The 63,748-nt window shown below is 33.6% G+C and overlaps 5 protein-coding genes, 1 non-coding gene and 1 pseudogene across 8 annotated transcripts in view; 4 read left to right on the forward strand and 3 right to left on the reverse strand.

The window, feature by feature from the left end:
* Nucleotides 1-26,741: 26,741 nt before the first annotated feature.
* LOC133834395 (syntaxin-81-like) lies at nucleotides 26,742-32,572 on the forward strand. Of its 2 annotated transcripts, XM_062263994.1 has the most exons (8): nucleotides 26,742-26,968; nucleotides 28,986-29,090; nucleotides 29,196-29,279; nucleotides 29,372-29,476; nucleotides 29,923-30,066; nucleotides 30,303-30,548; nucleotides 30,644-30,775; nucleotides 31,905-32,572. In XM_062263994.1, exons 2-8 carry the CDS (start codon nucleotides 29,013-29,015, stop codon nucleotides 32,046-32,048), a joined length of 933 nt encoding a protein of 310 aa, XP_062119978.1. In that variant the 5' UTR covers nucleotides 26,742-26,968; nucleotides 28,986-29,012; the 3' UTR covers nucleotides 32,049-32,572. The 2 variants fall into 2 exon arrangements, with proteins under 2 accessions (XP_062119978.1, XP_062119979.1); XM_062263995.1 differs by lacking the exon at nucleotides 26,742-26,968 and having other exon boundaries at nucleotides 28,882-29,090.
* Nucleotides 32,573-36,881: 4,309 nt separating this feature from the next.
* LOC133778831 (uncharacterized) lies at nucleotides 36,882-48,656 on the reverse strand (annotated as a pseudogene).
* On the forward strand, nucleotides 44,402-44,508 carry LOC133780899 (small nucleolar RNA R71). The gene has a single exon (XR_009869706.1). It is a non-coding gene; the product is annotated as a small nucleolar RNA R71 (small nucleolar RNA).
* A 536-nt stretch (nucleotides 48,657-49,192) lies between the features above and the next one.
* LOC133778833 (glutathione S-transferase T3-like) lies at nucleotides 49,193-49,945 on the reverse strand. The gene has a single exon (XM_062218852.1). The coding sequence runs from the start codon at nucleotides 49,943-49,945 to the stop codon at nucleotides 49,193-49,195; it is 753 nt and encodes a 250-aa protein (XP_062074836.1).
* Nucleotides 49,946-51,517: 1,572 nt separating this feature from the next.
* On the reverse strand, nucleotides 51,518-52,860 carry LOC133834397 (large ribosomal subunit protein P1-like). The gene is made up of 3 exons (XM_062263998.1): nucleotides 52,639-52,860; nucleotides 52,237-52,446; nucleotides 51,518-51,781 (listed from the first exon to the last, which is right to left on the reverse strand). The coding sequence occupies exons 1-3, from the start codon at nucleotides 52,702-52,704 to the stop codon at nucleotides 51,728-51,730; spliced, it is 330 nt and encodes a 109-aa protein (XP_062119982.1). The 5' UTR covers nucleotides 52,705-52,860; the 3' UTR covers nucleotides 51,518-51,727.
* A 173-nt stretch (nucleotides 52,861-53,033) lies between these two features.
* On the forward strand, nucleotides 53,034-56,968 carry LOC133834396 (serine/arginine-rich splicing factor SR34A). 2 transcript variants are annotated; one of them, XM_062263997.1, is made up of 14 exons: nucleotides 53,034-53,216; nucleotides 53,934-54,203; nucleotides 54,353-54,475; nucleotides 54,637-54,702; nucleotides 54,791-54,865; nucleotides 54,941-55,094; nucleotides 55,231-55,277; nucleotides 55,367-55,424; nucleotides 55,615-55,664; nucleotides 55,760-55,816; nucleotides 56,072-56,151; nucleotides 56,249-56,317; nucleotides 56,416-56,488; nucleotides 56,617-56,968. In XM_062263997.1, exons 3-14 carry the CDS (start codon nucleotides 54,389-54,391, stop codon nucleotides 56,635-56,637), a joined length of 837 nt encoding a protein of 278 aa, XP_062119981.1. In that variant the 5' UTR covers nucleotides 53,034-53,216; nucleotides 53,934-54,203; nucleotides 54,353-54,388; the 3' UTR covers nucleotides 56,638-56,968. The 2 variants fall into 2 exon arrangements, with proteins under 2 accessions (XP_062119981.1, XP_062119980.1); XM_062263996.1 differs by lacking the exon at nucleotides 53,934-54,203.
* A 6,651-nt stretch (nucleotides 56,969-63,619) lies between these two features.
* Nucleotides 63,620-63,748, forward strand: part of LOC133834398 (uncharacterized) — a 6,169-nt gene continuing 6,040 nt past the window's right edge. The window contains exon 1 of the mRNA XM_062263999.1: nucleotides 63,620-63,748. This exon is cut by the window's right edge and continues 120 nt beyond it. The gene's annotated coding sequence lies outside the window, so the exon portion shown is untranslated.

Genomic DNA, 63,748 nt, shown 5'->3' on the forward strand with positions numbered 1-63,748 from the left:
GTATGATTTTATTATTTTTAAATAATTATTATTGTAAAATATATAAAAAATAACATATTTAATTTGTTTAATTATTTATTATTTTTAAATAATTATCATTATAAAATATCTAAAAATATCATATTTTAATTTTTTTAATTATTTATTTTATTTTATTTAAGTTTAAGTATTTACAAACTACCTTTAAATATAAGAATATTCTGATAAATATAAGAATATTTCGTTAAAGTTAATATTAAAAAAATAAAAAACTGTTAAAATCAATAATTTCCGTTATCTAAATACTTATTATATAGAAGAAATATTAATATAAATTCAAATATTATAAAATATTATTATGATAATATATAATCCTAATTTTTTATGAATTATATTTATACAATACTAGATATTTAATATAAATTTAAATATTTTAAATATTAAATCTAAGTATTGTGTGTATATTATATTATGTACATATAATACATAATCTTAACTTTTACTTGCACCGTTAGTACCCGCCGTTAATTTTATCGTTAGACGGCAATGACAGATACTAACAATACAAGTAAAAATTAAATTTGAATACTTTTGTCGTAAAAAAATAACTTGGGTACTTAAGAGCAACATTTTAAAAGATCAAGAAAATATGATCGTCTTTGTCATGTCTTCTAATTGTCCATCTCGTTGCAGAAATTAAGGTGGTTGAGAAAGATGAAACAAATTTACCAAAGAAGAAGAAGATAAAGAGGACGAAAAGAAAAAAAACTTAATTTTATGATTTATTTTTAAAAAATATATATTTATTTTATAAGAGGATTCTATGGTAGGGGCTTCAAAAATAATTGCTGATACATATTGTAGTTATTTAGAGTATCCTGCAAATTTTCATACAATTTCGAATAATTTACCATATTGAAAACTAGATTCAAATATATTTTACACACACATAAAAGAATTAGTCACGAGTGCAACAACATGTTGAATTAATTTTTGACACAATAAAATATTTAGAATTTTCTACAAAATTTACAAGAAGTTCTAAATAACAGAACACACAAAAAAAACCTCACTATAGTAGAATTCTTTTTAAAATCCCTATTATAAAAATTTCCTATTTTATATTATAAAAAAAATATTTTTTATTAATTAAATTTTAAAAAATTTAATATTTGAAAATTTTAATATTTTTTATTTTCTTACTTTTTTTTTTTTTTTAAATTTGTAAGGTTTTGATTATTATTTTTAAGATCTTTTTTAATAAAAAATGCATAATTTAGTAGATGGAATTGACGGAATTACTAATTGTTTTACGTATTATTCCGTTACTACATACTAAGTCGTTATTCCGTTAAGTCGTTATTCCGTTAATCACATCATTCAATTAGTGACATAAGACAAAATTTAAGAGCAATCCTAAGAATTTCTAATATCGCAAATTATTACGAAAAATTCTATTTATTATATATCTTTTAAGGAAGAAACCAATTTGGACTATCCAGAGTTGTTTTATGATCATAAAACAGTACCCTCATAATATTCTGCTGTTATGTTTTCTAAAATATTCATTTTTTTTATAAATATTAAGAATTTAAAAATATATACGTATAGTTTAAAATAATTTAAGAAAAAGTTTATATTTTTATAGACCTGAAAAAACACAAGTTCAAAAATATATAAACTTTTTTTATAAAACCACTAAAATCCAAATTTTCTACCTTTTTTTTTTTAGATTTTTAAAAATAATTAGTTTTTCTTTTATATATTTGTTGACAATTACCTCAAAGCAAATTTAATTAAACTACTCAGTTTGGTTGATGATACGTAACAAATTCCTACTAATTAATTAATTTTTCTTTTATATATTTGTTCGCCACTCATGTAATTTAAGTAACTTTCGAATTATTATTATAAGTTAAAAATAAATAAGTTTTTTTGATGACGTGATAAAAAATTGTGGGTATATTATTACGAGAAGTTGCTTGATTATAAATATTTAGGATATTAATTTTTAAAACCAAATAAAGAAAAATAATTTAATTGAAAAATATAATTATATGTAGTAATTTTTTTTTTCAACCGATATATGTTTATTAATTTTATTCATGTCAGACTCATAAATAATGGTTGTACATTTAGTTCTCGAGTAATAAAAATTGAGAATAAAACGACGTGTCTTTCGAAAGTTATAATGTCGTTTTCCAAGACTTTCTGGCTATTCAACTTCCCAATTTTCGTTTAAAAAAAAATTTAAAAAAAACAGTTTCTTTAAAGAACAAGAATTATAAAATATAGATCATTTACCGAAAAAATAATTCTTAATTACAGCAATTTTCTCCACTCAAATATACAGTAAAAAAATGCAAACAGAAAATATATATATATAAATATATTGTTATATATATATACAATGGAATTGAAATGGATCAGTAAGGGAGAATAGTTTCGAAACAATGAATACCATCGATCTCCGGCGCAAACCTCGGCACTCTCTTCGTATGGTCCCGGCGAGTCGTCGTAACATTCGCCGGCGGTGTACTCGAGCTCTCAGAACGCCGATCTTCGTTTTTGATACTCGTTTCTCTCTCGTTCTTCACGGCAGAAGAAGATGAAGAGAATCCTTTGGCGGTAGAGGCATCGCCCAAGAGAACGTCGAAGTAGCTGAACATAGACATCATCATAATTGATTATTGGAATTGAAGGAAAATTTTCTGATTGGGAAGTAGGAAAATTTTCTGATTGGGAAGTAGGAAAATTTTGGTAGTTTTTTTTTGGGTTGCGGATCGAATATGAAGGAATGAGGTATTTAAAGGGTGGAGAGGATTTGGGGGAAAGAGAGAAAGATCTGGAAGGTGATGAGGTGGAGCTAGATTGTACCAGACGAAAGTACTGCTGTGCTGACGTGGATGGCTTATTCGTGAGCCGTCGGCAAATGGATGAGTGTTAAAAGACGCACTCGCCGCGTAAGATAGCGAAGCTTCGAACTGGTTCTGCCACGTGTTGAGTTTGTACCTTGTTAGTTGTTACAGCTTCTCAAGATTCAAGTCTTGTTTTATCACAATTATTGGGACCCTTTTCTTCTTAAAACAATGTATATTGAAGATAAGGGGAATTGCTCGGGGTGTGGTGTCCAACGTAGGTGATAATATGATTAATTGATTATTAGGTGTTACTTATTTAAGGATTATAAAGTTTCACTAACTAAATTTAATAAGTATTACAAAATATCATTAATTGATCATGAAGTATTATTTACCGTAGTATTAAATAGCTTAATATATTAAATAACAATTCTCGAATAAAAAAGTAAGTAAATGTTAAGAATGTTTTCATGATAATAAATAATAATAAAGTTTTTTTTTTTTTTGAGAAAAGATATGTGCATTATCAATAAATTATCTAAATAACTAATAATAAAAATAGTAAGTGCATAGATCATCGAAAAGTTTTTATATTTAAAGAAAAATTATTTGTTGTTTAAAAATGTATAAAATTTTGATAAATTCATTTTTTATATAATTTTTTTAAATTGAATTAATAAGAATCTTAATATTTTTATATATAAATTCATTTTAAATTAAATAAAATAAATCATTCAAAAAAATTAATATTCTTTCATCTTTACAAATTTCACATTTGATTTTTAAATTCTCGACCATTGTGTTCAATCTTATCACCATTTTTTTTTCTTATTGTGATTATATTTTAACTTAAACATGATCAAGAACGAATTGAATTGATGACTCACGATAATCTATCATTTTGGTCAAAATTTTAATATATATTGTAATTTGGCTACTAAATGGTTACCTAAATAAGTAATTTGGTTTAAATATATATTGGAGAGAAAAATTTTGGTCGGACCCACTAATTTTTTTTCCCATCTTGTTTTTTTCCCAACCAAATAAATAAATTTCCTTCTTCCATCCACTTTTCTCTTTTAACTTTTATTTCCTTCCCCTTTTCTCTTATGCCAAACATAGAGTTAACGTCTCTGAGGTTGTGCAAGTGATGTAGCTATTCCAAGACATGACGACCAACAGACTAGTGTTGCTTGTTGAATTTATGAGAAAAAAGATCTTTAGGTATATCTAAAACTTGAATGCTCAAAAATGGTGAAAACAGTGAAGAAACCCCAAGACTTAGGTTAATACATGATGTAAAATGATTTTAGTCGTGCATTTCAAAAAGATAAGTACTCGAGTACCATCCAACGATGCTAATAAGTGAGGTATATGGAGTGGAGTATGTGGCTAGGTGTCTGACATGTCAACAGGTCAAGGTTGAGCATCAGAGGCCGGCAAGGTTATTGCAGCCTCTGGATATCCCAGAGTGGAAGTGGGAGGACATCACGATGGATTTCGTGGTGGGCTTACCTATGATTATTGGTCAGCATGATTCTATTTGGGTTATAGTGGATCGCTATGCCAAGTCAGCTCACTTCTTGCCAGTAAGAACTACACATACAGTTGATCAGTATACAGATCTCTATGTGAGAGAGATCGTGCGCCTCTATGGAGTGCCGAGGTCGATTGTGTCAGATCGAGACCCCACTTTTACTTCCAAGTTCTGGGGAAGTTTATAGAAGGCCATGGGAACTCAGTTGAAGTTCAGTACTGCTTATCATCCTCAGACAGATGGGCGATCTGAGATGACGATCTAGATATTAGAAGACATGGTGCGAGCATGTGTGCTGGACTTTGGTGAATCTTGGAGTAAGTATCTATCTTTGATAGAGTTTTCCTACAACAACAGATATCAGTCAACCATTGGAGTTACACCTTCTAAGATGTTGTATGGTAGGAAGTGCAGATCTCCCATTCATTGGGATGAGACAAGTGAAAGGAGATACTTAGGTCCTAAGGCAGTTCAAAGGACCAGTGAAGCCATTGAGAAGATTAAAGCTCGGATGCTCGCTTCTCAGAGCATACAAAAGAGCTATGCAGATCCCAGGCGTAGGAACGTGGAGTTTGTTGGGGTTTTATGCCCTAATTAAAACTCAAATTCTTTGTAATCTCATTTTATTATCAATAAAAGAATAGAAATCATTTTTTGACTTGGTCAATCACTTTGCTCACATGTTTTATTTTCATGATTATTTGTTTAATATAAACTTCTATTAAATCCCGAGCATATAGCTAATCTTATTTATAGTGACGTAATCACAGTGGAATATAAATATGATTATATGTTCAAAAATAAGTCAGTCCTAAGATTAGTCAGTGCACCGGATTTACACTGACCTGCCAATCTACGATATGATCTACTTACACATTACAGTGTTATGTTCTTTCTAGAACATTAGCAAAGTAGATAAGATCGGATGTATTTGTTACATCGGACAGGACCGATATTGACAGTTGATAAGATAAGTAAGCATACCGTTATTATCTATTCTAGTCATATCATATAGTTGACCATAGGTCAATTCAATCTCAATTCTGAGTGGTTAGTATTCTAACTGATTGTATTATTTGAGTTCTTTGACTTGTTCGTTACCAGCTTACCCTACGGACTAGCCCATACTTACATCTTGGGAACTCGGTAGTATAATTGAGTGGGAGTGTTAATCATAGATATGAACATCTATAGCTTCTGATGAAGAAGTGAAACGATGGTTTCCTTTTAGTTTGGTTCAAGGTGATAAATGATAGAGATCTCATTTCAGTAATTAAATTAGTTTACTGAAATATCATTTACAAGGAACTAAGTGTTTTAAGGATAAAATACAATGAGGGGTAAAACGGTATTTTAGTCTTATCTCATTGTAGACCGTCTATAGAGGATTGAGTGAAAATTATGGTTGTAACAATGGATAATTAATAGCGTATCTATATTTGTTATAGAGCGTTCTATGAATTCAAGAGTGCAATTCCAAGTCTATAGTGGAGTCACGATGAATTAATAAGTTAGTAAATTTATTTGTTAGATTTATAATAACTTATTGGAGCTTGATTTCATAGGTCCATGGTCCCCATTGTAACTTGGATAAAATCATCTAGATAGTCTCAATTAATTGATTTAATTATCAATTAGAATTATCAAAGTTGACCAGGTCAATTTTGGATAGTTTCACAGAGTTGTGTAATTTTGAGAAGAAAAGAGAAATTATGACAGATTTATTAATTAAGATAAATTGGTATCTAAATTAATAAATAAATTTAAATCAAGATTAAAATTATAAATAATTAATTTGATAAATGATTTAAATAATTATTTAATTAATTAAATCAATAGAAAATAATACAGGCCTTGATTTTAAGTCCAATAGGCTTATAATCAAATGGGAAATTTCACGGGCCTATAGCCCATGATAATTTCGACCTAGGGCTTCAAAATAGCTATTATTTTATTGATTTTTTAATTAAATTAAATGGCCTAATCGAGTCTATAAAAGGAGTGCTTAGAGAGAAGATTTCAAAGACGACAGATAAGTCACAAGTCAGATTTTCTGATAGTTTTATATTCTCTCTAAACACAAGTCCTTTTCAAAGCCACTTTGTTATTTTCTCTTCTTCTCTCTATATCTATCTCATGTGTTGAGAATTGCCCACACTAGTCTAGGTGGTTCTAAGGATACATTGGAAGATCGTGAAGAAAATAGAAGATCGGTTCAGTTTCTTGATAATACTCTGCGACAAAAAGGATACAAGAGTTAGAGAAATTGAATGAAGGACTCTTAATTCCGCTGCGTATACTGTAAGTATTATATTATTTTTTTCTCTTTGAATTCAATTTTAGAAACATGTTTTAGGCTATCTTGTATTAATTTGTTTAATATTAGATATACATGAAAATAAATAAAGATCCTGTATAAGATAATCTAACAGAGTTCTAGGTCGAAGACTATGTCTTCCTTAGAGTCTCGACATGGAAAGGGGTGAGAAGGTTTGTGATGAAGGGAAAGTTGAGCCCTAGGTTTGTAGGTCCATTTGAGATCCTGGAGAGGATTGGTCAGGTGGCTTACAGACTAGCCTTGCCTCCGGCGTTGTCAGCTGAGCATAACGTATTTCATGTTTCAGCTCTTCGGAGGTATATATCTGATGTGACTCATGCGAGGCAGATCTGGAGCTTGAGGCAGATCTTTCCTTTGAAAAACAGCCAGTCCAAATACTTGATAGAAATGACAAGGTCCTCAGGAATAAGATGATACCTTTGGTTAAGGTATTGTGGAGGAACAGCAAAGTCGAGGAGGCGACCTGGGAGCTAGAGTCAGATATGCAAAGTCAATATCCCGAGCTGTTCAGGTAAATTTCGATGTCGAAATTTTTGTAAGGAGGGGATAGTTATAATGCCCAAAATTCCTAATGCGGTTTAATGGCTAGATTAGTAGGCTGGGAGGGCCATAATTGTTTTATTGTGTCATTAAATGATTATATGTGTTGACGCAGTTCTTCGCCAACAGATAATTAAGAAATGAAGAGAAAGGGATTAGTGCTAAATGTGAACCGAAACAAATATAAGATCTTAGAAAAGGAAAGAGGTGACACAAGACACGTTTTTTGAGTGGTTCAAAGGTTAAAATCCTTCTACTCCACTAGTCAGTATTATTGCTCTATACTGGATATTTGATTACAGGGCCTTTTTTACAATAGAGAATCCAACCCTTTTCAACTCCCAGGGTCTCCATATTTATAGGAGAAGGCACCTAGAAGTTGGTAAGAAGGTCATCCCGTGACCTTCTTACCTATCATATCAACTCTGTGACATTCATGATTAATTCCTAAACCTGACACATAAGTGTGGTAAAATCAATTGGTAAGGAGATAATGGGCCGCACGGCCCAACTCAATCGTGGGTGTCTGAACACGCACGTTCCTGCTACGTGTCCGAGAAGTCAGGGATATATCAGACACGTGATGTCTGATATATGCACGTTTACCTTTCGTGACTGACTTTATAAAGGGTCAGAGCCTTCACCCCTAGCTCGTACTACGGGCTGGATGCCTGACTCGACCTTCGGTCTTCAGAGCCCGGACTCTGTCATTAAGCAACCAGAGGCGACTCCTTAGATTACCTCGAGCTAAGGAGGTACAAATTTATGACGGCAGCTCCGATTTCGGATACCCATGAGGTAATCATGATTAGGCCACAACTCAGCTTGCTAATCAGCCCGTGGAAAAATCAGGGCGTACAATATGCATGTCTATGTGAATTATATTATAATATGATGTTAAATGCGTGCATGTGGGTCCACATTTGATTGTAAGGGCATTTTGGTAATTTGGCCCGTTGAGGGCATATTTGTATATTTTGGTGCATGTTTGTGATTAATTGTTGAGGCCACATTATAATGTGGATTTGTTCGAGATATTCGACATGAGACGATATTTGAATATTAACTGTCGGTTTGGTCATAATAGGTTTAAGCTCGGGGCTCGGGGTGTTTCGGTGAATAGAGCGTTGCCGGGAGTTAAAGGGTAACGGGATATGAATTATTGGTATTTGAGAATATCGAGAATAGCGGGAGTTGGAGGGTGTTAATTATGATTAATGAAATAGGTTGAAAATGACGATTTTACCCTTGGGAGCCTTTATAAACTTTTAAATGACCTATGGGAAAAATAGTCATTTCACCCCTAAGATATATATCTGCTTTTGGATTGTAGAAACCTGTAGAAAACAGAACCAAAAACAGAGCTACTTCACCCTTCCTCACGTTCATCATTTTTCCTCTTTCTCCTTTGGAGTTTTTGAGCCCAAATTGAAGGAACAAGCTAGGAAATCAAAGTTTGGAGTTTATAAACTTAATTCATCCATTGAAGAGGACCCAAAACCAACTTGAGGTAAGAAATCATCCATGAATTTTAAGCTATACTCTATTTTTCTTTTAGTTTTTAGTTTATAGATTTTGATGTGGATAGTTGGGAATTAGTGGAGGTTTTTGAGTGAGATTGCTTGGGTTTTGATGAGGATGTGATGTAGATGAAGTTTGGGGGTTGAATTGGATGTTTTGGTAATGTTTGGGATTGGTTTGTTTCAAGGGAAATCGCAAGGAGGGAAAACCAGGAATTTCTCTGGTCTGAAGCTGGCGCCCCAGCGCTATGTAGGGCAGGGGTTTGGGCCTCTCTGCCTTGGGTCAGTGCCCCAGCGCCATTTGGCAGCGCCCCAGCGCTAGGCCAACTTCAACAAGTCTCGTTTTTAGGGCTCGGGATGGTTTTTAAGGCTCGGGGGTTGGTTCCTTTACCCCATTTGAGTAGATTGAGAGTCCCAATAGTGTGGCATTGATCCCGGGAGTGTGGTTTTAGATTGTGAACCTCTTATTGATTTACTTTATTAATGGATTCCAATTGGTTATGACTAGGTGACCGCTAAGGAACTAAAAGGTCGATCGTTCTCAAGGGTCGTTCTTATATTATTTCTCGCTCGAACCCGAGGTAAGAAAACTGCACCTTGTGTATATGACATGCGTGGTTGTTATAGAGGCATGTTGGTTGTTAGATGTGGACATTGATTGCATATTAAATGCTTAGCAAATCTTGCTTACTTGTGTATGGCACTGACTATTCAAAATCGGCACTGGTTGCGTATTACTGACCTAAGAGTCAGGAACAGCATAAGCGTCAAGAATGCAGAGCCGATAAAAGATTAGATCTAATCGATATCAGCGTTGAATGACTCTAGGAGCATTGATGCTGGACCGACCCTAAGGTCGATGAAAATTATAAGCGCTTGACTAGTCTAAGACTAGTTACTCAGAGCCAGGGCCAAAGGCCTAGGTGACTGTTTTGTCACATGGCTAGGGAGCGGAATCCCATGGTTGTGAATCTATGGTCACTCGGTAGGTTATGTTGGTGACTATTCATCAAATACCTATCTTGATAAGCTAGTGAAAGGATCACTTATTTGTAAAGCCCAGGTGACTCTATCGTCACATGGCTAATGGGAACGGAACCCACTTTAGTGACTTTTGTCACTGTCACTCCTTTATATTGGACTAAAAGTCCTGAATGATTATTATGATCATTATTGATATTATATATGTGCAGTATTGAGTTTTCTTGCTGGGCTTTGGCTCATGGGTGCTATGTGGTGCAGGTAAAGAGAAGGAAAAGCTCACCCAGCCTTGAGTGGAGAACTTAGGTAGTGATGTGTACATATGGCGCCGCTTGACCACCACGACCAAAGAGTTCTCAGGGGAACTAAGGGGTTTACCCTATTTTTGCTGCTTAGGTCGGCGGGTTATAAATTTCAAACTGTAATGACCTTTTTGTATCATAAACAACTTGTAAACATTTTTATGGGCTCATGAATAGCTTTACATTTTAAATAAAATCTATAATTTCCTTTTTATTCGTTTTCCACCTTAACCTATTAATAACACCTAGAAGCACGTTTTTAACCAAATAACTCGATTAGTGAGTTAAATTCACAGTTTAACATTCACCGTAATAGTCTTGGGGTAACCAGGGCGTTACACTTGAGAATATTCTTCACTGCAGTCCAATGACTTAATCCATGATTGGATTGATAACAGCTAACTATCCAGAAGCTTTGTCACCAACAATGGAGGGCAAAGTCTCAGCCTTTGGCACCGAAACGGAATCCAATGTCGGAGGAAGATCGGCCCAACGAGTGAAGCCAACTCTCCGGCGAAGGCCTGCATTGTGCCTGAAGGTCCATCAAAATACTTAAAACTGTTATGAAACTGTGCATCGCCTCGCCATTGTCTGTGTGTAACCTTTGGCCACAAGTCTTGCTTTGAAAGTCTTTACTTTCCCATCCACTCCTCTTTTCTTCTTGAATATCCACTTGCAACCAATGGGTTTGATATTCTCAGGTGGATCTTTAAGAACCCAGACAGAATTGGAATACATCGATTCCATTTCTTGGTTCATGGCTTCTTGCCATTTGTCCTTGTCAGAATCATTCATTGCATCTTTAAATGTTTATGGATCGTCTTTGTTTATGTCAGACACAATCATTTGAACTTCGTGTTCATAGGTGTGGGTTGCTTACTAACCCTCCCACTACGACGAGGTTCTCTACTATTCTGACTAGAACTAGCAGTTTCCTCTTGCCGTTTTCATTGGTTGTTGCTAGTGACTTTGTAACTTCATTCGAGACCATCTCCTCCAGAACAACCTTACTGCGAGGTTTGTGGTTATTAACATAGTCATGTTCAAGAAAAGTTTCATTTGTCGATACAAATATTTTATTTTCTTTTGGACTATAGAAAATTCCACTTCTAGTCTCTTTGGAATATTCCACAAACATGCACACTTCAGAGCATGATTCCAACTTCCCGGTCTTTCCTTTAAGCACGTGTGCAGGACACCCCAAAATTCGAAAATGGTGTAAACTAGGTTTACAACCATTCCATAATTCTATGGGTGTCTTTTGGATAGACTTAGATGGAGCAACATTCAATATGTATAGAGCACATTGAATTGCATATCCCCAGTGGTAATGATGAGAAACTCATCATTGATATAACCATATCTAATAACGTTATGTTCCGTCTTTCTGAAACACCATTTTGCTGTGGCGTTCCAGGTGCTATGAGTTGGGATTGAATGTCATGCTCACGCAAATGGTCCTTGAATTCAAAATCCAAGTACTCTCCTCCTCGATTAGATCGAAGAGCCTTTAGTGATTTACCTAATTGCTTTTCAGCCTCTGCTTTAAATTCTTTGAACTTTCCAAAAGTTTCAGATTTTCTTTGCATTAAGTATAGGTAACCATATCTTGAATAATCATCAATGAAAGTGACGAAGTATTCATAACCTCCTCTTGCTTGTACATTAAGTGGACCGCAAACATCCGTATGTACTAGCTGAAGTGGTTCTATGGCTCTTTAACCTTTAGCAGAGAAAGGTCACTTGGTCATTTTTCCTTCTAGGATTCACAAACAGGGAGAGATCCAATAGATAGTTCTCTTAAAGGACCATCCTTTACAAGCCTATTTATTCTATCTAGACCAATATAACCCAATCTCAAGTGCCACAGATATATTTCACTATCGGAATCAGTCTTTTGTCGTTTAATAGATCTAGGATTACACTACAAGAAATAATGATTTTAGAGGCGACTTTATTAGGGGCGACTATGTGTCGCCTCTAATATTTAAGAAACCAGGGGCAACACATCAATAGTCGTCCCTAATATTGTATTAGTTGTCCCTGATAAAATATTAGCAGAGAAAGGTCTCTTGGTCATTTTTCCTTCTAGGATTCACAAACAGGGAGAGATCCAATAGATAGTTCTCTTAAAGGACCATCCTTTACAAGCCTATTTATTCTATCTAGACCAATATAACCCAATCTCAAGTGCCACATATATATTTCACTATCGGAATCAGTCTTTTGTCGTTTAATAGATCTAGGATTACACTACAAGAAATAATGATTTTAGAGGCGACTTTATTAGGGGCGACTATGTGTCGCCTCTAATATTTAAGAAACCAGGGGCAACACATCAATAGTCGTCCCTAATATTGTATTAGTTGTCCCTGATAAATTAATACTTTTCGTAAATGTGAGTGAGAAAATTTGGGGAAATTGGCGGGTGATGGAAATTATCACGTCGCTCCTAATATTATGACACGTCACCCTGATACTAGTCCTTAATATATCTCCATTCTAACCGTACTTGCAAAATACCCTAATATTATTTGCCTCACTCTCGCCTCTCTCCTCTCCATCAGACCCTCGCCGCTTCTCTCCAACCACCGCGAATACCATAGCTTGTTGCTCCTCCACTCAGCGCTCATCTCCGACCACTGCAAACCCCCTCACTGTCGCTCCGGTATATATTTTTGCCTCTATTCTTTCGTGGTTCTCAGCATATATAATATAAAATATATAAATATGCATATGCTTATATATATATATCAATATGCCTCTGTTCTTTCGTAATTGAATTTCCATGCTCAATATTTGTTATAAATTTAAAGTTCAGTTGGGTTGCACCAGATAGAGGACCTGGAAATTCTCGAGATTCCCTAAGACCACTTGATCAGATTCAGTGGAATTTCAGCTTATCAGATCTTGTTAGAAATAATATAGTGGAGAAAAATAAAATATATATTAATATATTTAATTAAAGAAAATAAATGAAAAACAATACAATAGAAAGAATAAACCAAAGCCGAGGCACGCGAAACACACTTTCCTTAAAGCAGATTTGCCCCCTCTACCTGAACGGTGCTAGAGAATTCGTGAGCAACCACTTCCCAGGATACAACAATTATCAAGCAGGACGAATGCACCACTGCGTCTGCTTAGGCGAACTCGAAACAAACCTTCCCTCTATCACCAGAAATTACTACACAGACTGAAGAGAAAAAGAAAAAAAACTAAGTGTGTGATGCTCTGTATCTGTGTGCCTAGAATGAAAGGATAAGCCTCTTTTTATAAGCTTTATGGAGAGTTGAAAAATGTGTGAACAAATGCATTAATGCCCAAATATCCAACAAATCTAGTATCTTAATATCTGAAAATCAATCAGAATTAAATACTCTTATACTTATAATATCAGTAATTACCCAAAGTGATTTTCTAATAATTAATCAGAATTTATCACACTTATTCTGGTAATATCAGTTGTTACCCAAAGTGATTTTCTGACAGTCAATCAGAATTAATTACACAATTACTGATATCTTAATTTTGACCAAAGTGATTTGCCAAAATCAATCAGAATAAATCACATAATACTTATATAATATCATCTTTAATCAAGGTGATTTGCTGAATCATTTCCATTTGAGGCATCAATTTCTCATTCACTCAATTTTTTTTCCAACAATCCCCCATATGAATGAAATTGATCAACATTAAGAAACAAAGACTCGACACGACTCGACACAACAAGGTGATAGAGTTCTCTGATTGATACCTGCATAGGATAGGTGGGTGTTAGCCTTTTAACCTTCCCTTGTGAGAATATATTTACTTTACTAACTGATCAGTAGACACGATGTCTTTGAATTGTTCTGTCAGTTGTGTAAACGATGATATATCTCACACAAATATCTTTCCGGCATAGTTTCGGTTCTCATGGTTATGTTCATTTTCGGCAGTGAACATCTGCCTGGTTCTGTGAGAGGTTTTAGAGAATTGAGCCCCCACAATTCTCCTTCGAAGCGGCCCCACTTCTCTCTCACATAGGTGACCTCTTATCTAAGAGCAATCCCACATCACTCTGCTCGGACTACCGATGCGTAAGGGTCATTAAAAGCTTGAGCTTAACCTCTTTTACAATGGGCATCACTGTTTCAGCATTGGAATGGGTAGGGGTAATCCCCCACAGTGATCCTACTCGGTCTCAATAACTAAGTTGTCCCATTGAACCTAGATCTTGGGATCTCCAATCAACTAGGTTGGGTTTCCTTTATATCAACCTTAATTTCCTTTGGGCTTAAGTCCCATTCCTTCTTATGTCTTTTCAACTTGATCTCTATTTAACCCTTTGGTTAGCGGATCCGCATTGTTATCTTTTGATTTCACATAATCAATCGAGATAACTCCAATTGAGATCAGTTGTCTAACAGAATTATGTCGTCGACGTATGTGTCTAGACTTACCGTTATACAAAACATTTTTTGCCTGACCAATTGTTTCTTGGTTATCACAATATATGCATATTGCAGGCACAAGTTTAGGCCATTCTGGAATATCCTCCAAGAAATTACGCAACCTTTCTGCTTCTTCACTACATTTATCCAGAGCTACAAACTCAGATTCCATCGTGGATCTAGTGATTACAGTTTGTTTTGATACCTTTCGAATCTTGGATGTCAGATATCCAGCTTGCATCAGTATATCCTTCAAGAACAGCTGGTTCTCTGGTATAGTTCAATCCATAGTTTCGAGTATACCGCAGGTACCTTAGTACTCTTGTAATTGCCTTCCAGTGTTCAATACCTGGATTACTCGTGAATCGACTTAAAGTACTTACAGTGTAAGCAATATCTGGTCTTGTACAACTCATCAAGTACATTAGACTACCTATCACTCTAGCATACTCTACTTGAGAGACACTGTCGCCTTTATTCTTTGACAGAAGATGACTTATGTCAATTGGTGTTCTGGACACACCATAATCATTTTTACCAAATTTGTCAAGAATCTTGTCCACATAGTGTGACCGACTCAAACTAAGTCCAACTGGCGTCCTTGTAATCTTTATTCCTAGAATTACATCAACCAATCCCATATCCTTCATGTCAAACCTTGAGTTCAACATATCTTTGGTAGATTTTACCATTCGTTGGTTGCTTCCGAAAATGAGTATATCATCTACATACAAACAAAGAATAATATATCCATCATTTGTATTTTTGATATAAACACATTTGTCACACTCATTGATTTTGAAGCCACTGGTCATCATGACACTGTCAAATTTTTCATGCCATTGTTTTGGAGCTTGCTTAAGTCCATATAAGGATTTTATCAATTTGCACACTTTCCTTTCTTTTCCTGAAGCTACAAAACCCTCGGGTTGTTCCATGTAGATTTCTTCATCAAGATCCCCATTTAGAAAAACAGTTTTTACGTCCATTTGGTGGACTTCAAGATTTCGCAATGCAGCAATTGCCAAAATCATCCTAATGGAATTTATTCTCGTCATAGGAGAATACGTGTCAAAGTAGTCATGGCCTTCTTTTTATTTGTAACCTTTTATTACAAGTCTAGCCTTATACTTATCAATTGTTCCATTTATTTTCATTTTCCGTTTGAAAATCCACTTGGACCCTAGAGGTTTACATCCGGGAGGGAGGTCAACAAGTTCCCAAGTATGATTTTGCATGATGGAATCAATTTCACTTCTTATGGCTTCCTTCCATAAAGGATCCTCAATAGAGCTCACAGCTTCTTTATATGTACGAGGTTTTGCCTAGACCATATAAGTTATAAAATCTGGTCCAAAAGAATTTTCTATCCTTGCCCTTTTACCCCGTCTTGGCTCTACTTGGACTTCTTCACTCTCCTCTTCTATTTCTTGCTCATGGATATTCTCATCCATGATCTCAAATGTTCGTTTAGAAGAGCTTGGTTCATCCCCATTAGGTTTACAAGGAAATATATGTTCAAAGAACGATGCATTTTTGGATTCCATTATCGTATTCTTGTGGATGTAAGGGTTTTTATACTCGTGTACAAGGAATCGATATGCATTGCTATTTTGCGCATAGCCAATGAAAATACAGTCAACTGTTTTAGGACTTATTTTCATCTTCTTTGGCAATGGTACTACAACCTTTGCAAGACACCCCCACACTTTTAAGTACTTATAAGAAGGTAGCCTATCTTTCCAAAGTTCATAGGGCGTCTTTTGTTCTTTCTTTTTGGGAATCTTATTTAAAAGGTAGTTGGCCGACAAAATGGCTTCACCCCACATGTTCTGTGGCAATCCCGAACTTATTAACATAGCATTCATCATGTCCTTTAGAGTGCGATTTTTCCGTTCTGCCAATCCATTAGATTGAGGAGAATAAGGTGGTGTGACCTCATGAATAATTCTGTGTTGTGCACGGAATTCACCAAAAGGTTGTACGTATTCACCACCATGGTCACTTCTTATCATCTTAATTTTCTTATTAAGTTGATTTTCAACCTCTTGCTTATAGAGAGTAAATTTCTCTATAGCCTCATCCTTGCTTTTTAGCAAGTATACATAACAATACTTTGTACTATCATCAATGAAAGTAATAAAGTACTTGTTACCTCCTCTTGTTTGAGTGATGGACCCAAAACGGGTATGTTTAAAAATTTATACTCGCAAGCGCACGAATCGTATTTATAGAATAGTTTTCGTGTAAGCACGAGGTCGAACCCAAAGGAGTTGTCTAAAATCAAAAAGAAAACTATTGTAAATCAAAAGTAATAAATTCTAACCTAGTTCCAAAGATTGATGAGTTTTAATATTATGAACATAAACTAAAAGATTGTAAAATAAAGCTATTTAAGGGAATAAAAATAAAGCAATAATGAGTTGACAATAAGTGTTAAAAGAAAAGATTATTAAGATACTAGAATCCACAAAATGTAAGTTTAATAATATTTATTAGTATATTGATTCCCAAGTTTTAGTGATAGTTAAAATAATTTAAACTATCCTTTTCCAAAAAGATTTATAATTTTAAACACAATTTTCTTATAAAAAGATAGGATTTTTCTTCACTTTTCAAAATTATAATTTCAAAGCATTTAGTATAAATCAATCTAATGAAATAACAAATAAATCAATGAACATTATTTATAAGGCAAAACATAATATTTTTGTTCTAAGCATGGATGTGTACAATTTAATGACACATCTTACACAAAGAATATTATGTTTATGCACTAATGAAGAACAAAGTGTAAATATGTTCTAACAATCTAAAATACAAGATATTTAAGATGAAAGAAATATATGAAGAAGAAAAATCCATAGACTTTGTTGCATTACAAGGGAAATCAACATACAACATAAATATTACCTAGTTACAAGTTGCTTCATCATGATCTTAATAATCTTATGAAAAAGATTAGAAGCACATAACTAGAGTAGAAATTACAAAATAAATGACATACATACTTGCAAAATGCTCTTGAAAAACCCAAATGGAAGAGAGAATGGTAGAGAGAAAATGAGAGAAAAAGATGGTAACCAAAAAATTAAGCACCCCAAAATGGTCTTCAAAACCCTTATTTATAGCCAAAATGAGATTATTAAAATAATCAATTTAAATTAAGTAAATTGATTAAATTAATAATAATATGGTAAATAGGGGTAAATTGTAGGAGTGATGATGATTTTGGGGTAAAAAGTGTGTAGAAAATGGGTAAAAAGGTGGCATTTTGAACCTAGGGGACAATTGGTACACTTAGACATTTTTAGGCTAAAAAGTGACAAAATGCAGCATTTAGGCTGCTGGTGGCAGGCGGCCTTGTGGGCTGAGGACAAGCTGGGCCAAGCGTGTGGCAGGTGGCAGGCGTGGGCCTGTGAGATGGCTTGGGCCATGTGGTATGTTGTGGAGAGCTGGCCCAAGAGGGAAGCTTCATTGATGTGAGGAGATGCGGCAGGAGAGGCTTTCGGTGCTAGAGGTGATGGAGGTAAAATGGGAGACAGGTGGCGAGCTGCTAATGGCTGGGCGGCTTATGTAATGAAGCTGAGATGGTGAGGCTGAGTCCGTACGGCCTGGAGAGGAGATGGAAGAGGCAGTGGGCCTGGGCCGTGGGGCTGAATATGTTACAAAAATGCCATAATTTCTTTGTTTCTTCCTCAAAAATGCCACAAATGAAATAATTCTCCTACAAAATAAATTATAAACTAAATTAAAATTAAATATTTTCATTAATAAAATATACCATAAAACTCCCATGAAAACATTAATTAAAATTTAATTTACATCACATTCTCTTTTCAATAAAATCAAATTTTTAACATTCAAACTAACAATACTAATTTTAACTAATTCAATTACAACATAACACAATAAAATAACTATAAAAACATATAAAAATCTAGAAAACTACAAAAAGACTAATAAATTAAAAATTACATAAAAACTTAATAAGTTAATTAAAAACTCAAGAACTAAGCAATAATTAGCATATAAAATATGGTAAAATAACTCTATTTTGTAGAGTTATCATTGAGTAAACTTTAAATCACAAATGTCACTGTGAATTAAATCAAGGGGTTCACTGTTTCTTTCAACCGTTTGAAATGATGACCTGATTAGTTTTGCCTCTACACAAGTTTCACACTTATGTTTGGAATTAATATTAAACGTGGGTATGTGATTCAAGTTAATCAGTCTACGCAAAGTATCATAATTAACATGACCTAGTCTACCATGCCATAAATTTGAAGACTCAAGCAAGTAATCAGAAGAAGTAGTAGTATTATTATTACTAATAGTCTTTGGCTTAACATCCATTACATTCATCTTCCACATTCCCTCTTTCACATAACCCTTCCCAATAGGAACACCAGCTTTAGTTCGTACAATTTTCTGGGACTCAAAAACCATCTTGAACCCATGTACACTTAGTAGCGTTCCAGAGATCAGATTCCTGCGAATGTCAGGCACATACAACACATTTTGTAGCTTGACACTCTTTCCAGATGTCCTCTTCAAGTACATAGTACCCTGCCCCTTTATCTCAGAGGTTACCGAGTTGCCCATGTAGATCTTATCCCCATTTTCCACCAAAGTAAGGTCGGAGAAGGCAGACTTGTTCGCACAGACATGACGAGTAGCTCCAGTATCGAGCCACCATTCCTTTGGATTAGCATCCACTAGGTTTATTTAAGAGACCACAGCACATAGGTCTAGGTCAGCGATCTCTTGGGACATGGCTTCCACAGTATGAGCCTCTTTTCCTTTCTTTTTCGGTAGTCTACAATCTGACGATTTATGTCTCGTCTTGTTGCAGTTAAAACACTTCCCTTGGAATTTTGGCTTCTTTGAAACTCCACCTTTTGGCCCTAGTTTGGACCATGACTTGGCCTTATTATCCTTCTTCCCCTTGGATCCTTTGTCATGCTCCACCATATTAGCCTTGGCAGCATTGGGATTTGAGGATCGCCTCTCAGCACTTTTGTTATCGTCTTCAATGCGAAGTCTGCGAAGGAGATCTTCAACACTCATTTCCTTTCGCTTGTGCTGGAGATAATTTTTGAAGTCTATCCATGTAAGGGGTAGCTTCTCTATAATTGCAGCTACTTGGAAATACTCACTCAAGACCATCCCTTCAGCATGTATTCCATGGATAATCAATTGAAGATCTTGCACTTGGCTTATCACATTTTTGGAATCCACCATCTTGAAATTCAAGAATTGGCCAACCAAGAATTTCTTGGCTCCAACATCTTTGGCTTTGTACTTGTGGTCCAAAGACTCCCACAATTCCTTAGCCGTTTTCTTCACACTGTACACACTATACAGCGAGTCAGACAAGCCATTCAGAATGTAATTCCTACAAAGGAATTCAGCATGCTTCCATGCCTCAACTGCATGTTGAGTTTGCACATCTACTTCGTCCTCTCCAACAGTGGGAGGATCCTCTTTCAAGAATCTTACAAGATTCAATGTTGTTAAGTAGAATAGCATTTTCTGCTGCCAGGTCTTAAAATTCACACCAGTGAATTTTTTAGGTTTCTCATTATGGTTTACAAGAACCGTTGGAATCGAAACTTGCATAAGCTGGTCCCTTGAGGATTGGTTCTTTGTGGTCGAAGTCAGAGTTCCGAGAGATCCAGTAGTGCTTTCAGTAGGAATAACATCCATATTTTCAGCCATATCTGAATGGTTACATAATACTTAAAGAAATAAGTACATATACATTTATATTGTAAAATAATATAAATTTGCATATGGAAACTAAATATCATGCATAATATATTTATTTATTTATATACATATATGAAATATATATGTAACTTATGTGTATAAATAAATATATATATATTGATTAATCATATGCATAGATTAATATACACAAATAAAACAACATACACATGTATTAAAAAAAAATCATTTATATACATATATATGATTTTATGCGTATATATAAAATGTGCATTGAGTATATATATGATAGGTATAATAGAATATAAACATAAGACATATAAATGCATATATTATTTCCATGTATATATAAGTATATATATGTGTACGTCTTGATTCTCCATCGGGCTGATTAGCGAGCTGAGCTGCGGCCTAATCAGGATTATCTCGTGGGAAATCCCCAAGACCGGAGCTTCCGTCATAAGGTCGTACCTCCTTAGCTCGAGGCAACCCAAGGGTTCGCCAGAATTGCCTAAAACCTAAGTTCGGACTCTGAAGGCTGAAGGTTGAGTTAGGTGTCCAGACCGTGGTACGGGCTGGACCTAGAGATTATGGCCCTTTGTAAAGTCAACACACACAAGGTAAACGTGCATATATCAGACATCACGTGTCTGATATGCCCCTGACTTCTCGGACACGCAGCAGGAACGTGCGCATTCAGACACCCACGACTGGGTTGGGCCGTGCGGCCCATCATCTCATTACCTATTGATTTGACCACACTCATGTGTCAGGTTTAGGAATTAATCATGAATGTCACAGAGTTGATACGATAGGTAAGAAGGTCACAGGATGACCTTCTTACCAACTCCCAGGTGCCTTCTCCTATAAATATGGAGACCCTGGGAATAAATAAGGGTTGGATGCTCTCTTGTAAACAAATACCCTGTAATCGTATACCCAGAATACACTAATAATATTGACTAGTGGAGTAGAAAGATTTTAACCTTCGAACCACTTAAAAACCGTGTCTTGAGTCTCCATTTCACTTTTCCAAGATCACATATCTGTTACGGTTCATTGTTAGCACTAATCCCTTTCTCCTCTTTTCTTAAATTACCTGTTGGCGAAGAACCGCGTTAACAATATGTATACCAAAAAATATATATGTATACCAAAAAAAATCAAGTACATACCATTATGCATATATATATCAACAAATATGCAATCAGTAATATATATATTTTTAAGCGCAAATCCCACTATCTATAAATAAATATATATATATATATGTATATGTATATGTATACATAGATTTTCTTTATGCAAATGAGTATGCTACTATATGTATTAAAGAAAAAAACATATCATATACTATAAATACTATAAAACCGATGCACATATATTGAAGAAAATACATACATATACTTCCATATATATTATTCTCATTTATGCACTGTATACACAAATATAAGTTAATAAATGAGGTAATTGAAACTGATAAAAAAAAAAGTTCAGTAAATATCAAAACTAAAATATAGAACCTCAAGCTAAAGAAAGAATCAGGAGCATAGAATATAATTTTTTTTTATCAACACCGATTAAATATCAAGAAAAAATTAGAAATGGTTTCCTTTCTTCAATCTTTTCGTCTTCTCCGAAAGAGTCCAAAAATCTGCTTTAAGATTGTTAGAAATAATATAGTGGAGAATAACAAAATATATATTAATATATTTAATTTAAGAACAGAAATGAAAAACAATACAATAGAAAGAATAAACCAAAGCCGAGGCACGCGAAACACGCTTTCCTTAAAGCAGATTTGCCCCCTCTACCTGAACGGTGCTAGAGAATTCGTGAGCAACCACTTCTCAGGATACAACAACTATCAAGCAGGACGAATGCACCACGGCGTCTGCTTAGGCGAACTCGAAACAAACCTTCCCTCTATCACCAGAAATTACTACACAATAAACCTTCCCTCTATCACCAGAAATTACTACACAGACTGAAGAGAAAAAGAAAAAAAAAACTAAGTGCGTGATGCTCTGTATCTGTGTGCCTAGAATGAAAGGAGAAACCTCTTTTTATAGGCTTCATGGAGAGTTGAAAAATGTGTGAATCAAATACATTAATGCCCAAATATCCAACAAATTTGGTATCTTAATATCTGAAAATCAATCAAAATTAAATACCCTTATACTGGTAATATCAGCAATTACCCAAAGTGATTTTATGATAATTAATCAGAATTTATCACACTTATTCTGGTAATATCAGTTGTTACCCAAAGTGATTTTCTGACAGTCAATCAGAATTAATTACACAATATTCTGATATCTTAATTTTGACCAAAGTGATTTGCCAAAATCAATCAGAATAAATCATATAATATTCGTATAATATCATCTTTAATCAAGGTGATTTGTTGAATCATTTCCATTTTAGACATCAATTTCTTATTCATTCAATTTTTTTTCCAACAGATCTTATAGCAGATTTATCAAATTTGGGAGGTAATATACAGTGATAGTCATTTACGAGCCTTCTTTGTTATATTGTTGTAAGTTTGGGACAAAACTTGTTTCTCTTTTCAACCATTGTGTTTAAAATGACCTTTTTATAGGAAAAAAATTGAATATTTGTAGTCCCAGTTATATACTATTCCAGTGTGAGTACTAGTCCATAATATTAATGGGTTATGATTTTTTTTCCCTTTGAAAGTGAATGGGATATAATTGTGAAAAGTAATTTTTTTTAGTGCCCTATAGTTGAATTTCCATCTTTTAATACTAGTTTTCTTACTGTGCCCAATATTTATTATTTTTATAAGAATAAAATAGATTCTGTAACTTTAAATTTATAAATATCATGTAGCTGCAATTTGATCTAAACAGATCAAAACCATAAAGTGGTATTTTTGAACTATATATATATTAGAAAAAAAATTGTAAATTCGATAGAAAAAGGCCAACAAACCCTCATGCATAGCCCCTGCCTATCACAAACTAATTTTTTTTTAAATTAAAATATAAAAGAGTAACATATATATAATTTTGTTTGGATGAAGAGAATAGTGAGAGATTATTACCTGTATTCATAATACTAGTGGACCGTATTTGTAGTAATTAATCTAAAGATTTCATAATTTTATTTTACTGCGAACTATTCAAGTTCATTTATCTCAAACACAATCATCCCGTACCAATACATGTTTGAGATCACATATATGAACTAAGAAATTTTTCTGATATTTACATAATATTATCACAGAATCATATAGTCCATAAAATATATGCATAACAAATTCAATTTCTTTATTTATTTCATAAAACAATGTCTACTACATATGCTTTCAGGACACAATTCTCAACAATCTCTCACTTGCTCTAAAGCAAATGAGGCATCTCTCTCATTCCCATGTTTCTTACATGCTCCTTACAAGATTTTATGGATAAAGTCTTTGTGAAAGGTTCTGCAAGATTATGCTCTGAAGCTATCTTCATAACTGCAACATCTTCTCGATAAACTATCTCTCTTAGCAAGTGATACTTCCTCTCGATGTGATTTCCCCTCTTGTGACTCAGTGATTCCTTTGAGTTAGCTACTGCCCCACTGTTGTCACAGTATAGGACTAGTGGCTTATCCACACCTGGAACAACTTCCAGATCAGAATAGAACTTTTTGAGCCACACAACCTCCTTACCTGCTTCACAAGCTGCTATATACTCGGCTTCCATAGTGGAGTCTGCAATGCTGGTTTGTTTAATACTTCGTCAGACTACCACTCCTCCTCCAAGAGTAAACACTGATCCAGAAATCGATTTCCGACTATCTCTGCCTGATTGAAAATCAAAATCAGTGTAACCAGTGGGGTTCAGGTCTCCAACTAAATATACAAGCATATAATTTATAGTATTTCTAAGATACTTGAGAATATTCTTCACTGCAGTCCAATGACTTAATCCAGGATTATATTGATAACGACTGACTATCCAGAAGCTTTGTCACCAACAACGGAGGGCGAAGTTTCAGCCTTTGGCGCCAAAACAGAATCTGATGTCGGAGGAAGATCGGTCCAACGAGTGAAGCCAACTCTCCGGCGAAGGCCTACATTGTGCCTGAAGGTCCATCAAAATACTTAAAACTGTTATGAAATTGTGCATCGCCTTGCCATTGTCGTCCTTGAAGCCCAACCATTGTTGTCCCTGAAACCCAACCCCATCGTGGTCTTCCCTAAAACCTAGCCCCGCCATCGTGGATATGCCATAGACGCGGATGCAGGAGGTTGAGATGCCGGAGGTAAAGTGCAAATCAAAGAGAAGGGGTCGAGGTTGTCACGATTGAAGAGAGGAAATTTTTTGGGTTTAAGTTTTTGGGTTTGAGTGATCTGCAGAGACCACAAGGAAAAGAAGAAGAAGAAGAAGTCGAGGGGGAGGGGGAGAATTGAATGAGAGAGAAAAGAGAAAAAGAAAAAAAGACAAGGAGAGAGAAAAAGAAAAAATAAAAGAAAAAGAATTTTTAAAAAAATATATATATATTATGAAGTGGTCGAATGGTAGTGAGACACGTGTCATCACAACAACCATGTCAGCACTTAACGGACTTGGTAGTAACAGATGTAACAAAAAAACGTAACATTTAGTATTTAATTCGTCGAAAAAAAAGATGAAGTATATAAGTTTATAAAACAAAAAACATATAGTATTTATATTGCAAATACCTAAAAAAAAATATAACTATATGATACAAAATATGACATTTACATTTTTTTTTTGAAAAACCAGAGAACTCTGTATTAATAACTATCAGTCTGCAAAATTGCATACAACTCAAGAGGAATAGTTTCCCCAGTGAATCTACGATCAGGAGTAGAACAAGAATAGCGGGCCAACCAATGCGTCGCCTTGTTCCTTGAACGTTTAACAAAAGAACAAATTACATTTGACAAAGAATGAAGTAACCGCTTGCAATCAGAAATAATCAATCCAGTAGGCGACATCAGCTCTGAAGAACAACACATCGCCTGGACCAACTGAAGACAATCCAGTTCAATCACATAACTCAGAGGAGGAACATGATGCAAGGTTACTACTTCCGCCTCCCTTTCTTTGATCCAGCTAAGCACCTCCTTTAGGCCAATTGATTCAGCAAGAAGAGGAGAAACACTACCAGTTCTAGAGCCCAAAGCTGCCTCTAGAAGATTACCAATGTGATCCCTCGCAATCCACCCATAGCCAAATTGCCCTTCAGCCGTGAAAATTGATGCATCGCAATTAATCTTAATAGTTCCTTGTCTTGGTTTGGTCCAACGCTCAACAGAGACAGAAGACTCCCGAGCCTCCTGATGAAAATCCCCTCCATTCGATTGAGCAACCATCCAGCTATCAAGATAAGTAATTGCCTGAAACACCACCATTTCTATCCCAGCTTCTTTGGCCTTCCAAACTCGGTCATTTCGGGCTTTCCAGATTGCCCAACAAACAGCTGAAATTTTGCCAATCATATCGGCGGTGTGTTGAGTACAAATATCTGCAAACCAGCTATTGAAGGTTAGAAATCCCCTCTGCGAGAAGCCAGCCACCACCTTCGACAAACATTGTTTAGCAAACGGACACTCCACTAGATAGTGGAAAGTGGTTTCAGGGCCTCCACGACACAGAGTACAAATGTTATCTACAGGCACAAATCTCATTTTCAGATTGTGAGCAGTGGGTAAACAATGACTAAGAGCTCTCCACATGAAATTCTTAATTTTTGGGGGAATATTTAACTTCCAAAATTTACCCCAAAAACTAAGGCTGTCATTCATCTCCCATTGACCATTGAGCTCTTGAAGAAAGTGGTATGCACTTTTAACTGAGTAAACCCCATACTGTTCTTTCACCCAATACCACACATCTCTGTCTTCAAATTCACTCAGAGGTATGCTCCGAATAAGAGTCCTGTCCCTATCATTAAAGAGATCCTCCAACATTTCTTCATCCCATTCTTTCCTGTTATTTTTCATTAAGCTGGAGACATAATTATTCTGAAGACCTGGGTGAACCGAATGGACAAAAGGGTCATTCGGGTTAGGAAGCCAAGGTTGATTCAAGATGGGAATATCCCTCCCCGATCTAACCCTCCAACGAACCCCTCGCCGAACCAAATCTTGAGCCGCCAGAACACTCCGCCAGATGAAACTAGGGTTAGACCCCAAACCAGCCTCCAAAAACGATCCCCTTGGGTAATATCGAGCTGAAAAAATTCGTCCCACCAGAGAGTTAGGATTTGTGAGGAGCCCCAATCCCTGCTTACCTAACATGGCCAGATTAAACTCCTTCAATTTTCGAAACCCAAGGCCACCTTTGTTTTATGACATTTACATATTTAGTTAGCTACTAATTGTATAATTATCATATTTTAATTAGCTATTAATTTTGTGTTTCTTATTATTTAATTTATATTTAATAAAAGCATAATTCCCATCTTTTTTTTTTTACCAAACCTTCTTCTGTAAATTTCTTTAATATTGAACTTAATTTTGTAAATTTTCCTAAAAAGCATCTCCTTTCTTCTCCGTCCCCACTCCTCCTCGTCTCAGATCCTCTCTCTCTCACGGCGTCTCAAACCTTCTCGTTGTCGCCCTCTCTCACTTTCGTCTCTTTCGGCTCTTCGCTCTCTCTCAGCCGATCTAGACCGACGGCGAAATTCTCAGCTGCAAAGCCTGCATTTACCTCGACGGTCACCCACCAGTTCTTCTGACTCTGACTCACGGTAATAATCTGTTTGTTATAGAACTTTGATCTGAGATTTTCAATTTGTTACCAATAACTGAAACTGTGATCTGAAATTTAATTTCATTTCATTTGCTACCAATATATGAAATTTTGATATGAAATCTTTGAAATAATCTGTTTGTTATGCTCTTAAAATTTCAATTCATTTGTATCATTCTGTACAAGGAGAGATAGAGGAGACCTTACCGTAGTTGTATTAGTGGCTTGGCTTTTTTGCTTTGAAATTTAATGAAATGAAAGAAATAGTACTATTGTAGTAGTAGTAGTGGTGGTGGTGGTGATGATAATTCGAGAGAAAATTGGTTGTTCTGTGGAATTTCTCTGTAGGTTAATTTTAATCCTTTTCTATTTTCGTCTAGTGCTACTTTTGTTTTGCAGCATTTTATATTTTTGGTAGTTGAACACTTTATAATTCACATTCACAATTGTAGTCATTTGATTTTTCTTTGGTTGGAATTAAACAACATGAACTTTCATGATCTGGGCATGGAAATCATATCTGGGTTGATTGGTTTTCAATCCTAAACCAATTTTATGAATCCGAGAACACAAAAACTGTGGGACTCATCTAATAACATGATTGGTTACCTATTTTGCAAAACTAAATCTGTGTACAAACTTCAATTTATAGGCAAAAATCTGAAAACGTTATGTTGACCCTTAAATCATTTTTTTTCCCTATCCTCCAAGACACCTCCTCCTCTTCTTCTTTCCTAGATCAAGGCTAGTTTTTTGACACCGCTCGCTCTTTAATCGTCTGCCTGCTTGATGTTTGTCAATCTACTGATGTTAATCTATGTTTGTGTTCTTTCCTTAATTCCTTCCTCATTGGTCTTTTTTAATTATTTGGTTGATTCGTGTAAACATGCATAAGCCAGTTAGGAAATCAATCCCATTAATGTTTGGATTATTTGGGTTTTTTATTGCCTATTAGTAGTTAGCTCTGGTTTGATTGGAGTCACACACACATATATATTAGTTTTTTTAAAGAGCAAGAGATTTATATAATGTCAGCTCTATAGATATCTTGTCATTGGAAGGAAACTTTTTTAGGAAAAATTCAATTTGTAGATTGTGTATGTATATTGTTTGATGAAACGTCTGATTGAATTTATCCCAAGTAATCCACACATCTAAATATTTTTCTTAAATATATATATAAATTTGATTTTGGTATTAGTTACATTGTTTTTGTTTTGTTGTAATAGATGATTTACACGAGTTTGTAGTTTTTTGAGTTTAAAGCGCGATACAATTTCCCTTTTATTAATATTGTTCATTTATGTGCTCTGCCATTTGATGTTTCATGTTCAACAGTTTAGAATTTATGATACAAATATCAAATTTTAAGTCGTTTCTCCTGGAACAAAGAGGTTTATAACAAAGAAAAAAACTTATACTTAGCTTGATTTTCCTTACTATATACTTTGACTATTCTTCATTTTTTGAGTTTACTTATTTCTCTCTCCCACTGTCATTTTCCTATAGGTGTAAGTGTATGTGTTTTTTACATCTGCATTTGTTCCTTTGCATGTGCATTTGTGTGTTTGGATTTTGTGCGTGAGCTAGTTACTATTTTAAATGAATAAAAGCATTTCATTTCTGGGTTTTCCTTAAATATAATGGCTTTCTATTTTTTGTAATTTTTGGAAGTTAAAGGCTTATTCTTCTTTAGTTACTTTGCAAGATTCATTGATCTTATCAATTTAATGTGTTGTACTCTTTGATTTTTGAATAATTTTGGATTTAGTAATGCTAGCAGTGCTGTTTGAATTTACTGAGATATTAGTCATTACTTTCTGAATTAATGATTTGAGCTGTCTAGGTTTTTTTGATTAGTTATAAGAGTTGTACATTGGACAATTAGATAGATTTGTTTGAAAACATTTTTTTGCATACCAGATCGAGGGATACAAAGAAACTATAGCTCTTTTATCATTTCTTATACTCCGTCCTTGCTGAGTAAAAGTGTTTGGTGGAAATTTTTGGGTTAGGTTTTGATTGATTCTTGATGATTAAGAATGTCAAAAGTCAGAGACAGGACTGAGGATTTTAAAGATGCCGTGAGGCGCACTGCTGTTTCTTTGGGATATGATGAGGTTTGGTTTTCAAAGCTTTTGGATTTATTCAAATTCATTTATAGCTCATAATATGGTTATGCTACAGTCAAATCTTTATGATTAACATGGTTTGCTTATTGACAGTCTAAATTGGCCACCATTTTGGCAAATTTTATTATCCACAAGCCTCACCAAAGATCAGCTTTTACTAGAGGCGCACTGAAAACAGTATGTGAATCATTGCCTTGCTTATTCTATGAGGAAATTTCTCATAAATTATGTTTCAGTGTTGACTCGTTTGTTTTTCTTTTCCCAATTAGCTTGAGAGCATTAAAACACTAGAACAGTTTATGTTGAAACATCGTAAAGATTATGTGGATCTACATCGCACTACTGAGCAGGAGAGAGATAGCATTGAGCATGAAGTAAGTCATATTACAGTTTTGTTAAAGTATATTTTGTCACGAGGGAATTTGCCACTTAAATTTTTATTGTCTTTACAATTTATTTTATGCCTTCAACATCTTCTTTCAAAGTTTGTTTGAAGATGATTTATTCTCTGGGATAGGTTTCTTTTTGCCTTACATTCTTTTATGGTTTTTCTCCCTCATAATTTATAACTTCATTAGTGCCAGTGCAAGTTTTAGATGCTTTGGAAATCTCTCAACTGTGGTAATTGTTTCATTATGTGTGCGTTTATGCTGTTCGGTTTACACTTGCCTGGAACTTAGCTAATTTTCTTTTGAATATAGCTGTTATGAAAATATTAAAGTAGAATTTTGAAATAAAAAACTAGGTGTGATGTGGGTTTGTACTCATATGAAAAATATTTAAAATGAAATTGTTTATTCAATCAATCAATTTTATGCAGGTTGGTGCCTTTATTAAAGCATGCCAAGATCAAATTGATGTTTTAAAAAACAGCATAAATAATGAAGAAACAAATTCAACAGGCTGGCTTGGCATTCGGGTTGATAAATCTAATGCTGATACTGTAACACACAAACATGGGGTGGTAAGTAGCAGTTTGCATATTATTAATCATTCATGTCTATATATCATATATGTTAATTGGTGTGCTTAATGGCAGAAATCATCCACTTTAACTCCTCAATGATGTTGTGGTGATAGTGGTGATAATAGGATCTTGTCACACTTTTATATCTTACTTGAGCTTATTTAGAAACTAAGATTGATAAATATTATAATTTGTTCAATCGCTATTTTCTAAATCTAATATCTTGATTGCAGGTTTTGAGTTTGAGTGAGAAGCTTCATTCTGTGACCTCACAGTTTGATCAGCTGAGAGCCATACGCTTCCAAGAAGCCATTAGTAGAGCAACACCAAGAAGAAAATTTAAGCCTATTATTACCAAACCAAGTTCTGAAAATTCATCTCAACTAAACAATTTTGAGCCAAGAGAAGCTGATCAATTTCAACCGGAGCCTCTAAAAGTCAAGCAACAGCTCTTGGATGATGAAACACGTGCTCTTCAGGTAATCATTGTGATTGCCCACCAGTGGTGTATTTTTCTATGTTTCATCATGTCTGTCCTGTGTTGCTCAATCTCACTGTTTTTGCTGATTTGCAGGTCGAGCTGACTAGCCTTCTAGATTCTGTTCAAGAAACCGAAACGAAGATGGTGGAAATGTCAGCATTGAATCATCTCATGGCTACACATGTTTTGCATCAAGCCAAACAAATAGGACAACTATACGATCAGGTAAAATGTTTGTTCCTTTTTTTCTTTTAGATTTTGGGAAAATACATGCACATAAACTTTTACACTAATTTTTTGGCCCCCACTCCCAAAATAAAAACAAAGATATAATTTTATGGTTATGATCACCACGATTTTATAAACTTAGTCCATAGGCTGCCAACCTGTTGCACCATTGTCTTCAATTTTGTCATATTTTCGAACCAGTTAGATCTGTAAATACCGAGGTAGCTGTTTCCTCCCCTTGTATACATTTTAATAGATTTTGTAATAGGAATGCTAAGAGTTTTTTTGAAATGAGACTCCTCATTTAACTCTAATTCTACAACATTTTAGGAACAAAAAACTATAGCAATTGTTATGTAGGTAGGAGGAATACAAAGAAAACTCGTTCGACCTTTTTTCGAATATTTTCCGATAGAAAGATTAGAGAGCTTAACACATGGATTTAAACTCAAGACTGGCCAATTATCTTCGAAGAGAAGTGGGCAATTCATTTTCTAACTTAATTGTATAACTCATGATGGTACTTATATTCTTGTACTTCAACTTTAAGATGGGCAGTCTTAGTCTGTATAAATATATATATATATATATACACAGTAAAATCTCTATATAAGAATATTTTAGGAACCAAACTAATTGTATTCTAACTGAGAGGTTATAACTCAGTAGAGGTATTTGTACAAAAAAAAAAAATTCAAATACCCAAAAGTATCAACTTTAACAACAATAATAACAAAATCATCCTAATAACTATTACATATTTAAAAGTAATTCAAGTAATTCAAATGTGGAATAAATCTATGATTTTCTCATTTGAGTACAAATAAATAACATAATATACATATTTATTTGACTGTATACATAATTATTACTATATAGATGTATATTTTCTTAATACTAGGCTTAAAATCATATAACTAATTATATTTCAGAGTTTATTCTTATTTATAACTTGCTCAAATTGGGATAATTTTTTTTTTATAATAAAATAGAGTTTATTCTTATATAGAGAATTCTTATATAGAGGTTTTACTGTATATAATGTTGCAATATCATCTTACAAGTTAAATAGTTAGAGATGTTAGCATGTGGTGATTTCAAAATTTCATCCTTTTTTTTTTGACAGGCTGTTGAAGCTACACACAATGTGGAGCTTGGTAACAAAGAACTGTCCCAAGCTATCCAGAGGAATAGCAGCAGCAGGACCTTTCTTATTCTTTTCCTATTTGTACTTACTTTTTCAATTTTGTTTCTTGATTGGTACAGTTAGTTAAAATGTTTTCACCTCCAATTAACAAAATACTAAGAGGGTGTTTGGCACCTTAACTAAAAAACTATTTTTTGTTTTTAAAAGCTAAAATCTGTTTTTTGAAATCAAGTGGGGGTGTTTGGTATTGTTTTCAGAAAACAATTTTTAAAAACAAAGTTACAAAAAACAGAAAATTTTGAGAACAAGGAAAAGTTGTTTTCTGTTGTTCTCAAATTTTCTCACTTCTTATTTTTCATCATTTATTGCAAACTTTTAAAATATTTATCTCTTTGTAAATATATTTGTTAATTTTTTATTTAAGATTTTAAAAAAATAAAACTAAAAAATTGTTTTTAGAAAATATTAACCAAACACCTCTTGTTTTTTGAAAACTACAAAAACAATTTTCTATTCTCATCTCTGAGAACACAATTTTGAAAACAAAAAACAGAAAACAATACCAAATAGGCCCTATATTTCTCTTTGTACTTATTTCATTGAAAAAGGGGAAAAAAGAAGAAAAGGAAATGGAATTTGGTCCTAAATTTTTTGAGTTGCACTTAAATATAGATAGCATTTCAAGTAGGGTTAGGAAAAACATATACATGTATTGATTTGCTTCCTTATTTATGAACATTTCATTAACCTCTTGTCATCACAACCTGATTAACTGAACAAATTGAAATAGTTTTTCTCTCTAATTAGTAATGTCACTGCAAAGCAAGCGTTGAGTTGATTTAAAAGCATATGACTCTTCAATTCAAACTGCTATGTTCAAGCTCAAACACTCTTCTCCAAAGCTTAGGAACTTTCTTCACTTCATCTTTGAATGGGTTATGGCCCAACCATAATTGTAATTTTTTTTTTCTTTTTTTTCTCAACAAGTATTATTGTATGATTTATGTGAGTTTTGAAATTTCATCCTATTAGAGCACTGATATTGGGTGCTCTACTCCTTCCTTTAAAATACTTCATTAAAATACATATTTTTCTATTTTACCTCTAAGTTTTACATTATACCATATATCAGTTTCTCTATATATTTCTTTTACATCATTTAAATATTATATCTTTAAACATATTTTATTACTTAAAGTAAAATAAAATAATTGAAAAAGAAAAAAATTAATAAATATATACTAAATAGAGAGAAAAGTTATAAAAAAAAATATTAAAATATTATATAAATGATATGTAAATGTTATGTAAATGTAGATATGGATTAATTGGAGTTTGTGCATAGCTATTATAAATATATGTATAAAAGAGCTGATGGAATATGTTTTTATGAGTTTTAGCTAAATATTATAAAGAAAGTGTAGTATAAAATATATCACAAAAACATACGTTTTTATAATTTATCTCAAATTTTTTACATTATATTATAGATATGCTTCTTTACATTATTTATATATTATATTTTTAAAAGTATTTTATTTATTTTAAGAAATAAAATAATTAAAATAATAGTATCACACTCATATATATACAAAAGTTTATAAAAAAATAATAAAATATATTATAACTTGATGAATAGTATTTCACTACATATAAAGAAATACTATTCATTTAGGTAAAAAAATATAACTTTACATCATCTAATGGAAGGCTACTTAATTATTTTTTTTCTATATTTTAAAGAATAACACATTTTAGCTCATCCAATGTGAGTACTCTTAGGGGCATGTATGTAAAAAAAATTTAAAAACAATAAAGTTATATTTACACCTAGTTCCATCCATTTATTTATAGGACTCAGATGATGTAGGTGGGATTTGTTACAATGGTTATTAAAAGAATCAATCGGAGTAGAGAAAAAGTGATATATCCTTTCATTGTTTGAAAACTTCCCTAACAAAATAAACCACTAAACCCATTATCTTACTTACCTATCTTTTTACTCTCATCATTTTTTTTTTCACCTTGAATGAGTTATTTCTTGGTAGGACGGGTTACCAACATTGAAAGTTTGGAGAAGAAAGGGTGAGAAAGTGAGATCTTAGGCCGGCCGACAATAAAAGAGGCGTTTACACATTACGACAGGAGAGGAGAATGTAGGTATAGAAGGGAGAATAGTTTTGTGTAAGAATTCCAAGAGCACCCCTAATGGAATGGGTACTCTACTTTATTTATCAAAATACCCCATCAAAATCTCACTTTTTCTATTTTACCTCACATTTTTACATTACATCTGTTGACGCGGTTCTTCGCCAACAAGTAATTAATAGAATAAAGAGTAGGATTAGTGCTAAGTAATGAACCGTAATAGATGAATGATCTTAAAATAAAATGGTGACACGAATACTTTTTTAGGTGGTTCAAAGGTTAAAACCCTTCTAGTCCACCAGCCAATAATATAATATTATTGCTATCTTTCTGGTATTCTTTACAGGGTATTTCTTTACACAATAGAATCCAACCCTTTGCAACTCCCAGGGTCTCCATATTTATAGGGAGAGGGCACCTGGGGGTTGGCAAAGAGGGTCATCCCGTGACCCTCTTATCGATCATGTCACTTCTGTGACATTCATGATTAATTCTTAAAACCTGACAATGAAGTGTGGTCTAATCAATAGGTAAGGGGGGTAATGGGCCTCACGGCCCAACCCAGTCGTGGGTGCCTAAACACGCACGTTTATGCTGCGTGTCCGAGAATTCAGGGATATATCAAACACGTGATGTCTGATATATGCATGTTTACATTGCGTGGTTGACTTTATAAGGGGTCACAGATGCCAACTCAAGCTTGTACCTCGAGCTTGTTGTATTCTTAGCCCGTGGTGTCCATACTTCTGACCCACCTCCTTAGTTATCTCATCAAACCTTTGGTTGCCTCGAGCTAAAGAGGTAGGACCTGGTGACAGCAGCGCCGGGTACGTGGCATCCACGTGGCTGATATAATTATGTCATACCTCAGCTCGCTAATAGCCCGTGGATAATTAGGGCATACAACATCATATATCAACTACTCTTTATTTTATTTTACACGAGTTAGATATTATATTTAAAATTTAAAGTCAAATAAACATATTAAAAAAGAAAAAGAAAAAAAAAATTGCTAATGGGAGAGAGAGAAAAAAAGACAAAAAAATAAGAAATATTTACATAGCTTATTTAAGCTAACTACATTTAGAATAGAATTTAGGCTATTTAGGATTTTTACCCCCGAACTATGACCTATACATTATCGTGCCCCCTAATTTTTTCTGGCCGTTTAAAATTCCCCCTGAACTATTCACAGTGATGTAAAGTGGTACTTCTGTTAAGTTTCATCTCATGTGGCTAACAGAATGCTGACATGCCTATTTACTCGATGATGTGTCATTGCCACATGCGTAATTCAAAATTTTTAAAATCTATTTTCTTATTAAAACTTAATAAATTAATTAAAAAAATTAAAAATTAACAAAAAAAACCTTCAAAATATATTTAAATTTCAACCCTCCTACTACAATTTATTTTTTAAACATGAAAATTTAGAAAAAAAAAACATCAAAAACTGAATTAAAAAAACCCTAAATTATGTTCTTTTTTTTTCCTCCTCTCTTCTTCTTCTTCTTCTTATATGATCTCTCTCTTCTTCTTCGCCCAATCTCCTCTTCTTCATCTCTTTCCTTCTTCCCAAGTGAAGTCGAAGCTGCTGGTGAAGGGTTGGATCTGGGGTGCTTGCAGATGGAGATGGCAGTCGCGGGCTATGCTCGCGGACAGGGATGCCCCATCATCTTTATTTTTCCTGCTGCAGATCTGACAAGGCAAGACTCTTGCTTTCAGACGAAGGTGGTAGTCGGATTTAGGCATTTTAGTGTTAGACAGAAGGTCGGATTTGGGCTTAAGGGTTGCAAGCGAGGCAGGTGGAGGGCTTCAAGACTGGGCTTTGGGGTTAGATGAGGTTGAAGGATTTGGGTATTTGCTTGAGCTTTTGTGTTTGTATGAATTTGGGTATGAATTTTGTTTCAAATTTGGGTTCTGAAATTTGGATTTGTGTTTTTGTATTCTTAGGTTGAAATAATATGTTTCAATATAGAATATCTATAGTTGTGCTCCTATGTTCTTCATCAACAAGATTTGTACATGTTCTAGGAATCAATAAATTGAGGGAGTTGTGGGTTATGATTGATTTTCGATATTGAATAATTTATTTTTCTTCAACTTGATAATGGTTGAAGTGTGAACTCAAGAACACAAGGATTAATTCAAAAATAAATTTTAATTATGTAAATATGTTTTTTTTGACAAAAAACCAATTTGATATAATGTAAATGTGTGTATTAAAACTATTAATAACCTAATTTCATAAATATTTTAATTATGTAAATATATGAATTAATTTAATTATTTTGAATTAATTAAAAATAACTTTTATAGTTTTAATAAGATAATATAATTTTTTTAATTTATTTAAATTTTTTGTTAAATTATTTTTCATATTTTTAATTTTTAATTAATTTTTTATTTGAACTACACATGTGGTGTTCATGTGGCAATGCCACATCAACGACTAAATGACCATGCTAAGAGCATCTCCAATGCAAACTACCCCAACCATTGCCTAAAATGTCTAAATCAACTAAAAAATATAATTTTTTATTTTCTCTCTCATCCACATCACTTTTGACAACATATTTTTTAAAAATACTCCAATGCAAGCTACCCTAAAAATTGCAATACATGGTCCCCACATATTATTATTTAATATATCATTTTATAATTATAAATATTATCATACTAAATTTTTTTAATTCATATATTAATATAAATAAATAGTACATGATATTTAAATTAGACTAAATTTAAAAAAAAAACTTATAAAATGACATAATCGTAATTAATCAATCTAACATAATTAAAAAAAAACTAATTAAAATGATTTCCAAATTTTGACCATATGTGTTCCACCAAGTCTGCTTGAAGATTGCGATGAATATTTCTATCACGAATTTGAGCATTTCTTTGCAGCATTGTCGAGAAGTCGGAAATAAGTCCATGCAATACTTAAACTGTTGGAGTGTCTGTAGGGCCGTCATCATAATTAAAATCAACCAAACTCTCATATGCATCTCTTTCATTTTCGACAATAATATTGTGCAATATGATGCATGCATACATAATATCCTTGAGAACATCTGATGGACCCTAAACGGGTATGTTTAAAAATTTATATATCGCAAGCGCACGAATCGTCCATATAGAATAGTGATCGTAAGCAAGGATGTCGAACCCAAAGGAGTTGTCTAAAATCGAAAATGAAACTATTTTAAATCAAAAGTAATAAATTCTAACCTAGTTCCAAAGATTGATGAGTTTTAATAGTATGAACATAAAATGAAATATTGAAAAATAAAGCTTTTTAAGATAATGAAAATAAACCAATAATGAGTTGAAAATAAGTATTAAAAGAAAAGATTATTAAGATACTAGAATCCACAAAATGTAAGTTTAATAATATTTATTAGTATATTGATTCCCAAGTTTTAGTGATAGTTAAAATAATTTAAACTATCATTTTCCAAAAATATTTATAATTTTAAGCACAATTTTCTTATAAAAAGATAGGATTTTTCTTCACTTTTCAAAATTATAATTTCAAAGCATTTAGTGTAAATCAATCTAATGAAATAACAAATAAATCAATGAACATTATTTATAAGGCAAAACATAATATTTTTGTTCTAAGCATGGATGTGTACAATTTAATGACACATCTTACACAAAGAATATTATGTTTATGCACTAATGAAGAACAAAGTGTAAAAATGTTCTAACAATCTAAAATACAAGATATTTAAGATGAAAGAAATATATGAAGAAGAAAAATCCATAGACTTTGTTGCATTACAAGGGAAATCAACATACAACATAAATATTACCTAGTTACAAGTTGCTTCATCATGATCTTAATAATCTTATGAAAAAGATTAGAAGCACATAACTAGAATAGAAATTACAAAATAAATGACATACATACTTGCAAAATGCTCTTGAAAAACCCAAATGGAAGAGAGAATGGTAGAGAGAAAATGAGAGAAAAAGATGGTAACCAAAAAATTAAGCACCCCAAAAATGGTCTTGAAAGTCCATATTTATAGCCAAAGTGAGTTTATTAAAATAATCAATTTAAATTAATTAAATTGATTAGATTAATTAAATAAAATAAATATGGTATGTAGAGGTAAATTATAGGGTGTAATGATGATGTTGTGGTGAAAATGTGTAGGAAAAAGGGTAAAAAGTTGGCATTTTTGTCATAGGGGACAAAGGGACAAAATGCATTTTTGTTGGGCTCAATAAGGGAAATGGCAGCAATGTGGTGGTTGGGTGTTGGAGGGGGGGCCACGGGTTGGGCCTAGAGTGGGCCTCACGTGGTTGGGCTTTTGGAGAAACACCATTTTTCTTGTTACTTTCTTTCAAAATTACCATCTTTCCTTTGATTTTCTTGCTTTTCAAGGGCAATAATTTTCCTACACAATAAATTATAAACTAAATTAAAATTAAATATTTTCATTAATAAAATATATCATATAACTCCCATGAAAACATTAATTAAAATTTAATTTACATAACATTTAATTTCAATAAAATCATATTTTTAGCATTCAAACTAACAATACTAATTTTAAATAATTAAACTACAACATATTATAATAACATATCTATAAAAACATATAAAAATCTAGAAAACTACAATAAGACTAATAAATTAAAAATTACATAAAAACTTAATAAGTTAATTAAAAACTCATGAACTAAGCAACAATTAGCATGTAAAACATGGTAAAATAACTCTATTTTGTAGAGTTATCACACCCCCAAACTTAAAGTTTTGCTAGTCCTCAAGCAAAAGAAAAATTAAAATACACATATATATATATATTTTTTATTAGTGATATAAAAATGATTTTCTCAAAAATTGCACAATGAAAATAACTCTCAGAAATTATTATGAATAAAAGTTAAGCTTATATAATTAATTAAATTGTCAATTTTGCTTTTAGAAAATATGTTTTTATTAAAATTATTTTTCACTTAAACTTATAGGAAATAAGAGTTTTTATGAAAAATGTAATTTTTGTTACAAGCAAAATTGACCCTATAATTAAAAACAAAGCTTAAAAATTATTCATATTTTTAAGAGAATTAATTTCAAACTCAATCAGAATTTTTATCATTGAAAATGAAAAATATCACCAAATTTTTTTTTTTTTTTTGTAAATAATTTTTTTAATTTTGTTTTTTTTTGAATTTTTATGAAAATGAACAAATAAAAAAAAAAATTAACAAAACCACAACATATAAATAAATAAAAAAAAATTCAAACAAACATTTTTTTTCTTTTCAAACAAGCATACATAAAATAAAACACAAAACATTAAAAACAATGCAAAGCAAACATAAATAAAACACAAAACAAACACAATAAAACTCGATACCCCCAAACTTAATTTAAGCATTGTCCTCAATGTGTCAAAATATAAATATAAATTAAAATTGACAAGAGTGTAAAGTTTAGAATGGTCGTACCTCGATATTGTGCATTGCGAAGATAGAACAAGATAGAACAGGATACAACTAACAAAAATTAAATCGCACATAAAACAACAATACAAATAAAACACAAGTTATCAAGATCACACAGGAATCAAAGAGCATGGTAAACAGGGTCCTCAAGGAGTATCTCATCCACTTCATCAGTTTTTAATTCCAAAAATAGTTTTAATTTTTGTCCATTAACTTTAAATATATCACCATTTTTAGGATTTTCAATTTCAATAGCTCCATGTGAAAAAATAATACGAACAATGTAAGGACCAGATCACCTAGAGCGTAACTTTCCCGGGAATAAATGCAAACGAGAGTTGTATAAAAGGACTTTCTGACCTGGATAAAAATCTTTTCTCAAAATATTTTTATCATGGTAAAATTTCATGCGATCCTTATACTTTTTTGAATAGTCATATGCATCATTCCTAATTTCGTCTAGTTCATTGAGTTGAAGCTTTCGTTTCTCACCAGCTTTGTCTAAAGAAAAATTTAACTGCTTAATTGCCCAGAAGGCTCTATGTTCTAACTCAACAGGTAAATGGCACGCCTTCCCATACACAAGTCTGTAGGGTGACATGCCAATGGGCGTTTTGTACGCGGTACGATACGCCCATAATGCATCAATGAGTCTTAAGGACCAATCTTTCCTAGTTGGATTCACAGTTTTTTCTAAAATGTGCTTAACTTCCCTATTAGACACTTCAACTTGACCACTAGTTTGTGGGTGATATGGTGTTGAGACTTTATGTGTAATGCCATATTGTTTCATCAAATGTTCAAATGGCTTATTACAAAAGTGAGTACCGTTATCACTAATTATAGCACGTGGTGAACCAAAACGGGAAAATATATTTTCTTTCAAAAAACGAAGCACAACTTTGTGGTCATTAGTGTGGCATGCAATAGCTTCAACCCATTTAGATACATAATCGACTCCAACAAGAATATAAAGATTACCAAAAGAGTTAGGAAATGGTCCCATAAAATCAATGCCCCAAACATCAAATATGTCAATAATAAGAATAGGATTTAAAGGCATCATGTTTCTTTTAGTTAAACTTCCTAACTTTTGGCAACGTTCACAAGCTTTACAATAAACATATGTATCATGAAAGATAGTAGGCCAATAAAAACCACATTGTAAAACTTTAGCAGCTGTTTTCTTACCACTAAAATGTCCTCCACAAGCATGATCATGACAAAAAGATATGATTTTAGACTGATCACAGTTTGGAATGCATCTTCTAATTATTTGATCAGGGCAGTATTTAAACAAGTAAGGATCATCCCAAATAAAGTTTTTCACCTCAGAATAAAATTTAGATTTATCATGCTTAGACCAATGAGATGGTATTTCTTTAGTGACCAAATAATTAACAATATCAGCATACCAAGGTAATGAAGAAATATGCATTAATTGTTCATCAGGAAAAGTTTCAGTGATAGGAGTGGAATCATGTATAGTTTCAACAACTAGTCTAGATAAATGATCAGCAACAACATTTTCAGATCCTTTTTTATCACGTATTTCTAAGTCGAATTCTTGTAAAAGCAGGATCCAACGGATCAAACGAGACTTAGCATCTTTTTTCGATAAGAGATATTTTAATGCAGCATGATCAGAATAGACAATAATTTTAGATCCTAACAAATAAGATCTAAATTTCTCCAATGCAAAAACAACAGCAAGCAATTCTTTTTCGGTTGTGGAGTAATTTAATTGAGCATCATTTAAAGTTTTGCTAGCATAGTAAATTACATGAGGTATTTTTTCAAGTCTTTGTCCTAAGACAGCACCTATAGCATAATCAGAAGCATCACACATTATTTCAAAAGGTATTTTCCAATCAGGAGGTCGAATAATGGGTGCAGTAGTCAACAAATTTTTTAATTTTTCAAAGGCAACATGGCAATTACTATCAAAGACAAAAGCATTTTCTTTTCCAAGTAAATGGCATAAAGGCCGAGAAATTTTGCTAAAGTCTTTTATAAATCTTCTATAAAAACCGGCATGGCCTAAGAATGATCTAATTTCTTTCACAGTTTTAGGTGGGGGAAGTTTTGAAATAAGGTCAACTTTAGCTTTATCAACTTCTATTCCATCAGATGAGATTACATGACCTAAAACAATTCCTTTTTTAACCATAAAATGACATTTTTCCCAGTTAAGCACAAGGTTTTTCTCTTTGCAACGAATTAAAACAAGTGAAAGATGGTGCAAACATTCATCAAAAGAGGAACCAAACATAGAAAAATCATCCATAAATACTTCAAGAAATCTTTCAACCATGTCAGAAAAAATCGAAATCATACATCTTTGAAAAGTCGCAGGTGCATTACATAATCCAAAGGGCATGCGACGATATGCAAAAGTTCCAAAAGGGCATGTAAAAGTAGTCTTTTCTTGATCTTCTGGGGCGATGGGGATTTGGTTATACCCCGAATACCCATCAAGAAAACAATAATATGCATGGCCAGCTAATCGTTCAAGCATTTGATCAATAAAAGGCAATGGAAAATGGTCTTTTCTAGTAACATTATTCAACTTTCTATAATCTATGCACACTCTCCACCCTGTTTGTACTCTAGTAGGGATTAATTCATTTTTCTCATTTTCAACAACTGTGATCCCAGACTTCTTAGGCACAACTTGAACTGGACTAACCCATTGACTATCAGAAATAGGGTAAATGATACCTACGTCTAACAATTTTATGACCTCTTCTCTAACTACTTCTTTCATATTTGGATTTAATCTTCTTTGACATTCCCGAGAGGTTTTAGCATTCTCTTCTAGATGGATTCTATGCATACATATGGATGGGCTAATTCCTTTAATGTCTCCAATGGTCCAACCTATGGCTTCTTTATGTTTTCTAAGGACATCTAACAATTTACCTTCTTGTTCTTTATCTAAAGCGGATGCTATGATAACAGGTAAGGTTTCAGACTCTCCTAGAAAAGCATATTTTAAATTTTCTGGCAAAGGTTTAAGGTCTAACTTTGGAGACTCAGAAATTGATTGAACATGACCTAAGGGTGAAAAAGGTTCAACTTTGGTTTCATTTAAGGGTATAGGCTCTACCAAAGAATTCACATCATCATTAGAGTCATCAACATGCAAGTTCATACCAAAGTATTTTTCACAAAAATCAAATAAGTCATTTCCATCATTTTCACAAATACTATCTATCATGTTAACTTCATGCACTTCTTCACACTCAACAGATTTAACCACATTAAAAACATTCAATTCAACAGTCATATTTCCAAAAGATAATTTCAAAACACCATTACGACAATTTATGATTGCATTAGAAGTAGCTAAGAATGGTCTACCTAAAATGATAGGAATTTGAGCATGCATATTTTCCACAGGTTGAGTATCAAGAACAATGAAGTCAACAGGAAAATAAAATTTATCAACTTTTATCAAAACATCCTCTATAATGCCTCTAGGAATTTTTACAGAACGATCGGCTAATTGAAGAGTTATAGAGGTAGGTTTTAGCTCACCAAGACCAAGTTGCTTATAAACAGAATAAGGCAATACATTTACACTAGCACCCAAATCAAGTAAAGCTTTGTTAATAAAATGATCACCAATAATGCATGAAATTGTGGGACACCCAGGATCTTTATATTTAACAAGACTCTTATATTGAATAATGGAACTAGCTTGTTCAGTTAAAAACGCCTTTTTAGGAACATTAGTGTTTCTTTTAACAGTACAAAGATCCTTTAAAAATTTAGAGTAGGCAGGAATTTGTTTAATGGCATCTAAGAAAGGGATATTGATACTAACTTGTTTAAAAACTTCTAAGATGTCATTATATTGGCTGCCTTTTTTAATTGGAAGTAATCTTTGTGGGAATGGGGCTTTTGGAATGAAAGGATGGATTGGAGTTTCTTTGTTTGATGAGTCATTGAGATTAGAACTAGGAGGCTGACTCTTTTCTTTTTCTTTTTCATTTTCAACCTCGGGTATGTAATCGGGTTTGACAATTTTCTTTCCAGACCTAAGAGTTGAAATTGATTTGACTTCTCCATTATGACTAGACTTTCCTATCTCATATTGACCTTTTGGATTAGGGATAGGTTGACTAGGGAATGTTCCTTTTTCTCTATCAGCTAAAGCAGTGGCGAGTTGTCCTACTTGTGTCTCGAGTTTGGTAATAGATTGAGATTGATTTTGTAGGATTTGTTGGGTAGATTGCATAAATTGTTGTAAAGTATCTTCTAAGGAAGGTTTTCTTTGTTGCGGATATGGTTGATTTTGTGGGGCATGAGCTTGGTTTTGTGTGTTGTATTGGTGCCCTTGATTCATTTGGGGTTGGTTTTGTCTCCATGAAAAGTTCGGATGGTTTCTCCAATTTGGATTGTAGGTGGACGAAAATGGGCTATCATTTGGTTTCCCATAAGTATGAAGTGCATTGGCCTCCTCAGAAAAGGCTTCTTGGTAGGAAGGGCATGATTGGGCATTATGGCAAGGACTAGAACATATAGAACAAACATCTTTTCTAGGTTGAATTGGAGAGTTTATAGTTTGGCTTATGGCTAAAGCTTCTACTTTTCTCGCTAATTTATCTAAGGATGTTCTTAAGTCTAATTCTTCTTTTACTTCATACCTTCCTCCTCTTTTTGGTGAATTAGTTGACCTAGACCTAGGATCAAAATAATTCCATTGTTGTGAATTGACAGATAAATCTTCAAGGGCGTCCCACGCCTCTTGTCCTTGAAATTTTAAAAATTTTCCAGTATGCATAGATTGAATCATTTGACGATTAGAGGGAGTCAAACCATCATAAAAATATTTTACAAGTCTCCATTTTTCAAAACCATGATGAGGACATTTTAATAATAAATCTTTAAATCTTTCCCAACATTCATAAAACTCTTCATTATCTTTTTGAAAAAACTCGGAGATTTCTCTCCTTAGACTATCAGTTTTAGACATTGGAAAAAATTTCAACAAGAATTTATTATAAAGTTGATCCCAAGTAGTTATAGACCCAGTGGGAAGGGAATTTAACCAGGCTTTTGATTTGTCTTTTAATGAAAAAGGGAACAATCTTAGTTTGACCGACTCATCAGAAAAATTTTGAAATTTAAATGTTGAGCAAATTTCTAAGAAATCTTTGACATGCATGTAAGGATCCTCTCTATCTAACCCATAAAAAGATGGCAATAATTGAATGATTGCGGGTTTAAGCTCAAAATGAGTAGCAGAAGTAGTAGGTAAAACAATGCATGAAGGAGCATTAGATGAAATAGGTGCAAAATATTCAAGCAAAGTTTTTTCAGGCACAACATTTTCATCAACAATATTAGCAATAGGTTCCATGATGCTCAAATTTTTACTAACACTTTCAATTTCAAACAAAGATAAACGTCTTTTTACTAATCGTTTTTTAGAGTTACGTTCCCAATGATGCATACAATTTTCACAAACAAGGCAACAATGATAATCTCAAACAAGCAATTTTCTGATGTGGAAGATCAGTTAAAACCGCAACCACAGAGCATACTTAGAATTTTTAGAGATTTCACAACAATAATTCTTATGGTTTACTTGTCCCCAGGCCTATTTGATTCCACTTACTCGCGCACTACTAACAACTCCCCGAGGTTAATTAGTAGAGGCGGATGGGAATTTTGGTCAAATTTCCTTTAAGCAAGAATTGCTTATGGTGAAAGGACAAGATTTAGGTTTCTCTTTTTTTTTTTTCAAGTATTTTTCACAATATTACGCTAAAATATTAAAGAAGACAAAGAAAAATAAGGCAAAAATTAAATAAGACTAAAATTTAAGCAAGAGTAGGGAGGCATAGCATGCCATCAACCATAACAAAATTAAGGTAAAAACTAGGAGGCACAAGTGCCATCAACTTAAACATAAGATAGATGACTAGGAGGAAAAAATTGCCATCAACTAGCTAGGAGGCAACATTGCCATCAACTAGTAATTTGCGGAATTTAAATAAAATAAAAATACAACAAAATAAATAAAGAAAATTACACAAAGGTTAGGAGGCAAAAATTGCCGTCAACTAACAAAGATATAAAAGAAATAAAATTACAACAAAATTAGGAGGCACAAGTGCCATCGACTATAAAAATTTAAAAGGATAGATAGGAGGCACAAGTGCCGTCAACTAAATAAAAAAAACAATAAATATAGAAATATAAGTATATATTTTTTATGGGTGGTTGAACCGTCCCAAATTTTCTTCTTATCTTTTTTTTTTATAGTATATATATTTTTTAGTTTTTTTTTAAGTGCAAAAATTAAAATAACTAGTAGAAGAATTTACTAACCTTGAGATAATTTTCGTTTCTTTTCTCTTGCAACTCCCCGGCAACGGCGCCAAAAACTTGATGGACCCTAAACGGGTATGTTTAAAAATTTATATATCGCAAGCGCACGAATCGTCCATATAGAATAGTGATCGTAAGCAAGGATGTCGAACCCAAAGGAGTTGTCTAAAATCGAAAATGAAACTATTTTAAATCAAAAGTAATAAATTCTAACCTAGTTCCAAAGATTGATGAGTTTTAATAGTATGAACATAAAATGAAATATTGAAAAATAAAGCTTTTTAAGATAATGAAAATAAACCAATAATGAGTTGAAAATAAGTATTAAAAGAAAAGATTATTAAGATACTAGAATCCACAAAATGTAAGTTTAATAATATTTATTAGTATATTGATTCCCAAGTTTTAGTGATAGTTAAAATAATTTAAACTATCATTTTCCAAAAATATTTATAATTTTAAGCACAATTTTCTTATAAAAAGATAGGATTTTTCTTCACTTTTCAAAATTATAATTTCAAAGCATTTAGTGTAAATCAATCTAATGAAATAACAAATAAATCAATGAACATTATTTATAAGGCAAAACATAATATTTTTGTTCTAAGCATGGATGTGTACAATTTAATGACACATCTTACACAAAGAATATTATGTTTATGCACTAATGAAGAACAAAGTGTAAAAATGTTCTAACAATCTAAAATACAAGATATTTAAGATGAAAGAAATATATGAAGAAGAAAAATCCATAGACTTTGTTGCATTACAAGGGAAATCAACATACAACATAAATATTACCTAGTTACAAGTTGCTTCATCATGATCTTAATAATCTTATGAAAAAGATTAGAAGCACATAACTAGAATAGAAATTACAAAATAAATGACATACATACTTGCAAAATGCTCTTGAAAAACCCAAATGGAAGAGAGAATGGTAGAGAGAAAATGAGAGAAAAAGATGGTAACCAAAAAATTAAGCACCCCAAAAATGGTCTTGAAAGTCCATATTTATAGCCAAAGTGAGTTTATTAAAATAATCAATTTAAATTAATTAAATTGATTAGATTAATTAAATAAAATAAATATGGTATGTAGAGGTAAATTATAGGGTGTAATGATGATGTTGTGGTGAAAATGTGTAGGAAAAAGGGTAAAAAGTTGGCATTTTTGTCATAGGGGACAAAGGGACAAAATGCATTTTTGTTGGGCTCAATAAGGGAAATGGCAGCAATGTGGTGGTTGGGTGTTGGAGGGGGGGCCACGGGTTGGGCCTAGAGTGGGCCTCACGTGGTTGGGCTTTTGGAGAAACACCATTTTTCTTGTTACTTTCTTTCAAAATTACCATCTTTCCTTTGATTTTCTTGCTTTTCAAGGGCAATAATTTTCCTACACAATAAATTATAAACTAAATTAAAATTAAATATTTTCATTAATAAAATATATCATATAACTCCCATGAAAACATTAATTAAAATTTAATTTACATAACATTTAATTTCAATAAAATCATATTTTTAGCATTCAAACTAACAATACTAATTTTAAATAATTAAACTACAACATATTATAATAACATATCTATAAAAACATATAAAAATCTAGAAAACTACAATAAGACTAATAAATTAAAAATTACATAAAAACTTAATAAGTTAATTAAAAACTCATGAACTAAGCAACAATTAGCATGTAAAACATGGTAAAATAACTCTATTTTGTAGAGTTATCAACATCTCTTTGCCAAAAACGTGCTGGTCCTCGTACAATAGCAAAACGAGATTGAAGTACTCCAAATGCTTGCTCAACATCTTTACGTACCGCTTCTTGGCATTGAGCAAATAATTTTCTTTTCTCTCCTTGAGGTAGTGGGATAGTTTTAACAAATGTACCCCACTCTGGATAGATACCATCTGCTAGATAGTACCCCTTGTTGTATTGTGTGCCATTTATTGTAAACTCAACTCTTGGAGCTTTCCCTTGTAAGATTTCAGTGAATAATGGGGATTGATTTAACACGTTCAGATCATTATTGGATCCCGGAACACCAAAAAATGCATGCCATATCCAGAGATCTTGTGATGCAACTGCTTCGAGCATGATTGTTGGCCTGCCGTGATCACCTTGCGTGAATTGTCCTTTCAATGCAACTGAGCAATTTTTCCATTCCCAGTGCATACAATCAATGCTCCCCAACATGCTTGGAAAACCACGAACCTCCCTTATTTGAAGTATGCGACGAATGTCCCCAGCATTGGGCCGTCTTAAATATTCGGTCCCAAAAATATCATTCACTCCTCGAACGAAATTGACTAGACATTCAATAGCGGTAGTTTCACCAATTCGAACATACTCATCAACATAATCGGCAGGCGCTCCATATGCCAACATTCGCATAGTAGCAGTGCACTTTTGTAATGGTGAAAGCCCCCTTCTACCGACTGCATCAAACCTCGTATGGAAATACTCTGAATGATTTTCTAGAGCTTGCACTATGCGTAGGAATACATGTCTACGCATTCTAAATCTTCTTCGAAATTGATATTCTGTATACACCGGTTCATCAGAAAAGTAGTCATCGAACAAACGTTGGTGTCCTTCTACATGACCTCTATCAATGTGGGCTCTCTTTCTTCCTTGTCTTGTTGACCTACCCCCATCCATGAGCGCTTTGAAATATTGATCATCATGATCGTCAATACACTCTGCAATTATGATATCCTCTAGACTCATATTGTCGTATGGATTCGGAGAATTTGGCGAATCCATTATTGAACTTAGAGTATATGATATTTGGGAATGAAAGATGAATGAAAGAGTAAAATGAAGGATTGAATGGAGAGTTGAGTAAAAGGAATATTGAAATTTGGTATTTATAGACATGGTAGCCGTTTAAATATAGTCGTTAAAATATAGCCGTTAAAATATAGCCGTTGAAATGTAGCCATTAAAATGTAGCCGTTGAAATGTAGCCGTTAAAATATAGCCGTTGAAATGTAGCCGTTAAAATATAGCCGTTAAAATGTAGCCGTTGAAATATAACCGTTGAAATATAGCTGTTAAAATATAACCGTTAACATAAAGGATAATTTATTTAAATAAAATAAAATACATAATAATGCGGTTGATAAAAATACATAGCAATTATAACTTCAAGATATTATTCTTAATATAAGTACACAAGTTTTCATGATCTTTCTTTTGTTCATGAGTCATATGCGACGTGTCCATGATGAGATAATCCATGTATTTTGTCATCCTATTATCTTCTGCCTCTTTCTCCTTTATCGTCGCCTCTTTCTCCTTTATCGCCACCAATTTCTCCAATGCAGATGCTTCCGTTCACTAATCTCTATAAATCTAGCATGTGTGTCTTTTTTTTCCTTCCCTTTTCTCTTTGCTGCCTTTTGGCCAGTAGGGCGCACTTCACGTACTTCATCATCACTGATGTCTGCATTGGAAGAAGAAGTAAATGCCCCTGTATCTGACACCTTTGTTCTCTTACCACCTTTTGGTTGGTACATTGTATTCCATTTCGGCTCATCCTTTAGCAATCTCCAACAGTCTACAAGCAGAAAATTTGAGTTGTTATTTTTAGATTTGTACAATTGATGTGCATTCTCAAGAATTTGCTCATCAGACCAACCACTGTGATGTGCTAATTCAACTCGTTTATAACATCCATTGAATCGCGCCACCTTTTGATTCATCTTGTTCCAATGGTCTTTGCATTGCCTTCCAGTCCTTGCTTGCTCACCTTTTTGGTTGGTGTTGAAGTAATCTACGATTCGAGCCCAGAAATGTGTAGAAGTCTGGTCATTCCCCACAATGGCATCCTTAGATGTATTAAGCCATCCACTTATCAGAAGTATAGTGGCTTCCTTGCTCCATTTGACTTTACATTTATGCCTTGATTCATCTTCATTGTGTAGAACTACATTTTCCAACCCTTCAACACTATGTTCAGGTTGGGTTTCAGAGACAGATGTCGATGATGTTTCACGATTCAAATCAATACTAGACTTTTCCATACTTGGCCTATAATTTCTTGAAACCATTTCGGGTTGGTGTAGGGAAGGCATATGAAATGCATATGGTAGTGAATTTGTTGGTGTGAAGAATGGAGCTTGTTGGGGTGTCTCAATAGAGCCAAAATTTTGGTAAGGGTAAGAGGACATAGGATAATTTTGAGAATTTGGAAAACTTTGGTTAAATTGATAATATTGAAAATTTGGATTTTGAGGATTAGTAGAAGGAGTATTTTGAAAATTTTGATTGAAATGAGAATATTGAAAATTTGGATTTTGGGAATTGGTATGTGGAGAAAATGATGAATTTTGAAAATTTAGATTTTGGGAGTTGGTATTTGGAGAATTTGGAAAATTTTGAGAATATTGGGAATCCATTGGTAAAAAAATAAATTTTGTCATATTGATAATTTGGAAGAAAAATGTATGAAATGGTGTGAAAATTGAATGAAATAGATGAGTATTTATAAAAGATTTTTTTTTAATATATTACCATTTTTTACCAACGGATACATTTTCCTATATATAATATATTACCAACGGATACATTTTCGATATTACCGTTTAATATATTACCAACGGATACATTTTCCTATATATAATATATATATGTATCATTAAAAAAAAAAAATTAAGATAGCACCGTTGCCTCTGTGAGGCAACGACTCCTTCATAATTGATAAGCTACTTTTGTCTCCAATGGTAAGCCATCCATATATTTGGTAGTCTGTTAGATAGCTACTCAGGAGGCCACCTGCACTGGAGCTGGCCTAACATTCCATTAGCCACATGGGATAAAACTTAACAGAATTACCACGTTACGTCACTGTGAATAGTTCGGGGGAATTTTAAACAGCAAAAAAAAATTAGAGGGCACGATAATGTATAGGTTATAGTTCGGGGGGTAAAAATCCTAAATAGCCTAGAATTTATTAGGTATAATGCTAAGCATCTAGAGAAGCTGATGGACTATATATTAATTCGTTTAGCTAAAAAAAATTATATTTTGACTACTTTAAAGCAGCCATTGGGAACAACTTTAATGAAATAAAAAACAAAAAATATAGGGACTATAATTTCCCATATTAGGTAGGTTATACCTTTTGTGTACTTTTGCAAAAACTAAATTAATTTCATTTTAAACTTAATTTCATATTATATGATTTTATGAATATTATTTTAAAATATTAGAAATCAAGTGTACTAAGAAATTTACAAGTAGAATTAAAGTTTAATAGGTATAAAAAAATAAATTATGTTGCGGTATTTTAAGATTTACAATTCTAAGAAAATGATAATCTTCAATCTGTTACGACGTAAAGAATTTTTCCCTTCTATATTTTGTAATATTTAACAATATATATGAGTCAAGTAGAATTTAATTTTTATAATTATCAATTAAAACGTTGTAACGAATGAAAAAAAAAACCTTGAATGTTTGTTAAAAAAAACTCATTATTACATGAATTATCAACTATATTTTATTTTTTTGTAAAAAAAACAATTAAAATTTATTTATTATTAAATTTCACTAAATATGACAAAAGGAAGTCCAAGAGGGGAGGAGGGAGGCATGCATCAAATTCTTAAAACAAAACAAGGTAAAGCAAAACTGATAATTTTTGATCGAGAAGATAAGCTTTTTAGTGTTTAGACATTCAATTAGAGTTATGTCAAGCTGTCAAAAAATGACCCAACTCAAAAAGAAATTTCCCAAAACTTTGATGTAAAAATTTCCAACTGTCTCACGAGTCTAACAAAATCCTAATTTTGCCTAAAAACCAAAAAGGAATCAAATTGTTGATGAGAAGATTAGTCAAACAAACTGAATCCCATATCATCATCACTCTCTTCCTTTGGCTCTTCCTGCACATACAAATCAAGAAAAGAAAACCCATCAGAGCAAGCCAAATAAGTAGAGACTAATCCAATGAAACTATCTAAACTAATATCATTGCTTGTGAAGTCAAGTACAAAGTTCATACATAATTGTACATATCTATGTCCAATGCCAAAAGAAACTATTATTTTCATAAGAAACAGTTGCCCATTTCTAGTTAGTCCCAGTTGGATTTGAACACCAAACTTCTACACTCACACACACACAGCCACTTGCTCAACCACAAGTGGCAGTGGCAGTAAAACCAAGAACCCAAGAGCCATAATGTTAACAATGGAGCCAAGACTAAACAGAATTCAAGAAATTCATACCATATCTCACAAGGTTGAAAATACATTCATGGGGTTGAGTTATATTGTTGGCAAACTATGAAATGAACAAGGTAATATCAAAAAGTGATAATGGGCAATGATATGTGTACCTTCTTCTTCTCCTCAACTGCAGCAGCAGCAGGAGCGGCGGAACCGGCAGAAGGAGCGGCCATGGTAGCAGGAGCAGCAGCTCCACCAGATCCAGCATTCAAAACAAGGTCATCAATGTTCTTCTTCGCGGCCAGCTTGGCGAAAAGGCCTGGCCAGTAAGGTTCAATTACCACATTCCCAGCACTAACCAAAGTTGCAATCTTCTCAGCCTTTTAAGTTCACAAATGTAAATTTATCAAGAAATGACCAAATCTAAATCACAAATATGAACTAACGTGAAATGGTTGAGATTTCAGATAAAAGTAAGATCTGGGCATTGCGGGATTAAGCGGAAAATGTATAAAAAAAAAAATTGAATTTGATCGTAATGACATTGAAGAAAAAGAAGAAATGGGTCTTACAGTGATTGGGACCAAATCATCGTGGAGAATCAAGGCAGCGTAAGTGCAAGCTAGCTCACTAGTCATTGTTGTATTAAACGAAAGAATATGCAAGTAATTGAAACCCTAGACGACTTTGAAGCGGCAGCTTAGATCTCTGGAATCACAGCGAAGGGTTTTTAGGGCAAAATATACGGATTGTATATATAGGTCGAGATGGCTAGGGTTTTTGATTTTGATTTAATTGGGAATAGAATAGGGGGAGAGAGAAGAAGTTTAAGAAGCATTACAGAGGAATAGTGGGCCATAATTACCAGTTACATAAAGCCCAAGCCCAATACCAAGATCGGGCCCAAGCTCAAGCTCAAGCCCAAGCCCAAGCTAATTCTAACCTCTCCTGTCTGTGATGATTCAGTTAATCGCAGTTTATATCATTACCGCAAACGGCTCCAGGTTTTCTCCCTCTTTCGGCAGCTTAACGCGGTACTGAACCAGAAACCCTAGCTCTCGAGTTCTGCAGCTGCTACTGATCGTGACTGTGTCCTCACTTGAGAAAAGGCTCGCGAGTTCTGCAATCGGTTCCAGCAATCTCTTATTCGGTACGATGCTTCTCATTCTCGTTCGTTTGTATATGTTTTGGTTAGGGTTTTGGTTGCGAGTTTGAATTGCAGTTTCTCGTGATATTTGCTAGTTTTCTTCTGGATTTGATGCTTCATAACATCTTTGAGCTGGGATTTTGGAGTTCGTGATTCGTAGAAAAGAGTTTGTTGTTAAATCGATGTAATTGAATATTGAGCGTTTGAGAAATTCTTGAAGGCAATGGTTAATCGTGAATAAATAGTTATAGCACATTATTCCCCTTTTGCTTGTTCTTGTGTAATGTCTGTTGACATTGGCCATTTCATTCTGTTAATGAGTAGACAACAAGAACATCATAGCAATGAATCTTTCATTGCTAGTATTATTGGCATTCATCGTTGTATATGTTTACTTGTATGAATTACTCTCACATAGCATCCTTACTAATGAAAGGTTATGCAAAATTTGAAATAAACTACTGGTTTTAATCTTTTCCATGTTGATTTTCACTCATTTATTTGTATTTTCTGAGAGGCTAAAAACGTGAAAATCCCACTCCCGACCCTGGACATAACTTCATTCTAGGTTACCCTTGTTAGGGCTCCTACGGGATTTTTACAGTTTTTCCAGTTCCAGTGTTGTTTTTCAATGCTGTTAAAGAGGGCTGAGTAAGGTAAATGCATGAATATATGTCCAATATTGCCTGATCTCATGACACAGATGTTTCTTTATGATAGATGACAAGCGCTTGGACAAATATGAGCATTGCAATCATACATAGGGATATAGAGAGGGATGGGGAGATTCAATGTGGAGTTATGGGTGTTAGTTTTTATAATTGGAGATTCTTGCTCACTCTCAGAAGATCTATACATACATCTGCTAATATTCTGGAGAGGATGAGGAGATCAAATTTTATTTCAATATATTTTTTGCTTTGGAGCATCTTGGAGCAAATGAGCAATGGAGCTTGTGGAGCACGGCTCACCTCGAGGATTGCTCTCTTGGTTTGCTTCATAGTTTTGTTTTTGCTTTACTTTTGGTAGCATCAACAAAAGAGTACATGCTGATGATAACTGGACAGAATAGTGGATGCTGCTACATTGTATTATAAATTTTTAGAATCTTCATTTATGAGATTTCTTTCTGTTTGCAGTGAGAAACTTGCACAAGCAATCTTCTTGTTTCAAATATGAGTGGCCGCTTTTCTCGCACTATTTATGTTGGCAACCTGCCTTCAGATATAAGAGAGGGGGAAATTGAAGATCTGTTCTATAAGGTTTTATTACACTTATTTACTGCAAACTTTTGGTGCTATCAAATTTAATCTAAATATTTACTAATGCATTAGCAAAAGGTTAAAGAAGGAAGGGTCTGATGTTTTTACAAAGCGATTTAATTCTCCACAAGCTAATTAATTTTTCAATGCTGTCTTTGCAGTATGGCCGTATAGTGGATGTTGAACTGAAGATACCACCTCGTCCTCCATGCTATTGCTTTGTTGAGGTATTCTTCCCGTTGCTGTTTGGATGCATTTAGAGCTAAAACTCGTTCATTTTGCATATTACTTATCTTTTTCATGTTTCTCTTTTAGTTTGAGAATTCTCGAGATGCAGAAGATGCAATCAGGGGCCGAGATGGGTATAACTTTGATGGTTGCCGTTTGAGGGTAAGATAAGATTCTTGCTTTGGCTATTCTGAATTTTTTTTAGTTATTTTTTAATTTTATTGCTTTATAATGCAGGTTGAGCTTGCCCATGGTGGTAGAGGACCATCTTCTAGTGAGCGTCGAGGTGGCTATGGTGGTGGTGGTGGTGGTGGTGGTGGTGGTGGTGGTGGCGGTGGCAGTGGTGGTGGGACAGGGCGGTTTGGTGCCTCTCGGCATTCTGAGTTTCGAGGTACATCATCACTGATAAAAATATTATTTCAAGTGATCTAGGAGAATGTATTTGATCCTGAATCCTGCTTTGCACTGACAATTGAATTTAGTCTCTTTTAGTTGTTATTCATAGTCTGATGTGTATTTTGTTGCAGTTATTGTGCGGGGACTTCCTTCTTCTGCTTCATGGCAAGATTTGAAGGTATGGAAATATTCATACTTGTACTTCTCAAACAACTTGGTATTTTATATTTGCTGCTGTGGGTGATATTTTTGGTGTATTGGTTTCAGGATCATATGCGCAAAGCTGGTGATGTATGTTTTGCCGAGGTTTCTCGTGATGGTGATGGTATAGCTCTTATTTAATTTCTGTTGCAGTTTAAACAACTTAATATATATGCTTCAACAGTTTATTTCAATTGTGAAGTGTAACCTGTGTGCTCCTGTTTATAAATGAATTTATTTCAATTGTGAAATGTAACTTGTGTGCTCCTGTTTATAAATGAATACTCACCTTGTGGAATTGCTGTTATTGTCAGGGACTTTCGGTCTTGTTGATTATACTAATTATGATGACATGAAATATGCTGTAAGTATTTGGGAGATAGCAGTTTATACGCATTTTGGCAGCCTTTATATATATACATGTGTATATATAAACATAAACATTCATTTTTTTTCCAGATTCGGAAACTTGATGATACTGAATTTAGAAATCCATGGGCAAGAGGTTATATCAGGGTATGCCTTTTCCTTACAAAATGGTTTAACCTTTCAATCAGCTTTAGACAATTTCTTCATCTGATATTTGTCTTTGAGTTTGTTCCTTTTTAGAAGTTAATTGAGTGGATCCTTACCTTCTTGCATCCATTTTTTGATGTACAAACTGTTTGCTTAGCATCAAGTCTTTTGTGATGCTTTAGATTGAATTGCCAATTATAGTAATGGTTCACTGGTATATCTTATAGTCATCTAAGCTTGTGTTGCCTAGTGCAGGTCAGGAAGTTTGAAGCCAGCCCTTCCAGGAGCGCAAGTAGAAGCCGCAGCAGGAGTAGAAGTCCAAAAAGGAACCACAGGTACTAACCTCTCACTTTTCACTAACCCTGTTTCTCTTCATTTATTATTGTGTATATATATAATGGGGAAGTCATGCCTCCTTTTCTTTGTTGGCAGTAAATCTTTGGACAGGTCATCAGTATCAAGATCTAGGTCTAGGTCTCCTTCCCCTGTCAAATCTTCCAGGTGGGTATTTTTGGTCACTAGATATGTATAATTCTTCCATCATAGATCATGCTGCTATCCTAATTGTGATTTAAATAAGTACTTGTTTTCTATTGTAGGCCAAGATCAAGAACAAAATCAAGATCAAGATCAATGTCAAAGTCGAGGTCAAGGTCAGGATCCCCCCGTCCGGTAAGTGTTGATTTTAGCATTAGAACAAACTTAAAAAGAATGTTAGATTTCATAAATACATACCATTTCGTTGCACAAATGACATTGTTTATTCTTCTAATGTTGCTCAAACTCGATTCCATTTCCAGGTGCGGTCTGGCAGTGGTTGATCCTTTATCGAGCAAGAAAAAGCAGCAACCTCTTCTTGGCAGAGTCGGCGCTAGTAGAGAAGAATTATTAAATATATATGAGTGGTCTCTTTTGTTATAAATTTCTTCAGGTGAAAACCTTATTGAGTATGAGTTTGTATGATTTACACCAACACATAGGGTTGGCCGTTGGTGATATTGGGTTTGACCATTTATCTATGTTGGTGTATTTTTTTTTTTTTTTAGCTTTAGCCATAGAACGATCATATTAGCGGAGTATGATGGAGATTTGTGAAACTTTTTTTCCGGGATTTTGAAGGATTTCAACCATTTGCTTTTTATTGGATTAAAATGTCCAAGGCTTAACGAATATGCTATTATGCTAAAAAATCGTAACTTAGATTTCAACCACCTTACCTAAACATCTCTTACTAGTGAATGTTCAAAATTACCCTTTTATTTCTCATTTTTGTACCACATTTTGGCTTTCATTTCACTTTCTTCTCTCTTGCTCTTCCACACGGCAGACTTGCAAACTTCCTCTTCCTCTCGGTTGGAGTGTGGCCATGCGATGGTGGAGCTCTCTTTTTGGTGGTTTAAATGTGTTGGGTCTCGTTGGTCTTAGCTCTTGCTCTAATGGTGTGGGTGTTCGATATTGTACTTGGGCTTCCTTATATCTTCCGTTGGCACTTTTAGCGTCTGTTTTTGGAAGCTATGGGTAAAGGCTCTTGTAACTTTGGTCATGGTTCTTGGGGCTTCACAGGGTGGTCTTCATTGCTTTGGCGATTTTTTGCGGGTTTTAGGGCTTTAGAGTTTGTCTCTTTGGTGTTTTGCCAACAATGGTGTCCTCCCGTGATGAGGGTGGCTAAGAGCACTCCCAATGAGTGTTCTACTCCATTCTTTAAAATACTTCTTCAAAACACACATTTTTCTATTTTACCTCTAAGTTTTGCATTATATCATACATCAAAATCTCTATTTTTTTCTCTATATCATTTAAATATTATATTTTCAAATATTTTTTATTCAATAACTATTAATAATATCCTTATATATTTCAATGTTTACAATATCTACCCATATGTAATATCACGTAATTATATTATAATTTAAATTTATCCAGATTTATAAGATAAACTAAAATATCAACCGATCTAAAAAAAAATTACAAATAAGAAATTTATTACTATCAAAGTATATTTTGAGAGTATTTATTGGAAATATTTAAATATAATATTTTTGGAAAGATTGAGAAAAGAGTGAGAAGTGAAAAATTAATAAAATATTGTGTTGAAGGATGAATAGTATACATTATGTCAAAATGAATGGAATTGACATGGCATCTTTAGTAGAAAATGATGAAAATGACAAGGATGCACAGCTGACATCACAGCTGGCATAACAGAAAGTTATCACACTATTTTCGGATTCAAATATCCGAGGAGAAAAGAATATTGTGCCAGTCTTTGTCCTTTCTTGTACTAGCCAATGATATGCATTTACTCTGTAACAGAATTGGCTATATATATGCCTCTTCACCTCTGTATCATTTGAACCGTTTGAGCAAATATTAACACAATATTATTCAGCCCATTTTCACTGTTTTATTCATTTAAACTTGGTATCAGAGGCTCAGTGACTCACGTCCACAAATGGCCTCTTCCCCAGATCGATCCGTCACCCCCGCCACCACAACCACCGATTCTAACCCTGTCCCTCCTCCCACCACCCCTGTCTCCACCCCTTCTGTAATATCCAACATTTTCATAATACATTTTTATTATAAATCAGAGTTTCAATACATAAAATGTACAAGTTTACAAATTTAAGAAATAGTAATGGAAAAATAGTATTTAAAATATGATTTTATGTTTCTAATGAGATTAAAGAGTTAGAAACTTGAGTAGTCAAGTATTGGACCCAAATGTCATATAATTTTAATTGGAGATTTTTATAAAATTAATAAAGTTTTGCTAAATGGCTTATTTGAAAATAATTTTAGTATTTTGGGTCCAAGTGTAATTTAAAAAAAAAAAAAAAGGCTTCAGCCTTTTAACCGAGTCTCTCTTTCTCTCCTCAGAAAATTTTTCTTCTCTCTCTCGCGTGCGTGCGTCTACCCGACCACCGAACATCCACCGGCGGTCACCAATTATAGCCACGTGCCGGACCATTGGATTCAGAGGCCTCCGAACTATCAACCATGCGGGAATCTAGAGCTCACTCGCCGATTAAACACCTCAACTGGTCGATTTAAGTTCGGCCACCCCTCGACTTCAAAGTTGCGATTCGGCCACCTCGGGCATCCGTTTGCCGATCCGTCACCACCGTCGTGTTTCTCGTGTTGTGGGCTTCAAAACCCAATAACTTGTTCCTACATCTACCATAGTTGGGTGATGGGCCCACCACGAGCCACTGCGATCCACCGTAGACCGACGGTCGAAACTTAGTGTTCGAGGTTCTGAAGTACGTTTTGAATTTCAGAAAATCATCGTTTGACTTGTTGTGGAACCCGATCATTGTGGTATAATTTCTTTGATCTATATATTGTGATTTAATTGTGATTGATTAGAATAATTGTTATTATGTGTATTTATAGTATATAATTATATATTCTTGATATATTGAATATTTTTCTGTAATTATACTGGCTGTGTGGGATTATATATATGTATTTTTTATACGGGTTTTGATTTTGGGATTGTCCATTTTATAGCCGTTGTGCTGTCCAATTTTCTATAAAATATTAAATAAATTATAAAAATACATATTTAATTGATTTTCCATTAATATGGAAATTATTATGATTAAGTAATTTTAATTATTATTGTTATTATTTTGTTAAGTAAATCAAGAATATAGTTTCATATATATATATATGAAAAGTGTGATTTATAATAAACCTATTATTTAACAATTATTCTTATATATTAATATTTTGTTAATATTTGAATATTAAAATAATATCAAATATTAGTTTCTTACAGTTATTGATATTTGTAAGACCAGTGAATTTTGGAGAAAGTATATTTATTAGATCACTGAAATTGATGTTATGACTAATTAATAATAATAAAAATATTTATAATTATATTATTATCACAATATCGATTATTACAATTTTATGTTAAAAATATAATTTCTTTTATAAAATGACTATTTGAATATATACATTCATATACGTATTGCTATTGAAGTATTTTGTTATTAATATTGAAATAAGTTTATTTATAGACGATAATGATTATTATTATTATTATTATTATTGTTGTTGTTGTTGTTGTTGTTGTTATTATTATCATAAGAGTACATTATCTTATGAGCAAGGTTTAAAACATGGTTTTATATGAAGAGTTATCTGCATTATGATGATAATAATTATTATTATCATTTATATAGTTTCTGGTATTTTAATATACACTATCAATAGTGTATATTTACGATTTTGGTAGAATTTAATAAATGATGTACCTTGAATAGGATTTGTATGGATTTGATTAATTGACTCTTGGTAAGCAATTTTAAAATAAGCTACAGACCTAAGGTAAGTAAATCTCACCTTTTTGTGCTTAAGTGTAAGATACATGACTACATTGATTGCGTATATCTGATGAGTTAAGTATGGAATGATGATGATGCATATGATAAGTATGTGAAGAATGATTGTATGAATATCATAATGGTGTTGTGTGATATGTAATTGAGGAATTTTGTGATATGTGAAAGTTGTCTTACTTGGTTAAGATTAATATGAATTATGTGCAAGTATGTGTTCTTATGTTGATGAATATGTGGATTACTTTTATGTTCATGATTTTGTTATATGTTATAATATATGAAGCGTTTAAGATTTTAGGCTGGAAACCTTAGACCTGAGCCATAGCTCTACGTTAAGGTATAACAACGCCACCAACCCAAAGCTTCATGTATTATGACTAAAGATGTTTTGAGTTATATGAGATGTGATATAATGCCTTGATTGAATACCATCAAACATGAATCATGAACATGAACATTGGCATTTCAGCATCTACATGTATGCATGGCATGCACAGTTATGTGATACATTATTATGTGATATGAGACCATGCATAAGAATATGAGAAAAGTTATGAAATGCCTTGAAAAGTCTTATGTAAAGATTAAACATTTTAATGACACAAGGCTTAAGCAAAGTGATAATAAGATGTTTTAAAAGAGTGCCACTGTTTCGATGAAGCAATTAAGTAAGTGCAATGAAGAAGACGGAGGTCTATAAGACTTATAGTGGCTACCCACTAGTGTGGGCTAGGTCAGAGTTGACCATTCGGATATGCTTGCCATGTTTCTGTCTTTCTCCTCCATATGTGTAATAAGTATGGCAGCTATGGCAACGATGAAATGAGTGTTATGATGAGCCTAGCTGCGATAATGGCTAGCCGGAGGAGAACCCATGAGATTCTATATGATATGTGTTATAAGCCTTGCAGGCATTTGCCGAATCAAACAGTGTGCACGAGTGAAATCGGGGCCATAAAAATGTGAAAGTAAAAGAAAGAGCATAAAAGTAAAGTTTGAAAGTGCATGAGCAATAAATGAAATCCATAAGTATATAAGTCAGCATATTAATATATGGGCACTACAAACTCACGACATTCATGTGTATGTGTATGCATGAGATTTGCTTATTGAGCGTTAGCTCATTATGTTATTTTCCAACATTTTTCCAGGTGTGGCTTTAGATGTTGAGCAACTTGTGGAGCACGGACTCAGTAGCAATGCAATAGTGGTTTAGAGTTTTTCATATGGATACATTAAATTTATAGTATTCATACGTGTAATAATTTCTATTAATAAGTTTATATAAAAGTTTTAAATTTTTCTGTATTTCTTAGTATCTTTTTATTTAATTCATTTGGTCAAGTGCCTAACATACTCGTAAACCCTAGAATTATGAGTATGTGGCGGACGTACCCTACCTTAGGGTCGTCACACCTTCCCAAGCTTCGCCCTCAGCCTCATCAACTTTTCAGTCTGCTCCGGTTTCACCCCCTCATCTTTCTTTCTTTCTTTCAAAGTCTTGCTCCTCTCACTTTAAAGCTCGACCGCACAAACTACTTTTTCTGGCGGTCCCAAGTCCTACCGGCTCTTCGTGCCCATGATCTTAAGGGTTTCATTCTTGGCACTGATCTCTATCCTCCGCAGTTTGTTGATCACACCACGAACGGTCCTATTCCGGGTGAGTCTCGCCAACTCAATATAGGTTTCAGTCTCTGGATGCGCACAGATCAGGCCATCCTTAGTTGGCTTCTTAATTCCATTGCCGAGACCATGGTCAGCCATGTAGTCCGTTGTGTCACCTCTCAACAAGTTTGACATTCCCTTGAAACCTTATTTACCACCAGCTCCAAAGCGTGTACCCTTCAAATACGCTTTCAACTTCAATCCCTCAAAAAAGGCAATCTATTGATTCATGAGTATATGCTGAAAATGCAGTCATTAGCTGATCATCTTACCTCAGTTGGTCAAATTATCTTTGATGAAGAGCTAATCTTTTACATCCTTGGCGGCCTTGGGCACGATTATGACCCTGTCGTTGTTAATCTCACCTCCCGCCATGACCAACTCACCATTCAAGAGGTCCAATACATGCTCCAAAGTCAAGAAATGCGACTGGAACATCTTAATATTCCTGCTGCTGCCATCGATCATCCAAGTGCTCAACTTGCAACACACATGCGCAGGAGTCTTCATTCAATCACCCATTTCCCAGTCTTTTTCTTTTGGTCGTTCCTTTTCGCGTGGCCGTAGTGGTGGACGTGGCGGTCGCGGCAACCGCCCACTTTGTCAACTATGTGGCCGGCTTGGTCATTTTGCTGCCAAATGTTATCATAGGTTTGATGTTAACTTTCAAGGTTCCTCCACTCCAAACACCAACCCCGGCCAACATCATTTTCCTTCTTCCTCCAGCCAACAACCACCACATAATCCCAGTCAACAAGCCTATTTCACCTCTTCCCATGACATCCCTCTTGACAGTGCATGGTACCTTGACAGTGGAGTCACCAACCATATAACCTCTGATGCTTCAAACATCTCTCACAACACTGAGTACAAAGGTAAGCCACAATTGCTCATAGGTAATGGGCAAGCCCTTCATATCACTCATACAAGAAATAGTTTGCTGCATAATTTCTCTTCACAGTCCCAACTTGCCTTAAACAATATACTTTATGTCCCTTCCATTACAAAAAATGTACTCTCTATTACTCAACTAACACATGATAACCCCGTCTTTGTTGAGTTTCATCGTGATTGTTGCCTTGTGAAGGATCTCATGTCGAAGCGGGAGTCCATCGTGGATGGAGTTTTCTAGCTAAGGGGTTCGACGAGATGGGGTTTTTCTGGTTTTGGTTCAGGGTTCTATTCCTGTTTTTGTGATGAGCAAGAGTTTTGAAATTTGTTTGAACATGATTCAGGTCCTTTTGGACCACTTGGATTGCAACAATTAATTATTGATATGCACATTAGCTATGGGCAAGCTTGATAGTCCCTCAAATCTCACTACATTCCAACTAAAAAAAACTTTAATATTTAATGATTTTAAAAAAAATCAAATTTAATTTATGTTTTGATGTTGAGAATTTTTTTTACTTTAATTTATTTATTTTTATAGATTTAATTATTTATAGTCAATTAGAAATTGCCAGATAATTATTATGCATGTCAAAGTTAAACTTAACTAAGATCTAACGGCAAGGATCTTTGACTACACTAAATATATAACGGTAAAGATCTTTGACTACGCTAAATATGTAACGGTAAACATCTTGCAGGCAAAAAAATTTCACAGGCACTTAATAACAACAAAACAAACTACATAGTATTAATACCGCAAATTTTTTTTTTTTTTTTAATTCCCTAATTTTAAATTGGACCGTATTGTTTGTTGTCTAATAAGAAAACCTTAACAAAAGAAACAAAGTTAGTGATGAAGTGGCGACTCGAACTAGGGTTCTTCTTCGTCAACAACTCTTTTATTTTTCTTTTTCTTTTCAACAAAAACCGCTCTCTCCTCGTTTCGATCCCTTCAACTTCTTCTTTATCAAATTTCCCTCCAATTCTCTCACTTCCTCAACGGCCACCACCACAACCA

The sequence above is a fragment of the Humulus lupulus genome, chromosome 5, assembly GCF_963169125.1.
Source record: "Humulus lupulus chromosome 5, drHumLupu1.1, whole genome shotgun sequence".
Classification (NCBI taxonomy): Eukaryota; Viridiplantae; Streptophyta; class Magnoliopsida; order Rosales; family Cannabaceae; genus Humulus; species Humulus lupulus.

Excerpts from the sequence above, each read along its gene's own strand:
- LOC133834397 (XM_062263998.1), bottom strand. The coding sequence starts at position 52,704 with ATGACTAGTGAGCTAGCTTGCACTTACGCTGCCTTGATTCTCCACGAT. Across the intron at positions 52,447-52,638 it reads ATGATTTGGTCCCAATCACT|GCTGAGAAGATTGCAACTTT; the intron begins GTAAGACCCATT and ends TGAACTTAAAAG. Across the intron at positions 51,782-52,236 it reads CAGTTGAGGAGAAGAAGAAG|GAAGAGCCAAAGGAAGAGAG; the intron begins GTACACATATCA and ends TTGTATGTGCAG.
- LOC133834395 (XM_062263994.1), top strand. The coding sequence starts at position 29,013 with ATGTCAAAAGTCAGAGACAGGACTGAGGATTTTAAAGATGCCGTGAGG. Across the intron at positions 29,280-29,371 it reads CTAGAGGCGCACTGAAAACA|CTTGAGAGCATTAAAACACT; the intron begins GTATGTGAATCA and ends TTTCCCAATTAG. Across the intron at positions 29,477-29,922 it reads GAGATAGCATTGAGCATGAA|GTTGGTGCCTTTATTAAAGC; the intron begins GTAAGTCATATT and ends AATTTTATGCAG.
- LOC133834396 (XM_062263997.1), top strand. The coding sequence starts at position 54,389 with ATGAGTGGCCGCTTTTCTCGCACTATTTATGTTGGCAACCTGCCTTCA. Across the intron at positions 54,703-54,790 it reads CATGCTATTGCTTTGTTGAG|TTTGAGAATTCTCGAGATGC; the intron begins GTATTCTTCCCG and ends TTTCTCTTTTAG. Across the intron at positions 56,489-56,616 it reads GGTCAGGATCCCCCCGTCCG|GTGCGGTCTGGCAGTGGTTG; the intron begins GTAAGTGTTGAT and ends TTCCATTTCCAG.
- LOC133778833 (XM_062218852.1), bottom strand. The coding sequence starts at position 49,945 with ATGGTTTCAAGAAATTATAGGCCAAGTATGGAAAAGTCTAGTATTGAT.